This window comes from Eucalyptus grandis, chromosome 2 (genome assembly GCF_016545825.1).
Source record: "Eucalyptus grandis isolate ANBG69807.140 chromosome 2, ASM1654582v1, whole genome shotgun sequence".
Classification (NCBI taxonomy): Eukaryota; Viridiplantae; Streptophyta; class Magnoliopsida; order Myrtales; family Myrtaceae; genus Eucalyptus; species Eucalyptus grandis.
The window spans coordinates 41614930-41683965 of NC_052613.1; the positions used below are offsets into that span (position 1 = coordinate 41614930).

The following is a 69036-nucleotide window of genomic DNA, read 5'->3' on the forward strand; positions in this document are numbered from 1 at the left end:
TCCATTTGTTTATTTGGTGCAGTAGTTTGTTCACAAACTCCAATTGGTTCACATTCCAAGATGAAAGAATGGAAGATGCAAATGTTGGTGCTTCGTCTATGGAGGTGATGGATGAAATAAATCTGAATGGAGCTGCAAATGGCGGCAACAGCAGTAGTGACGACGAGGTGGTTGTAGGAGAGGATGAAGACTTAACTGGGGCTAAAGACTCCCCCAGTGTCACATCCACTTCAAATTCGAATTTACCAAATGGAAATGCTCCCTCGGCCCCAAATTTCTTCCGTTTTGAGATGCCTGATAGTGAGGATATATTTGGCAACAGAGCTTTACCTGAGTGGGAGGGATGGGGTGAGTCAGCTGATTTGCAGATAGGTGGTTCAAGTGTGAATCCATTTGTTGATCATGATGACTCAGAAGACAAATTTTCCAGCCAAGTTGAGGTGTCGCCAGATGTCAGTCCCTCCTCAAGTGGAGAACCTGTACTATCTAATGGCTCAATGGCAAGTACTGGCTCCAGTGACAGTTCAGGGGGAAGTGACGCAGGTCAGAAATCTGCTGCTGTACCCTCATTGTTCGAGGAGGATGTGGAATTTGTGGGCGTGGAATTAGAAGGAACCGAGAAGGCGATGGAGCAGGCTTTGAAGGAGGGGATAGTTGGGGAGGCAGGCCCACTGAAAAGGAACATGAGTCCCAAGACACCTGAAAAAGATAAGTCTGATGAGGGCGAGGAGGGGATCAAGGAGTTTAATGACGCAAACTATTGGCGGGTCGACCAGGAGGTTGCAGTCTTGGAGTAATGTGAGGTTCATCTTGATCCTCTGTGCGACGCTTGAGTTATGGAAGGTCACATCTGCCATCTTCAACCCACCCACATTTGCCTGGGAAAGGCTTAAGAAGAACACAAGCTATGTACAGTGTAATTTTGCTTTCCGAATAGGGGGTTGTCAATTTGTCTGTTGCTGGTTAATCTCTTATGTTATTGATGATTCCTGGGCTTTTTCCTCGTCGCTGATTTAGGGTTCCGCCTATTTTGTTCTCTTGATCTTGTTGTGGCTTAGAAGTTACCCCAACCCTCAAGTTGTGAAATTACATTTTAGACTGGAAGGACCAAAATGATTTCCTTACCAAGAACAATGTAGACTAAGTCGTCCGTGCCCATTGTTATCTGTGTGACTAGACAGACATAGGTGATGCCCGTGAACTGCAGTTCTTTCTCGGAGACAATTCGGGTTTTGGACATATTTCCCACCTTTGTGCCAAAGTACTAATTTACCATGTGGTTTGAAGTTACTCAACGATGGCGTATTGATGGTCGACTGGCGTGATGACTTCCTAGAAGATAAATCTGGATATTGATGGTGGCTTGGTGGCAAATATTTTGGCATCACCATGGCATGGTAGACATGGATGGTCGGTGCCAAACCACCGTCCATATGATTATTCAATGGTCCGTGTGGAGATGGTGACCATTTTGTGGTGGTTATTGGATGGCTCTCACTCAGTTGCGGGTGACGACTTGTGTGGGGGTGGCCTCCCATTAACAACCGCCACCAAGTGACCTTCGTATTCAGGTGGCCATTTTATGCGAATTTCTTAGTCAATTCTATAACGATACATTCAATAACAAAAAGCATGCATTTACCTTTTGGCTTAGGGAACTTTTTTTTGTAAGCTTTAAATATGCACTTTTATTTATTTATTTATTGTAAATAACTTTTTGTTGACTAATTATCTTTTAAAAAAAATAAAAAAAAAGTTCTAAAGTTTTTATAGTTGTGTATTTTGTCATAAACATTTTAATTTGGTGTTAGTTCAATCATGCCGGTTAATTTTGGTTGGATTTTCTTGACTAGGCATCGGTCGGTTGACATGACACAATCAGTGGTGATGTTGATAACTTTTAATAATATTTTAATGCTTTTTGATCTGATTTGATTTGATTTGATTTTTTCATTTTTCCTTCTCTTTCTCGACCTCACTAGCCACTAGCAAGGCTCGAGTCCTCACTAGAGGTTGCAAGGCTTGCCTAGGCTCGACCCTTGACCAACCTAGCTTGAGAACGCAGTCTTGCCAGAGGTTGGGTGAGGCTTGACCCTTGCTTGAGAACGCAGTCTCGCCAGAGGCTGGGTGAGGCTTGACCCTTGCTAGATTTGACGAGGGAGAGCCATGCCACCCGATGCGAGCAAGCCTTGTGGCTTTTGGTGAGGGCCTGAGCCTTGCTAATGGTCGGTGAGGTTGACCTCATTGGTCATTGCCTCTGGCCGGTCATCGAACCTCGGCGACTGGTTGGAGGATGGTTGGAGGAAGGAGGAGGAAAAATAAAAATAAAAAGAAAAAGAAAAAGAAAAGATTTAAAAAAAAAATTAAAATATTATTAAAAGTTGTCTACGTCAGTATCAATCATGACATATAAGTTGATCGGAGTCTAGTAAGCAAAATTAAGCCAAAATTAGTTGGAAAAAACTGAATTAGTACCAAGTGAAAAAGTTTGCACAAAGTAAAAAAGTTTAAAACTAAATTGCTATCAATAAAATGTTTAAGATTAAATTGGCACAAATATAAAATGTTTAGGATTTTTTTTTACACTTTCTCCAATTATCTTCAACAAACCAAACGTGTGAAATTCCAAAAAAACTTACTTGTAGAAATTTTTTACGCTCAAATAAACACACCCTAAATGATATTATTAAACAAATAAGGATCATCACAGCAAGTAGCCTCCAGTTTTTGGGGTTTTCGTTTTCCCTTTTGGTTGAAATGTTCAAAGTATTGATAAACAAACATATCATTTCGAAGATTGCTTGGATAAACAAAGGCGTCCATTTGGAAGAAGTTGACAAATGACTAAATGCAACCCTAGAAAAGTTGAGAACTGAACGAATATCTTTTCCAAAGGTTGTCTTTAAAAGACACAAACAAAAATTCGGAATAATTTTAAAAATATATTATTATAATTATTTTTTAATAAATAAATTTCGATTTTTTTAAATTTCCAAAAATTCTCAATAAACAAAACAACCTTTGAATTGATTAAAGTTAATAAGATAATTGTACAAAAGAAAAAATAAAATAACAAAAGGGTTAGTGCTAATTAAACCGTGGGCGCACAAAGTGCTAAGTGCGCCTAATAATCATGAATCCGCATGTGAGTATGGTGGGTTTAGTCCACACCCAATCACTTCTTTAGGTACGTTAAAGAAGCCCCATATTTATTAATTGGCCCACTTTCTCCCACTTTTTCTACGTGAGACAAGAAAACATACACTTAGTTTGTTTTATAAACAAACTTCCAACACATATATTTAAGTCCAGTCATTGCTAGCAAAGCCCTTTCTTTCTGGCCCTTTGCTTTCCTTTTTCACATGGAGCAAATCGTTCTTCTTAGAACACAGGATTAATTGAATGAACTATTGCATGGTAAAAGAGCATAACATTGGCACGTGATATTCGATGATTACAACTTCATCAACATTTTTTTGAGATTTTCAACATTCCTAGATAGAGGGTCAACTAGACATCATTATCATTTCACTGAGATTTAATTGAGATATTCAAAATTATTGGATAGAGTATGTCCATAATTCATAATCATAGAGACTATTAAGTCCCATCGGTCGTGGTCGCGTTGCTCCATGCTGTCCATGAGCCAAACAGTTGTGTTATCTCCTCCAATGATTTTCCTTTTGTTTCTGGCATGAGAAGATACAGGAAGACCCAGGCCACCATCGCCATTCCCATGAATAGGAAGACGGCACCCCCCAGGGTAACCGTGCTATACAAAATCATAAACATCATGGACATTAGCCGCTTACCACTTGACCCACCGCAACGCCAATTGCGCATCCCTGGGCACACAACCTCATTAGGAAGATCTCAAAGCTATATACTAATGCTATCGGTCCCATCCCAATGGAAAATGAGGCCGTGTAGCATAGTAATGAAGGGATGCATATGGCACTCGCCCACTTGATCTTCTCGTAGCTATGCTAGTGGATGATAGTGAGGCATACACTGAGGGAGGCAAGTGACAAAATCATCCCGCCAATGCTGATGAGCATCAACTGTCGCCACCCGACTTGATCAAGGTTAAAGGCACAGACCAAGGTGAACATTGTCTTCACAAAATCAACTAATATGAGCGGGAGGAGCTGTTCGGTGTAGTTGACAATCCAAATTTGCTCGAAAATGTGAGCGCTATAGAGAAGAATGGTGTCAATTCCAGAAACTTTTTGGAAGAGGCAGATTCCAAACACACAAAGGCTCATGTGTAGGATCGATTGGGTTGGGTGGATGATAGCCTGCCACATGCCTTCCCCATTGGTTTGGCTAATGATCTCGTTGAACCGAAGTGCTGCCTCCTCCTTTGAGTCAGAGATTCGTGCAAGGATGCCCCTCGCATCCTCCACACGGCCTTGCTTAACAAGCCACCGAGGGGATTCTGGCATGGCGAGAACCCCAAAAGTCACCAAGCCTAAGGCGATTCCTCCCAAGCAAAGTAGGTAAGACTGTGCCAATTCGGTGCTCATCCTAGAGAAGAAATAGTAGGAGATGTAGGCCAAGAGGGTGCCCCTGTTCATGAAAACCTGAACCATTGAAACATGTGTAAAAAACAATCACCTTCATTAACTTAAATTTTCTAACCTTAACTTTTACCTAGACAAAAATGGATGATAAATTTCAAAAAATAAATATATGCTGCAAAATTAGGCCAAAAAAAAAAAAAGAGAAAAGAAATGAGTACCTCTGGAAAAGACGTTAGCAAGCCACAATAAAAAGTAGGAGATATCTCGACGATGTAGACAGGTGCTATAGTGAGGACATAGCCCACCCCAATATTGATGATGAGGTGGCCAAGTACTAGGTAGAAGAAGTCGGGCCCAATGATCATGAAGAGCGCACCGATAACGAGGATGTCCGCACCCAACACAATCTTGATACGGCTGCTAATTCTATTTGAGGTCGACCCAGCTAGTACCGACCCAATAAGGGAGAATAGTTTAAAAATTGCCAGCCAAAAATCATCATTCTTTTTGCTCAATTGGAGGTCTGCCTTTATATATGTTGTTGCCTCGCTCATCATTCCTATTTCTGCCAAAAATTTAAAAAAAAAATCTTATTTTTTTATGCTAATGTTCCAAGTAAATCTAACCATATATAAGAAATAAAAAACATAAAAAATGAAAAAGAAAATATTTTGCAAACTATTTTCCTTATCCCAAATTGGCTAAAAAAGAAGAAAAAAAATGGATGATGTTATCCAAAATTAAGTATTTTTTTTCTTTTTTATGTGTTAAAGAGAATGGACCTTTGGCAATGGATTTATCATTTTTATCGATAATAAAGCTAGACAAAAAAAAAATGCACCGAAATATAACCAAATTATTGTTATCGTTTTTTTTTTTTGGCAGCATCATTAATTTACAAGGAATTGATTAGTTTTACGGAAAAACTTGATGGAATGCTTGGAAATATTGGACACCGTGCTAGAGAACTAGAGAGAGAAGAGGGACTAACTGCTGCGATAGCACAACGGGAGGCATACTTGTTCCGGTGCCGGTTCCCTCCCTCTACTTCTTCTTGGAATAGCTTGAGTGAAATCCCTCTATATGTCTCATCCTCCCCGAATGAAACATGATAATGGTCAGCCATGCCTTCTCTCTTCCTGGGTCTGCCATGTGAAATGGAATGGGAGAACAAAAGGCTTTTACTTGAGAAATGAAAAAGACATGAATTTTTTTTGAAAATATGTGCTAATACTTTCAATGCAAGGAGTCTAAGGTACTACTTACATTTCCATTACTTTCAGAAACCCACGTCCATGATTATAATCGCAACCAAGCCCACACTAAGCCCAGCCCAATCCAGATAACACTCAACAAGTTATTACAGGTTAAGTCCACTAAGGTTCGTAACCAAATTATAGGAGGATTATCTCAATTCCTAGACAACCAAATTATATAACAATCTATGTGTTGAAAGACCGACCAGTCAAGGAATTGAAAGCATCTATCTAAGCACGGGAAAGGAAAACCCAATAAGCCCACCAAGGACTTAATCCCATGAGCAAAATTCAAGTCAAATTCCATCTTTCTCCTAAAAGACTAAACTATCAAGACTAAGTTTATATCAAAGTGACTAGTGAAACCCCTCGAGCTAGGCAGAACGTGGGTGATGGGGTATCATGGCTCAAGACAATGGATACAATGAGGCTTTGATAATGAAGTCCATTTTCAAGGGGGAAAAAAAACTCAAGCAAAGCGCAGACGAACAAAATGGAAGCAGAGAATAAGCAATTCTTGGGTCACACAGCAAAAAATGATCTAGTCAACTGGGAAATATTCTCATATGAACAGCAGTAACAATGCACTGCGAGCCCAACTCAACAAGATTAGAACTCACGTAGAGCCAAGAACAGAGCGAATCAATACAGATCAACCACCAAAAGGAGCAAAGAGGACACGGCACATAAAAATGCTACAGAGCCAACATGTCCTCAAGAACACAACACATGATCGCCTCGGGAAGGGCAACAGCAACGCAGACCACCAACACAAGCAGAGAACCAGACCATGACCAGCAGAAAGAAGATAAAAAAGAAGATAAGACGCGAGCGCAAGCACAAGGAGAAGTCCAGAGAGATCGGGACGAACCTGGAAACCCTAATGTCCAACAGCACCTGCGCAGAAATGCTCTCTTTCTTTTCTCTCCTCTATATAGGGAGAAGGATGAAAGCGAGAAGGGAGGAAAGGGCTATTTATAATATTCTGAAGATAAGAGGTGGACTGTTGAATCAAGAAACTGAGGGGGATATCACCCTCATGTCTTCGCCGCTAGCTTTTGCTTCGTACACACCAGAGAACAGAAAAGGGAGGGAGGATGTGCATGTGTATGTGGGGGGTCGTCAATTTATGAACTCAGCCATCGTGAGCATATATCGAGGCTCCAGGGTGGCAAACAAGAAGTGTCAGGAAGGCAACACGTCCTCGTGGGACCACAATCTGGAGAGGAAAAGAGGTAATCATTTTGAAAAAATTTCAGTCATGTAGTGCAAAGATTTCTTTCTCCACGCCTCTCTCTCTCTCTCTACCCTCGCTCTCTCTCCGACGAACTCTCTCTCTCTCTCCACCCTCCCTCTTTCCGACCGGTGAATCACCGTGAATAACCGACGAACCAAGAGGATACCGGCGAGATGATTGTGAGCAACCGATCGGCGTGCGACCTCCCTCTCTCTCTCTGCCCTCCCTCTTTTCGATCAACTGGCATGCGATCTCTTGGCTACTTTATCATCATTTGATGGATTAGTTTGTTTGACTGAAATTATTTATAGGTATTGCATGGAAGAGGATGCTACTCAACCTAGTTGTCTACTTTTACTTTCAGGGAGTACCACACCTTGATAATTTTAGGAGAGGATTTTTTTTTTTTTTTTAGTGACCCAGGGAACCCGCGCACCGTACCAATACAGACAGCCCGAAAGACTCGAGGTAACGGGGGGTAAACCCTGGGGGCAACACGTGCTAACCATCACACACGTGCCACCGAGTAAGTCACGCCCGAGAATTGAACTCCTCCCCTTGCGTTAGGGGGAGAAGTTCGCCGCCAGCAACGCTACCCAGGTGGGTGGTAATTTTTTCTTTTACTTTTAAAGCCAAAGCTGAACATTAGCGATACACATGATAATTACAAAACGTTATACTTGATTAAGTACATGGCAGTGACCTCTAACCCTCCCACGCCCAAGCCATTGTTCAGTTTTAATTGATACTTTTTGACGCATTCTCCTATTATATAATCAGGATCGTGGCAATCCATATATCTTACAACAACTTGGTTACCGGAGAAAAACCTGTATGACAAGCTTTCTCTTGTTGATGGTAGGGAATTTGTTTTTGTAAGCTTTAAATATGCATGTTTTTTTTTTATTGTAAATAATTTTTCGTCGATTAATTATCTTTGTTAAAAAAATAAAAAAAGTTCTAAACTTTTTATACTTGTGTCAATTTTGTCATAAATCTTTTAATTTAATGTTAATTCAGTCATTTTGATTAATTTTGGCTAGATTTTTCTAATTAGGCACCAGTAGATTACATGACATAGTCAGTGATGATGTTGACAACTTTTACTAATATTTTAATATTTTTTTATTTGATTTGATTTTTTCTTTTTCTTTTTTCCTTCTCCTCCTCGACCTCAGCGGCCATTGGCGATGCTCGAGCCCTCACTGGAGTTGCAAGGCTTGCCTAGGTTCAACGAGGCTCGACCCTTGAGGGTGAGCCTCACCAACCTAGCGTGAGACCGTAACCTCGCCAAAGGCTGGATTTGACGGAGGGCGATTGCCACTCAGTGCAAGCAAGCCTTGTGGCTTTTGGCGAGGGCTTGAACCTTGCTAGTGGTCAGTGAGGTTCACCTTGCCGGCCGTCGCCTCTGCCCGGTCATCAAACCTCGGGGACCGATTGGACAAAGAAAAAGAAAAAGAAAAGAAAATAATTTTTTTTTAAAATTAAAATATTATTAAAATTCGGCCACAATTAATTAAAAAAACACTAAATTAGTACCAAGTGAAAATGTTTGCACAAAGTAAAAAGTTTAGAACTAAATTGGCATCAATAAAATGTTTAAAACTAAATTGACATAAATATAAAAGATTTAGGATTTTCTTTTATACTTTCTCCAATTATCTTCAACAAACCAAATGCATGAAAATCCAAAAAACTTAGTCTCAGAATTTTTTTACGCTCAAATAAACACACCCTAAATAATATTATTAAACAAATAAGGATCATCACAGCAAGTAGCCTCCAGCTTTTGAGGTTTTCGTTTTCCCTTTTGGCTGAAAGGTTCAAAGTATTGATCGTACATAAGCATGCCCAAAGATGCTAAATGACCTTCTTAGCTAATCTAAATTTGTACCGATGATTTTTGTCTTAGGTGACAACAATATAAGGTTACATTCCAGAAAATTAAAATTCGACTATAATTAAAAAAAAAAAACTAAATATCGTGCAGAAAAATAGAACTTCAGTAATTGTACAATAAGTTTACGAAATTAAATATCCTACAAAAGGAAATTATGGATAGCAAAGGTAAAAATCCCTTACAAAGCGTTTGAATCATGAGATGGTGACCTAGGGTAAAGATTGAAGAACTAACGAAACAATGAATGCAGAGATTGAACTCTAACTCTAATAAAACAACCATTTCCCATCTTTCATTTGAGGACGTGCGGACTCTTGGAGTGCCATAACTTTGCACAAAAGACGCTTAAGTGCCATAATTTATGAAAGGTATACTTAAATGTCAAAATCAGAGCAAAAATAGATCACTTGAGTGCTAATTCAGCCAAAGTCTGGCCAAAAGGCCGACGTGGCATTTTTCCGGCGACAAGCGAGCCTAAAACGACGTCGTTTTGTTTACCGACGTGGCAAAAATAATATAAAAATTAATTAAATTAAATTTAGTTAAAATATTAAAAAATAATAATTTAAAAAAGGGGGTGGTGGCTGAGGACCGCCGCCGCCTCCATGCCATTGCCCCGGAAGGACCGGCGACGGAGGGGGAGGGTTGGCCGGGTCGCCGGCCGACTGGGCGCGAGGGCTCGCAAGCCCTCGCCCAAATTCGGCGAGGGTCGGCGATCCTCGCTCGGCCGGGCCAAGGGTCGTTGCTCGTCAAGGCGACCCCCAGCGGGTGGCGGCCCTTGGCTTGGCCGGGCAAGGGCCGCCGACCCTTGCCGGATCTGGGCGAGGGCTGCGACCCCTCGCCACTCGCCGAACCGGGCAAGGGTTGCAACCCTCACCGCCTGTCTACCGGTCCTTCTCGGTGCGGCGAAATGCTCACCCTCGCCATCGCCCTTTTTTTTTTTTTTAAATATAATTTTTTAATTATTTAACTAAATGTAATTTAAAAATTATTATTTTTGAATATTTTAACTAAATTTAATTTTAAAATTATTATTTTTGAATGTTTTAACTAAATTTGATTTTAAAATTATTATTTTTTAATGTTTTAACTAAATTTGATTTTAAAATTATTATTTTTGAATGTTTTAACTAAATTTGATTTTAAAATTATTATTTTTGAATGTTTTAACTAAATTTGATTTTAAAATTATTATTTTTTAATGTTTTAACTAAATTTGATTTTAAAATTATTATTTTTTAATGTTTTAACTAAATTTGATTTTAAAATTATTATTTTTTAATGTTTTAACTAAATTTAATTTTAAAATTATTATTTTTTAATGTTTTAACTAAATTTGATTTTAAAATTATTGTTTTTAATGTTTTAACTAAATTTGATTTTAAAATTATTTTTTTAATGTTTTAATTTGATTTTAAAATTATTATTTTTTAATGTTTTAACTAAATTTGATTTTAAAATTATTATTTTTTAATGTTTTAACTAAATTTAATTTTAAAATTATTATTTTTTAATATTTTAACTAAATTTAATTTAATTAATTTTTATATTATTTTTTTACCACGTTAGCTCAAAACGACGCCGTTTTTGATTATTTGTCATGTCAGCGCACAAAAAATAATTTTGGGCTCACTTCACTAGAAAAATGCCACATTAGCCTTTTGACTGGACTTTGCCGGAGTGGCTATTAAGTGATATGTTTTTTTTCGAATGTGATACTTAAGCCGTACTTTTCGTAAGTTATGTCATTTAAGTGTCGTAAGTTATGATTTAAGTGTCATTTTTGCAAAAGTTATGACTTGAAACGTTTTTTTTTTACCTTCATTTGAGAGTAACTACATGAACAACAATAAAAGAAAATAAAAATTACCCACTCTCAATTTTTTTAAACGAATACTGTTTATAAAAAATAGAATTTTTAAATACTTATTTTGTTGCGCAAAAAGTTTATATTATAAATTTTAAATACTTCAGTTGCTGGAGTTTAAGCGTTAATCAACCGTTTCCTTTCCATAAGTTCAGCAGCCCCCTATCTCTCGTTGGAGAATCCAGGCAAATGAAATGAGAAAATGGCAGACCTTCTCGCCCCTGGAAGCCACCGCCCTCCTCCAGCTCTGCCGCGACGCCGGGTCGCTGGCCCAGTGCAAGCAGGTCCACCAGCGGATCGTCCAGCACGGCCTGCAGGCCGACCAGTTCGTGGCCACCAAGCTGACCCAGTCGTACGCGGACCTGGACGACGCCGCCTCCGCCGACCGGCTCTTCCGCCGCCTGCTCCGGCCCAACGTGTTCGCCTGGACCGCCGTCCTCGCCCACCGCTCGAGGAGCGGCGCGTTCGGCGCCTGCGTCGGCGCCTACCGCGACATGAAGCGCGCGGGCGTCGCCCCCGACGGCTACGTGTTCCCGAGCGTCCTGAGGGCGTGCGCTCAGTCCGGGCGCGCGGAGGTGGGCGCGGTCGTGCACAGGGACGTGATCGCGCGCGCGTGCGAAGCGAACGTGCAGGTCTGTAATGCCCTGATCGACATGTACGGGAAATGCGGGGACGTGGAGAGCGCGAGGCGGGTGTTCGACGAAATGGGTGACCGGGATTTGCTGTCGTGGAACTCCGTGATGTCGGGGTATATTTGGAACGGGTTGCATGGTTCGGCCGTGGAGTTGCTTCCGGCCATGAGGTCGGAGGGGCTCGACCCCGATATCGTGACTTGGAATATGGTGATGGATGCGTATTGCCAGATGGGGCTTTTCGATGAGGCTAGGAACGTGTTGGAACAAATCGAAGAGCCTAACACCATTTCGTGGACCACTTTGATATCGGGTTATTGCAGGATTGGTAAGCATAAGACCTCGCTGGAGGTTTTTTGGGATATGGTAAATGCAGGCAAGGTTTGGCCCGACATGAGGACTCTGTCGAGTGCTCTAACGTCGTGCCGTCATCTTGGGGCTCTTGTGATTGGTAAGGAAATTCACGCCCATGGGATCAAAACAGAATCGAGGAGTTCATTTTACAGTTCAGCCGGCGCTGCCCTGTTGACAATGTATGCCAAATGCGGGAAAATCCAGGAGGCAACGAGGGTATTTGAACAGATGGACAAGTCCGATTTTGTCACTTGGAATGCAATGATTCTCGGTTTTGTTGACCTGGGATATGGAAACTCAGCAATTGTGTGTTTCATCGAAATGTTAAACCTTGGAATCGCTTTCGATCAAATTACTATATCTACTCTTCTGCCGGTGTGTGACTTAACCTTGGGAAAGCAGATTCATGCCTACATCCAGAAAAACAGCTCTCTCTCTGGTGTAATCACGTGGAATGCACTTATACACATGTACTCCAAACAGGGATGCATCCAATCTGCTCTTTCCATCTTTTCTAACATGGAGACGAAAGACATAATTTCTTGGAACTCAATTATTGGAGGTTTTGGTATGCACGGGCATGGTGAAGCTGCTCTCCAGCTGTTGCAAGAGATGAAAGTTTCTGGATTTCAGCCCAATTCTGTGACTCTTACTTCTGCGCTGTCTGCTTGCAGTCACTCGGGCCTCGTACATGAGGGGCTTCGACTTTTCAACAGCATGCCAAGCTTCGGTCTTACTCCGGCAATGGAGCATTTTGCTTGTGTTGTTGATATGCTAGCACGTGCTGGGCAGCTTGAGGAAGCTGTGGAGCTTATTAGGAAAATGCCTTCTCCTCCTGACAAACGAATTTGGGGGGCTTTACTTGCGGCTTGTCAAGCTTATCACAATGTTGATGTTGCTTGCCTGGCTGCAGAAGCATTGATCCACTTGGAACCTGACCATGCTGGACATTATGTTACGTTGGCAAATATATATGCAAAAGCAGGCAGGTGGGATGATGCTGTAAGAGTGAGGAAGGTGATGGAAGGACAAAAATTGGTCAAGCCATTTGGATATAGTTGGGTTGAAGGTGAAGATCAATGTCATGATGGACGGAGTGACAGACGAAGTGACTTGTCTTATGCGTTATAATTTTCTTCCCCATTGAGGTGGTTGGTGTATGTCTTCTGGGATCTAAATCAGCATGTACTCTGCCACTCTTTTGGAGAAGGTTGGACAACATAGACGTGGTTTTGCAACCTTACTGTGAGTCGGATACGTGTGGGAGTGACAATGGTTGAAAAGATTTATTTTTGAAGAAGGGAAAGCCATAAATGGCTTGAAGGGATTTCATTGGATACAATGTTAAGGTAAGATGTGCAATAATTATTTTTTAAAAGTATATACCATTTGAGAATGGTGCTTGACATAGTTTGCACAGTAGATCTCAGAGTCTTAACTTAGCTTCGGACTATTTCATTTCACTCATCAAGAAACTAAAATTCTGAAAAGGAAAGCAGGTGAATGTCCCATAACCATCTGATAATCAGTAAAGGATATGAAATATGCACTGTATGATCAACTGTCGATGCAATCATTGCACATGTATGGATTTAGGCATGCCTAAAGACAATTGTACCTGGAGAGAAGGAAAAAAACTATCTAGCAAGATTCATGACTCTATATTTCCTAACTGCGATGGCCTCTGAGCATTTGCTGCAACTTCTGTGTCCTCACCATTTGTGGCCTCCCTAATTCTAATTACCTTCTTGTGAAAATGGGAATGCAGAGAAGGGACATATGTTGGGCTTGCACTGGGACGGTACTCTGGAAAGAGGCGACCTGTCTTGTAACGGATACCACAAGCATTGCAGAGAGTTTTGGGCCCCATGGGCCCCAGTCTCCACATTGGGGACTCGGTTGCTGCACAATGCACACATCTTCTCGGTTGATTCGGCTGCTGTGGAGACTGATCCTCCTCCTTTCTTCTCCTTTTGGCAGGGTCCTGCGGATTCTCATGGAGAGAAGATTCTGAGCATGATTTGAGAGGAGAGTGTTAAAAGCAGTAGAGGATTGAAGCTGGTGAAGGGATAGTGACTCTAAGATTACAAATATACCCTATTGCTTACTGCGAGGGCATTTCTCATGGTAAGAGAGGCTGGAGGTGTTGGGTGCCAAGATTTCGGAAGTGTTAAAGCTACTGTTGATCTCCAGGACTGAGACTGGACTTGGAGCCTCGATTAGCATGGCTTGTTGACCACCTGGAGTATTATCCTCAACTTGGCTTGGCAGAACTTGTCGTGTACTTCTTTGCTCGGCCTGAACACGAAATCAGAGTTCAAGAAAAGAAGAAGGGCTGGAGCCTCCACCGGGTTATGATGATTAATTGAATGAGCATAGCGATCTCATGATGAACACAGAATGATAAAGTGACAGTCACCCTTCCAGGCAGTCCTTGGGTCCAAGGAGTGCAGGACATCTTACCCTATGTGAAAAGCCACACAGCCAGTTCATCCATTTTCGAGTAATCCTCCTCCCCAACAACTACAATTTCTTTCCTAAAAGCAACTTCAGTCACAGACAGCTGAAGTGATCGTGAAAATCTTGCTTCCGTGGCAATTAAATCCTTGCAACGATGCACGCCATTGCCTATTGAAACAAATGCAGCTTGTTGAATGTATCGTTCTTTTCTTTTTCGATTTGACTGTTGAATATCATGTTCACTTTGGCATTGCAGTGCTACTTTTTACTCCTATCTTTACCCAATCCACAAATTCATTGATTTTTCTCTTTCGGGCTCCAAACTTAAGTTCACGAGTCTATTCCGCCCTGCCCTCCAGAACTTGACGTTTCCCTGATTCCACGGCCACAGTAATTTCCTCCACAGTAATATTTTCCATGCAATACGAAGTGAAGATACTCTAGGACCCAAAAGAAATGCTAAAAATTTCATCTTTTTCATAGGAAAAATGCTCACCTGAAAGGGACTCAGTGACAGTTTGGAAGCGTGATCGCCCGAATTAGCCCCAAATTCATTTGTTGGAGTCCGACTCACCGATGAGAAATCTGACGACTGTATCGGAACTAATGCAGCATCCCCTTGTCCCGCTTTCCTTATATGGTCTTTAGTATCATCTTCATCAAGGAAGAAACGCAACCAGTCGAAGAATTCATCAGAGACATCAGTGAAGTTCGTCAAGAACCAAGAGCGAGACATGCCCACGAAGTGACCCGTGGAAGAAAGCGTCATCCTTGACTAGAGGCACAACAAAATTACGTTTAGACCGCCTTTGCTTACACGCATATATATACACATACGAAAAAAAGGAAGTTCTTTTTCGAATTGTAGATTATAAAAAAAAAAAGATCCTACCTACTGATAGAAAAATTAATATTGAGATTGTGAATTATCGCCACGTTTACTTGCCTTATCCGATTAAAGATTAGAGTCAATGCCGCTAGGATTCCCAGCAATGACCGAATCTTTGTTCCGGATAAATACTAGGATTATTCCTGGAACGTTCCTTAATTACGAACAGATTGATGATTCTTTTAGGATTGGCAAAAAATCAATGTGCTGTTTAATTCATCGCATTCGTAATTATTTCTCCTAAGAAGGGTTGATGAAATTTGAAGCTTTTGGTAACTGTAGAATAATGTTAAGTATATAAATTGGATTAACAAATTAGATATCTGTTTGGGTTAAAAGTAAATTAAAAGTACTGAGTATGATCCAAATTAGATATCTGTCTGGATTAAAAGTAAATTAAAAGTACTGAGTATGAAGGTAGATTTCTATTAGGCATTGAATACTTATCCACTTGCTTGAATTTAAGGCACACTTATAATTCGACATTTGAATGGTTTATTGATCTTATAAACAGGATGTTTTGTATTACACGGATCTTTATTTTCTTTTTTCTTTGACCGAATTTTGAGTTCCTGAAAAATCCGTAATTAATTGAATTTTTCCTCTACAATTCCATGTGTGAATAAACTAATTTAAGATTTTTCATTCTTTTTTCAATCTTAAATTTCCATGCTTAAGTACAGATTGGATCTATCCGGGATATGTATGTTGAGCAAACACAACCAAACATCATACATGGCAATTTGACTAAGAGTACATGAGCGAGAAGTACACTATCAGTGCCATAAGTTGTGTACGGCGTACACTTTGGCGTCAAAATTTTCTGTCGGATCACTTAAAAATCGAAAAAAAAAATGATCACTTTGGTGCCACTGGTGAGAGATTCCGGCCAAAATGATTACGTGGCTTCGAGGAGCCTTTTAAATGACGTTGTTTTCTGTCTTTCTTAAGAAAACGATGTCGTTTATAGAAAACGACGTCATTTTGCCATCAGATGTGGATGGCCTCACAAAAATGATGTTGCACAGCTCATTTGGAATTGAAATTAAGGTTTTTTTTTTTTGTTCAATCCTCACCGACTTAGCTTGCTCGGCCACCGTGCTCCGCCACCGTCGCTCCGCCACCGTGCTCGACCACCGTCGCTCGGCCTCGGTCGTAGTTGCTCGACTAGGTGAGCAAGGAGAGGCTGAGGTTGTTTCTCGAGCAAGAAGAGATGGGAAAATAGGAGGCGAGGGCGGAGGAGGAGGAGGAAGAAAGGGGTTCGAAGGTGCAAAGAGAGAGAGAAGATGAAGAGTGCGAGGGAAACAAGGAGGGCGCAGATGGAGATGGTGGATCAGGTTCTGCTCAGAGAGTGGCTGGTGCTGGTGCTATTTTTCCGGAAAGAAGACGACGCCGCCATGCCTTCTCTCTCTTGATTTGAGATTTAGGGTTTCGACTGGGGGAAAACACCAAACGACGTGTTTTGTGGTTTACATGCTGACTGTACTCTCCGGCGAGCCACATCAGCATAAAAAATTAATAAAAAACTGCCACGTCGGATTTCCCCTAGTACATGAATAGTGGGAGAAGCAAGTAAGGATCCACTTTGATGAAATGTGTATAAACACTTGAACATTATAAGAATAAGGAAGATGGGGAATATATGCTTGGCCTCCATTGACATCAAAACTTAGCCCGTATGGAGAAAAACCACCAGCTTTTGGTCCCATGATAAAGGCATTTCGACAGTATACCAAATTTAAGCAACGATTTCGATCTGAAAGTTGGTACGTGATTATCAGCGTCAATGAGAGCATGATACAGGATTTGAGGCTACAATTTCTCGTTCCAGCATTCTTCCTGAACACTTGACCATGGACGATGTTATGATCTCATCAACGAAGCATATGGAGCACAATGGCGACACAGAGGTAAAACTAAAAAGAATTGGAATGATTATAAGCCTCTTGACTTGAGATTCAGTAGCTATCGATTCAACCCGAAATGGGGTTATAATCACATTGAGGAACAGAGTGGAGGCTACATTGAGAAGCAAAGGTAAATAAATGACTACCTTCTCCTAGAATAGTAGAAAGAAGTATCATCTAAGGATTGATTTTTTTTCACAGACCTGAACCAGGACTAACCTATCCCACGTAGGGGCTTGAATCCAATCTCTTCCTACCACCTACAGAGACTTTAAGACATTGCAGTCCATGAGATTTTTACGAAATGCACGTACATTCATATCTTCCCTTTTGATGTTCTTCTCCTTGCATTTACAGAAAGAATACAGGATATGAGGAACAGTATAATGGGCAAGAATAGTAAAAGCGATTTTGCCGTGAAGTGCCATCTGCACTGCTTATCATGCTCGCGAATGTCTCCTGCAGATAAAGTAACAAGGTGTTACTCATACAATCGTGCTTACTTTCACACTAGGAGGACTGGTTAATGAATATAACAGATTCTTTTTCCCTTTTTATGGCAGTGTGGGTCTCAATACTTAGCTGTGAAAGGGGACTTCTCAGTTGTACTTCCATGTTGCTGTGATAAAATTTCCTAAGCATACTGATACAGCTCCAGTTCAAGGTTATTTAGTGATTCTATCTCCTGAAGAAGCGCTTCAGTGACCTGACGACATGACTGCAGATTCGAAGGGCCCTAAAATTTGGCAGAGAATATGCTGAAATGCATCCAACGCAACGTCAGAGGAACCTGGTTGGACTGAAGGAGCTCTTTGGCGCCAACTAACCAAGCATAGCAACAATGTCATATGCAGGGACAAGGCCAGCATTTAGCATTGTGCGAAAGTGAGCTAGAAGAGCTAGACCACTTACGGATATGTGTCCAGCAGTTGAAATATTTTTCAGGTGCAGTTAGTTAAATTACAACAAATATCATGTATTCAGCACTGATAATAACAACCAGATCTAACACGAAAAGCTACAGCAAAAATGCTGAGTCAAAATAATCAAAAAGTCAATTCCAGACGACTATCAACTTAGTATGAGGTTGAGAGAAGCATGCAGATAAAATGTGAAGTTCCTGTCTCTCATTTCCTAGTGAATAGTAAAACCTCTTATATTATCTTGCTTTTGACAGAAGCAATACGGCAAACTTAAGATGTCTTGTATTGGGGGTAAAAGTACGTAAGCGCAAATGAAAGAACAATTAGTATCGCTTATTTGCTGGCCCAAAAAAAATTAGCATTGCAATATAATTCTTATCGAAACTGGTTAGGAAAGGCAGGGGAACAGCTACTCGATTTCAAGTCAGCAAATGGATTTCCTTACTCAACGTCACGAATTCTGCAAAGCATTCCTTATCATACTCACTTAAGAACAACTTCTAGCATCACAAGGAGAGAGAAACTGAAGAGGGTGAAAAATGAAGACGGGATTCAGAGAATGTGCTTACGCGTACCCAATCCAAGAGGAATCAGCAAAATAGCAAAGCTTGTGCTCTGAGTCGGATCCATCAGCCTCAGCCTTTTCCAACCCTTGCTTCTACAAAATTTTGACAGGACGTCAACAAACAAGTTTTTACGAGTCCAACAAAAACAGTAGAAAAAATTGGACTTTGTTCCTATGTTTCTGATCCCCGTGAGTATTAGATCAGTGCCAAAGTCCATTTCGAATTTAGAACCGTCTTTAATGACACCTATCAGGTAATCCACGCAAATTTTTCAAAACAAATGTTTCCAACGCATTAGCCGATATGGGAAAAGCTCTGGACCCCAATTTCGTATATCTTGATGCTCCAACCAAAATGAAAGGCAAGAGCTTTCATATATGAATTGAACGGGCAAGAAAATCCCAAGCTTTCTCCCCTAGTTTAGTTCTTGTCAGTTGTCACCATATCTGTCTTGTAGGACAGCAGTCACAATGAAACGACAAACCAAATTTACTGAGACCTAACTTATTTCCATTTTCAATTTCGTTCGGATTATTCTTCGTGCTTAGTAATGTTTCAAAAGAAAAGGAATTATGATGGTGTGAACCCAAGGAGGAGCCTTGATTAGATGGAGCAATTGCGTTTGTGTAGTGTTGCAGTCAAAAACTAGTTTAAAAAGTATAATTTACGCAAGTAAAATGATACAATATCATCAGACCAAAATAAAAGTTAAGGACATGGTAAACAACATTTATAATCCTATAATAAAGGACAAGAAAGATTCCTATATGGTATTTATAAACCAAGTAAATTCTGACAAACGCCCCATGCCTTGAAATCAACTGGGGGTTCATTTCGTTCGTGCAGAAAAATGTCAGAAGGCTTGAATTTTTCTGATATACGATCTAGCCTTCTAGCGTTGTGCTCATCTATGACTAATGAACTAATTTCAGCTCCTTTCTTGGAAAACCCAGAACCTTAACACTGTAATTCAAAGAGAGGGATGGACAATGAACCAAGGGAAACAGCTCAAATCTGGGAGCAACAAGAAGGGTGAGAAAGATTTGAAGATATGGCGAGAGGGGAAACGTAGCTATGATTTACATTTATGACGTTTATTAATTTTACTAATTAAAGTTTCAGTACAAATTCGATACCAATTGAGGAATCAATTCTCTCCTTAAATATAATCTTTATACTAGGTGATATAGAACAATGGGAAAATTCCAAATAAAAACTTGAATTATCATCATTTTTTCAAATAAAGGTCTGAAGTGGATATTGTTTTAAATAAAGAGTTGAAGTATCATTATTTTCTTAAATAAAGGTTTGGAATTGATTTTGTTTTAAATAAGAGCTTGAAGTGCATATATCAATTTCAAAGAGGGGTCCAAACTCATCAAATGTAAATGGCAATTTTGTCTTTTTAATTTTTAATTTTTCTTTTCAAAAAAAAAAAAAAAAAAAGATAGGCGGGAGGCCTATGGCCACCACCCCATCGCCGGTGGGGCAGCGGCGAAGGTCAACAAGGTCACCGACAACCCTAGTTGACCAAAGGCGAGGGCTACCGGGCCCTCGCTAGAGGCGAGAGAGGGCGACAACCCTCTCCCGAATTTGAGGGTGGGTCACCTATTATGCTGGTGGTGGCCCTCATGACAACTAGTGACCCTCGCTCGAATTGGGCAAGGCCCACCCTCGCCCAAATCTGAGAGAGGGTTGCCGTCCTCTCCTGCCGGCCCTCACCTTTGGTCGGCTAGGGTTGCTAGCTCTTTTCATGCGTCGACGACCTCATCAGCCTTTGCTATCGTTAGCAATGGGGCAGTGGCCACAAGTGGGAGGAGCTCCTCTAGCTTGTGTTTACCTTTTTTTTTTTTTTTTTTTTATAATTTTTTTAATTGATAATCTAATTTAATTTAGCATGTGTTTGGACAAAAATGCCCCTTATTTGAAATGGTCATAATCACTTTAGGCTCTTATTTGAAAAACTAATGACACTTTAGACTCTTATTTGAAAAACTAATGACACTTGAGGCTTTATTTGAAATTTTTCCTAGAAAAATGGTAGGAAATTACCCTTTGTCGTATTCCCCTGTTGAGAGCAGATGTTAAACTCATCTTTCTATTAATTCCATAAAACTGCAAATTATTAAGGGAGGAACCTTGAAAAATTACAAAACCAACGCCCCAATAAAGATGCAAACTGACTTGGAAGTCGGGACAACAACTGGAGTTTGACCAAATTGACTAATGCACATGAATTAGAATTCTACTGAGATTGAATTACAAGGCCTTCAAACAGATCAATAAAAATACGATATAGCAGCCCTAGGAGCCTCTTGAATTTGCTTTCAAATGGCTCAGGGAATGCTAATACATGCATTAGCTAGCTTCATATCATACTATAGTTCATGGGGCGTATTGGCAAGACAAAGGTAAAACTAAAATTTCAACCAAAGAAAAACACTGAATGGAGTTAAGCCTCTAACTTAAGATTCAGTGGCTATAAACTAAACCTTGCAGCGGGGTCAACAAATAAATTGAGAAACAGAGTGAAGGCTACATTTAGAAGCAAAGAGGAATAAAAGGACTCTTCTCTCAGAACAATAAAGCAAGTATCATCTGAAGAACCCTTTTTTTTTCCAAGACTGGGGACATGTGAACATGTAGTGCATCGTGGCCGTATCAAAATTAATCTCTTTCTACCAACTAGAGAGACTTTAGACCTTGCGATCTGTAATGATTTTCAAGAAGCAATTACATTCATATCTTCACTTTTGATGTTCTTCTCCTTGCATTTACAAAAAGAATAAAGAATACAAGGAGCAAAATGATGGGCAAGAATAAGAAAAAGTGGTTCCACCATGAACTGCCATATGAACTGGTTATCGTGTTCGTGAATTTCTCCTGCAAAATGAAATGACGGAACATTACTCACTCAGTTTGCTTATCAGTGATAGGATTGGTTAACGAAATCTAATAATATTTTCCCCTTCTTATGGCTGCATGAAGCTGACCTTAACTGTGACAGCGGACTTCTGGGTGGTTCGTCTGTGTTGCTGAGCAAAAATATCCTTAGCATACTCATAGAGCTCCAAATCAAGATTATTCAGTGATTTTATCTCCTGAAGAACCGCTTCACCAACCTGATGACGTGACTGCAGATTTAAACTGTCCTAAATTAGCAGGAAATTTACGGAAGTGTTTCCAAAGGAATAACCGAGCGCAACTGGCTTGGACTGGAGGAACTCTTTCGAATGAAGTAACCAAGCATAGTTAAAATGTCATGCAGGACAAAGCGAGCATTTAGCTTTATTCAGAAAAAGTGAGCTAGAAGAATTAGACTAATATATGCATGACACTTCAAATATCTTTTATGTACAGCGGTTCAAATTATGACAGATACACTGCATTTGACATTTATAATAACAACCAGATCTAACAGAAGAAGCTACGCAGCAACAATCCTGAGTGAAAATTTTATCTACGTAATAGACAAGTCAATTTGAGACAACTTGGTATGTGAGTGATGGAAGCATGCAGATAAAATGTGAACTTCCTGTCTCTCGTTTCCATGTGAATTTATATCTCTTATATAATCTTTCTTTTGACAGATGAATTTCATTTTCAGCAAACCCAAAATATATTGTATCTGGGGTAAAAAGTACGTAAATTTAAGTCGAAATATTAGCATTGCTACTTTCAAGAAGCAAAAGCAAAAAGTTGCCCGAACCTCTTTCGTAAAATTCGCAGGGGAGATTCTCTTCAAGGAAGAGATGCGGCGTAGAGACTGGGTCTTCCTCAAAGTAGATATGCAGCTTTCGTAAGATTCCATAAGTTTTCCCACTGTCATCTGAAATATACAAGATCTACCATGAACTTACCTATCCGAGATGTAATTTTCTTACACAGTAGAAGATACAACATGAAAAAAATCCCTTACATTTTCTTTACTTGCTTCACTGATTTCCTTCATAGAAACCTCAAATTCCAAAGTGGCATTCTGCAAAAAGGCAGTAGAAAACAATGAGGATACAAGGAAACTCAGTTATTAGTATTGGTTGAGGAAAGTTTACATTTAGCAAAATGCACACACTCTGCTGCTATCTACCTGACTGTGTTCGTCATCAGGCTCGCTGTCTGACAAGGAGCTCTGTTCTGCAACAGATGTACACAACTTCAGGCAAGGAAATGATGATAAACCCTTGTATCTTGTCCTTATGGAACTCAGAGATTAGAAGACCATTGACGCATGGCAAAGCAAACTGAAGGACAAGGAGTCCTCCTTTACCATAAACTTGTGGTTCAACAGAAAAACACAAGAATTCTGATAGAAAAGCTAGTTCTATGGTACCTGTTCAAGTTAAAACTAAAATATCGCATAAAATACAGCAATGATGCATCTTAAGCATCTGTTGGGGTATGGTGGAATATTAGAGATCCCACTGGTGTGAATTAGCTAAGGAAGGAAGAAAGGTAGAAGAGAAGAACATAAATTGACCAGCAAATTTGATCCAAAAGCTCAACCTATTTATTCAACCATAATCAGCAAAACCTGTTCAAAAGAAAGAAGGGTAGAAGAGAAGAACATAAATTGACCAGCAAATTTGATCCAAAAGCTCAACTTATTTATTCAACCATAATCAGCAAAACCTGTTCAAAAGAACCAACAAACCGTATGCAGAGGCTAGAAAAAGTAATAATAGCACCACATGTACCTGATTCATTTGTTGCCGCAGTCTGCACACCAGAGCTAGATCCTCTCAGTTGAGAAATTACTTGTGCACCAACCACATCTGCAAACATTGTTGCAGATTCCCTATGGTCCTCGGTGAGACCAACGTACAGCATATTGTCCAATCTCCTCTGCAAGATTTACAATCATCTACCATGATCACAACCGCAAAAGGGCGACACGATATTAGGAAAACAACTAAGAGCATTATTCAATAAAACCTCATAACCAATTTTACCGACCTTTGCAACTTCAAGGACAATTTCACCAAGTTCTTTGTGCTGCATAATACAGTGACGTACTTCATGCGACTCCGGAATATAGGAATTGTTAGTTAACCCTGCAATCTGTCAGCAAGAAAATTTAGCCTGAAATGGGTCTACATACTAGATTTAAGATAATATAGACTCTTGTTAGACAAGGCAGATTCACGACAGCAGAAACTTAACACAAGTTTAGTTTTAAAACTTTTGTGGGGTAGTCAGAAAAATGAGAATGACTTACCAGTTGTCATAAGCAGAATGCAGAACACTTTCTCTTTACTCAGTAATCATCAAAAGCAAATTCTATATACATCACTTACCAGGTGATCTGGTGGAGCTAATGATTCATCAGTGGCATACCAAAAAATCTAAACCACATGTATCTATAAACTAGAGAACTCCAAAGAATTGTGCAATAAACTCTTCCCTCATGATAGGGCATGCTTAACAACCAAATAACAAGCATCTTATCAACGCAAATACAAGGCCTCAAACACATCACACCAACACAAGAAAACTGAAATTCATTGACAGGTACCCCTGCAAGACTAACTGTGTGAATTAGCATACGAATCCCACTTTCTCATCAAGCAAAGGAAATCCTCTGTTCGTAATGTCTTTCAAGAATCCGTTCCCCTTTCTTTGGAAAATTGATGCAAATTACTACACTGTATGTTAAGTGCATGTAAGGCATCAAACAAATTTTACTCAAGACTAGATTTTATCCTCAAGGATTTAACATAAGAACCATCATCAAACCAATGGTTGCTTCTCCATCCCATCTAAACTTCCTTCCAGAGAATCTTAGGTACATGAATAAAAAGTACATATCGCATCTCGGATTAAGGCCTTTAACCCATGTTATACCTTACGATTTAACCAGAATATTTGATTTTAAAGAAAGCTCACAATATCAAGGAAGAAGGGTGAAACTCATGCTTCAACAGCCTTCTGAGAATGAAAGACATGAAATCAACAAGTAACACAGATTTAGAAGATTGCAACTTACCTGAAACGTGGCACCATTGTGTATTATTTCTTGAGCAACAGGGTCATTGATATACTTATGCAATGGCATTACAATGTCCTCCATATTGTATGGGTCGCTGCTGTAGATATTCCTGGATCCACTAAGCCTTCTCGAATCTCTCTGTAGAGAGAGAGGTTGATCGTAAACACATATGGAACAGAAGCATATAACACAAAACAGATAATTTAATTACTGAACACAAAAACAGCATACAACACAGGGTCGTGGAGCATTCATTCCTAGAACAAACCGCCCCCCCCCCCCCAAAAAAAAAAACACCCCTTTTCTTCCGCCTCTATCTCACCCAGAAATTCCCAGCAGCTCTTTCCCAGGAGATCGATCTGTTTAAATTACTTCATCCAATAGACAAACAAGTGAATTGTCAACTATGTACTTTTCCTTTTCTCTATACATCAGATTGATTCTTTGCAGCATGCCTTAAAGTTAATAAAGGTCTCCAACAAAAATAGTAGGCTAGAAAAATTCGATGATCATCGCTAGAGACAAAAAAAAGAAAAAAATGGTGAATATATCTAGCATCGTGCAATATAACAACCGTACCCTTGCAAATAGGTCTTCTCTCATCCAAGGAACTAGATACTTCCATGGCCATATATCCAGTGTACTAACTCCAAATCCTTTAGTCTTGGAGCGCAAGCGCCCAGCCATTTTTGTGGCAGAAGTTAAATTAGGGTGCACCAAAAATCTAGCTGCAACCTCCACAGAGAATTCATATGTACTGAAAACACGATCAACTGGGTCTCTTAATATGGTCACCACTGAAGTTCTATCCTTAGGAAGTTTTGACATCATGCTATAGTCATCATGAGTGACCAACAACCTGCACTTTTGCTTGCTACACAGTAGCAAAGAATCGGGTTAAACATAAAAAATTAAGTACAACACAAATGTCAAAAAGGGGGAAAAAGGTCATACCTGGGATCAAACCTCAATTTATCATAAGAACGAGGGCATTCCAGATCATTAGGATACAACTTCTTCAGGAGACTGCAAGTAAAGATTTAGCAAGAAGGAATCACACTGGTGGCTCATCTGATGAATGCAACAATAACTACAAATATGTGCTCTGCACCAAGAGCGATTTGAATTACCAATGGAAGTATGTACGTCCTCCTGTTCTTGGAACATGGAGAAAGAAGAGCAAATCTCGCAGGGTGTGCTTGTCTTCTTTAACTTCAAGACTAAGTGCAGAAGAAGCCCACTTCTTCACTACATTCTCACAATGCCCAAAATCCCTCTTGTGAGGAGAAGCATTAGCTGATAGAAACCAGGGAATGTTAAAAGCCTCAATCAGCTAAAAGTCAAGCTTAGATGTTAAATGTTCATGACCAACCCTAATTTTTTCCCAAACAAACTGGTCACTCTCAACTGAGCAGAAAAGGAGGGAGGTTACAACTCCGTTTCTAGTCAGCAAATGGAATTCCATACTTAATTTTCATTACTCCAAGTATTGCACAAAGCATCCCTCCTTATCACTCTCTCTAAGACAACAATAATACAACATTTACCATAACAAGGTGGGAAAGAAGCTAAGGATGGTGAAAAAAACTGAAGATGGGATTCAGAATCTGCCTCCCACTTACCCAATCCAAGAAGAATCAGCAAAATAGCAAGCCTCAGGCTTAGAGTAGGATCCATCAGCCTCACCCTACTCCAAACACCGGCTGGAGAAAAATCTGACAAAACATGGACAAACAAGTTCTCATAAGTCTCTCCAACTAAACCATAACAGTTCAAAAAAATCGAACTGAAACGCCAGACATTATTCCTTTTCTCTTACTTCAAATCTATCAGATCAATGCCACAGTTAATTACAAATTCGGGCACTGCCTAGCTAGTACCTAGTATCAACTCAAATAACACCTTTCTTTCCCCATCCCAAAAGAAAAGAGAAACCCATCGGACAATCCATGCAACCTTATCAAACACCAAAAGAAGAAGCTCTACCCAAAACGAAAGGCGCGAGCTTTCTCGAACGAATTAAACGGACCAAAAAAAAAAAAAAAAAAAACGAAAGAAAAGACCGCTCACTTCCTGTCGATTGAAGACCCGGAATCGACATACCGATAATGAGGGCCTTCTTTTCTAATTTGAAAGGAAACCCTGATCACAGAATTTCGAGACGAGCTTAAAAACCGAAGCTTGGCGATGACGTCGAAATGCGGAGCGGCACGGTAAAAAAAAAAAAAAAAAAAAAAAGAAGAAGAAGAAGAAAACTTTAATAAGACTACACTCCAGAGAAGGAACAGAGGAACAAAGCGAAAGTGGACCACCTGCCCTACCCTGCACGTCTTAGACGACGACTCTACCGAAGTCTCGTGCTCATAAATTCTCCTCGATCTCCGTCGCTGGCTCCGCCAGACAAGTCTCACGATAACCGGTGCCCCCACCCCACCCCCACCGCCACCACCACCACCACCACCTTTCGCGATTACCAGCGAATTTCTCGGCCCTCCGAACGAGGGATCGGCGCCGGAAAACCCACAGGGAGGTACCGGAGCCGCCCCCTCGCGACGGCGAGCGACCCCGGAAGACCTCCGAGCGGAGGAGAAGAAGGGAAGAACGAGAGAGAGAGAGAGAGAGAGAGAGGAGAGAAAGTCAGCGATTTCGGTGGAAGAGTGAAATGCTTTTGACGACGATCGCAACAGTGCGCGGTGCGTGGTGCGTGTCGCTGTCCCATTTTTTTAATAAATAAAATAGTTCCAATGTCGGAAGGAGGTGAGGGACGGATTAGGAATTATAAATTTGCAGATTTTGATTAGGATTTTGTGATCCAGAAAATACTGAGTATATTTGCCAAGTGATTTAAGACACTCGTAGACCGTTTTAGATGCTTAACTTTTGTCGTCTCGCAGTAATTGATATTTGAAAAGGTGAAATATTCTTTATTAGTTATATGATATGCAATTTGCTAGTAAATATTTTTGTGACTATCTTTTTTTTCTTTACGTGCGTTTGAATAAAATTTTCGATCTGAAATTAGATCGGAATTTGTATTGTTGAAATATTGTTAATTTCAATGAATGGCCTACAATTTTTAATTACAATTGGAAAAAGAAAGATGATTCTTTCTTCTCACTAACGCATGATGATGACGAATGCAATAAGGGCCTTGATTGCTAATCCCCAAAAAATTCAGTTTCCATGTGTCGAAAAAGAATTAAAAAAATCTCAGAGATTTGGAAGATAATTTTGGAATATGAAACCTTTTTGTTTTCATAATTTTTTCTTTTGAATCCTTAGAATTAGGAAGTAGGAAATCTGATCTTATTTTTTTGCTATATTCTAGCTCTCCTAGGCTTTTTTATATGTTATGTTCTTGGTAAGTATGATGTGTAATAAAAGAAGCAGAAAAAAAAATCATTTTTCTTCTTTGAAATCTGCACCGTGAAATAGCAATACCGTTGTATGTCTTTGTTTGTGAGGATACTGAATGAGGGCTTTCTACAGAGAAGAGGAGAGAAGCCATGATCCTCATGCTCGAACCTAATTGCTTATGCAAGATATTCTACATATTACTTTACATGTGAACAAAATATTCAATGTATTTCAAATTACAATGTTATTGACTAATTTTCAAACAATAAAGTAGTAAAGAAGAATTCATAAACTTATCTCTCATAATCTGATTTTTTTTTTTTTGTAACGATATCTCAAATTTAAATCAAGTGGGTTTTGGAAAGAATTATTTTTATTTTCATTTTTTGCTAAAGCAAATTTGTTTCAAATGATGTGAGCTACATTTAAAATAAGGAATTAAAAATAAATGAAATGTAACGTGCTTGTTTCAAATCGGATTGCAATTTTTATTCTTTTATTGTTATAGATATAGTAGATATTAATTGAAATTTATTCAAGCAATAAAATAAGCCATGCCTTGAATAAAGTTGATTCAATTTTAAAATGAACGATAGGTAAAGCATTTATAAATGTAATTGACGAGAGCTATATGTCAAATTATTACTATTATCCTTGTTAATAAGATATATTTCTCCTCTTGACTTAATTTCAAACCAAGTGGATGCATTATAGATTTAAAGATACTTTATCTTCATTTTCTCTTTTCGAATTTACTATTCAGCAAAATAAGTCAGAAAGAAATGAATATTTGGGAAGGACAAAAGAAACTAATTTCGAGATATTTTATCTTTACCTTTGACTATTTGACAACTCAATACATTTGAACATGCTTTCTCTTTATAAATTTTTCAAATTATACATTTGCACATGCTTTTCTTTATCCGTTCTCAAATTCGAAATATAATAAGTGATGGAAGTTTGAGAATAACAAGTCACTAAGTTAATGCTAATGGGTAAAGTTGATGGTATGTGGCACATGCCATGTGGTAATCACAGAAACTAAGTTGAGTGCTATGCGGTAAGCTTAAAAGTAAATATCCTCTCAATTTGGACTTCGACTATACATAATAAATAAGGAAACATTGTCAAAAACGTTATAAACCTATTGTATTTTTACATATTTAGTCCCAAACATTTCAATCTTGCCAATCAAGTCCTAAATCTTTAATATTTTGCCAATTGAATTCATTAACATGGACACTAGCCTTTCTACATAGTATATCTATTGCTTTTTTATATTATTTTAATATTTTTCCTTTCTTCTTCCTTTTGACCGGTGGTTAGCCATAGCCGAGCGGGTTGGCCGACCCTTGTGTAGGTCAAGGTGGCCTCGCTAGATTTGGTTTGGGCGAGGCTCACCCTCGTTGGGTCTTGCTTAGGGGAGGGTGAGCCTTGGTGAGGGTTGATGGTTGTTGGGCCACGCCTTGCCTGGCTTGTGGCGAGCGAGGGTGACCCTCGCCAAGTGAGGCCAACTGCCCTACCACCGGCAAAAGGAAGAAAAAAAGAAAAGCAAAAAAAAGGCAGAAAAAATAATAAAATATAGAAATATCTGTCATTATTGATGTCCATATTAGTGATTTTTAGCTAAAATTAGTTAGATTTTTTGAACAATTTTTCCTAAGTGATAAAATATCCAAGGCAACCGTTGACAAATACTCTTTATATTGCCAATGAAAATTGGAGGTGCCCACTCATTTTAGTGGTATAATCTGTTCATATACGAATCCGGGGCACCACCACTCACACAGCCAGCTCCACTCAGCTCTCTGTGGGTTTGAAATCTGGAATAGAAGGAAAACCAATATCGAGGGCATCGGGAACGGAAGAAGCTCATAGGGGGCGACCCAAGCGTCCGTGAACAAGACAGAAATCGAGGGGCAATGTCCTTTTCGATGCTTTGCCCACTACGGAATGTTGGGCTTTTTTGACCTTTGCTATTTATTCTGGGGTTCTGTCAACATGGGATGGACCCCCCAAGCAGCTACATTCATCTGTCCATCTGTCCACATGAACCATGTTAGCCATAATCTATGTTTAGTGGCTTTGTGTGGTGGTTGTGGCCATTATCTTCGTATTTTGTATGATTAGAAAATGGGAAAAAAAAAAGGGAAGAAACCCCATTCCCCTTTTCTTTTCTTTTCTTTTCTTTTCTTTTCTTTTCCCACTCATTTAAGATGATAAGGACATGTGGCATCATCACCGTGAAAAGCGCTTCTTCGTTGGGAAAAAAGAATAAAAAAAACACTATGAAGTGAAGAATCCCAACATGCTTGTCGATTTTCTTTGTTGTTTTTCTGGTAGAATGCCAATTTGCCACGTTCAATGTGATTGAATCAACGAATGTCCATCTGTACTGAAAATCACAAACTCCAACACTCCCTTTTTTCTTCTGCAGCTCTAAGAAGCAAAGGCTTGTTATGCTGGTTGATTATATACAGATAACAGGAGATACCATGTCACTGTTTGAGTAGAACTGATCTTGCCGCATCCAGATGGTTAAGCCGGCAAGTGCCCAGAAGATACTCAGGCAGCTCGTCTTCTGTGTTAGCCTGATGAGAACAGAATCCGTGCATTAGTGTGGTTCAGAAATAAAATAAGAGGGACTGAAACGAATATGAAGTAGTAGTTGGCGGAACAATTGCATAGTGAACATTAAGATGGCCAAATGAAACTTCTGTAACAACTTAAACGACATGAACACTTTTACCTGCACCAAGAATGCCATTTCGATAACCAGGTTGTTAAGGTAACCGAGTACCAGACTAACCACTCCCCTGGCAACTGTTGATGATCCGATGTCGATCCCAAGCTGTAATGCGTATTTAGGGGTTAGCATGCTTTAGCGTGGAAATTTTCAACATGATATCTCAATTTGTGATTCATAATTTCAGTCTTTCAATGCAGTGAATGGGTTAACAACTGTCAGGCCCAAGGACAAGCATTGTGATAATGTTACATGATCAATAAGGCAAATTGCACAAATGGGATGAATACAAGAAGAAATGACAAATGGCTAAGCATACTGCTCTGTGTTCAGTGGCAAAACGGTCAAAAGAACATCTGAATGCCAAGATGAAAATTCTTTTAAGACTATCAATACCAATGCACCATTGTATTCCAATATATATCCCATACTGCCATGCCAAATTCAAGTAATAGAATCCCATGAAGCTGGAATGCATTGGAGTTACCTCCAAGTAGTTACTCCCATAAAAATAATTGATTTGCAGTGCCTGCCCAATAAGACAGGCTTTCTTTCCCACACTCTGCTTGACTATCCAGGAACCCTGAAAAATAAGGAAAATAATTAACAAGGTTTATGGAACATACAAAAGAAGGTGGTCAGGCCACTAAACAAAATGTATACATCTAATTGAGCTAATCTGCATAGAATAGCAACTAATTGGAGGCAGATACTTTTCTGTCTAGTCATGTTCTAGGATAGTCATCTAACTGAGGTGAGATTGACCCTCAAGAAAACAAATCACGAGGTAAACTTGAGTAGAATAAGTGAATTGTTTATGGTTACCTGTGCAGTACATGGGGTAGATAAACCATCTTGTCAGGTGATTCAGTGAAAATCAGAAAAGTACGCTGCTACATTATTAAATGTTAAAACAATCATGAAGGATACTGACCTTTGAAATATAAGGTATTAGCTTGAACCTTGAATTTCTATATGCATCGTCCCCCTTGACAAAGTTCTCGAGTAAGGGTGCATCTTTCAGGGGAGTGCTCATCATGTAGTATAGTGCTAGGCTGTAGGTTGTTGATCCAGGTACCTGCTTCACAGGACATGAATCTTTATAACTGATAATGGCACTGACATCAAGGTCGATTAACATAGATAAGAGAAAATATTTGCCTGTATGTTCACAATAAAGAAGAACTCTGCTCCACCCTGGGCTGCATATTTCTGCATAACAAAGTCAGCACCTTCAGAAAACTTATAAATGTCACCATATTGAGGCAAACGCATGTGAATGTAGAAAAGAGGTCATTCAAATTATTGGATTTAAGTTTGAACCTGAACAATACTCCCCGGCCTTCCTCCTAGGTCATCTTCCCTTTTGTCAGATCTTAGCCAATCTGCAGCAACCATTTGCATCAAGGTTCCTTTCGCTTTAACCTGGAGGACAGTTCAGAAGCAATAACATCAGAGAGAAATATGATGTATTTCTATCAAGAAATAACTCTACAAGAACATTTTGTCAGATCAAAAAAACTTCACCACTAGGTACTTTCACCGAAGAGTTAACTGTCAATTCATTCACCTTGTTTTATGTGGATCCATTGCATAAACAGAGTCCACAGAAGCCAACTAATCAATGGTTCTCTGAGATAACAATTAAAGTGGTCTTGTTGGCAAAAAAAATAAATATATAATAATAATAATAACAAAAGGAAAAGAAAAGTGCCTTGGCCAACTATATGTACTACTATAGTTTCAAAATGAACAGTTTACAATGATTTCACTCTTTGAGAATATTTTATCATGCAAAGACTACTCCTTTTGCATTTCTATAGCACATAAGTTTTTTTTTTTTTTTTTTTTTTTGATACCCAGGAACCGTCATACAGCCGGCAGCCGGCGACGTAAACCTGGAGCAACGCTAGCGCAGGACCCACCACCACGACGTCGCACTTAAGACCACTAATAAACTGCGCAGTATGCAACCTTGGGGGTTTGAACTCTCGCCCTTCCGCAAAGAGGGTCTGAGCGCATACCAACACAGCCACCGAATGGGGTGGTTCTATAGCACATAAGTTACTCCTCAATATAGGCAATTTGTTAACAAAATCCCAAAAAAAAATCATCTCTGCCAACAGGTAAAGGTGGAACCTTATTCAGTGGCTAGCGGAACTTCCCACAAAGGATCATCAGTTCAGAATGATAGAGAAGAAAATACAACAAAGCACAATCATTAATCAGGCATAGTTTTCAACTCAAATCCATAATGTAAAATTAGAGTCATCTGCCAGTAGACACCATTTTGTTTCTGTTAACACTTCAACGGGTCATGTTCATATATATGAATATACCAGGCAGTGTATGAGCAAGTGCCATCCGGAGCTGGCGCTCTGGCTAATCTGTGCACTGTACACACCTTTTGATGGTCCTTTAAATAATTCTTTCCACGGATTAAAAAAGTAGAAGGGTCTGCCTCAGTCCAGCTGGAAGTCAACATGCAAGTTGGATCTTTAGGAAGAGTAGTTCCATAGCAACATGAGACAATGTCTTCTATCACCATCTCTTGTAAGTCAACATAGCCCCTCTTCTGAACTACAACATACAAAAGTCTCAATTGTCAGCACATCCAATAATATAGGTCCTGCTCCTCATGAGATGGCCTTTTAAGACAGAAAAGCGTGCAGCAAATGGGTAGGACAATTAGATAAGCTTATAGGTGCTCCAATATAATTCTGTTCACCTGCAAGGTCGTGTAATTTTCTCACAAAACCAGCAGCAGTTGATAATCTTGGATGACGTCCCTGCGATGTGAAGGCGGAATAGGAATCACATGAGAAACTCCAAACATGGAGAGCACGAGGCCATGTGCCTTGATGTAAAACTAATGAGAACTCCATCAACTATCGATTTAGGATTAAATCACCCGGTCATAACCATTCTATGTAAGCTGGTACCTGAGGGGAAATTTCTGGCACAAAATCATGAGACCAACTGCTTTCTGATTGGTCATCTGATGGCTCGGGTACATCAAAGAACTCATCAGCAGCATCGTTTAGGCTGACAAGGCTAGCATGCTCTGACGGCGCCTTAGCTGATCCATCACTCATCTCTTCCGCTGCCCTACCATCCCTTAATGATTGCACAAGTCTATCGTCATGCAACATAACATTTCTTGACAGCTCTCCTGATGAAAAGTTTGAGCAAAAATTCCCTATTTTTGCTAAAAACAACTCTCTTAATGCTGCAAAAACACAAAAGCTAGTTGCTTTCAGATAACACTGGAAGAGTCCATAGGGGAGCAATCTTATTAGATATAACTAATTATGCACATATCAGGTTCACCAGCAACTCTGCCAAGCATTTTGATTGTAATACTCCGGCCTGAAGAAGTTCGGATGTAAGATTTCCAATATTTCCAATCGATAGCAAGCATGTGTTTTACTACTGATTGTTCCCCTTGGTTCACTGGAGTAATGACATATCCTCCACCTGCAGATAGAAAAATTCCACTGCCTCAGAAATTGTGTGCTTCGCAGGACCCAAAGTATGATCATGCAGGTTCACCACCCAAACAAATAATTAAGTTCATGTTCGTGAGCAGAGATTCAGATGAACACGTTAATTTTCGCCATTCTTTCCCTGAGACTTTTTGTCTAGGGGATGAAATATCGGGGCTGATATAGCAATGGAACTGAATAAGTTGCATACATTAAATGCGATTCGAGCATACATTACTTTTTAGGCATGCTCGGACAAAGCCTTTCTGTGGGAGGCACTTCTTGTGGAAGACTGAATGATAGAGAATGACTGCAAAATAGTAGGCCAAAGATGTCACCTCATAGTTTACTGGATTCAGAAAAAGATGTAACCTGTAACTAATATTCAATAGAGTGCATACCGTATGTTCCATCATCTTCTCTTCTCCAATATCGACGCAACAACAGATCTCTACATTTCATTCCCCTGAATGCATCACATATAAATGAGAGAGCCACAAATGAAGCAAATTTTAAGATGCCTTCTAGAAAAATTGTGATTGCTAAAATTTTCAACTGACCAAGGTAGCCAATCGCTATACAGCTGCTTGTGAATGATATCAGTGTGACCATCGAGATGCTCAACCACCGTTCCCTTATAGAAACAGAAGTCCCATCTGTTGGATTGGAAATTTCATAGACAGGCAAAATTTAGAGCAATGTGTAAAATTGGAGGAAGACACGGCATTCTTCTGAATCTCCCTATAAGTTCTTTTCAAAGATCATATTAAAAATAACATCGAAGCCTATAGGTCACTTGCAGATGGAATATATCTGACAAAGAGGACCTACTCTGATCTTGAGGGACCAAGAGACATGAGAGTTTGAAAAATGGCTTCTGATGTGCCATCAACCACACCAACAGCCATTACTGCAGGATGGTCATCCCACTGTGGAGGAGAAAAGGTTGCAAGTTGCTTGCTCAGCAATCAATTAGTTCATTGAAACCAGCAAATGAGAGAAAGGAACAGCTAACTAACCTTCCCACGAGAATCCTGGTCTTTTGCTTCTTTAAAAAGCCTCAAACCTGCATAGATCTATGTCTTAGGAAATAGAGAAAGATAAATCAAGAGTACGCTAGGAAGTACATATTACCATTCTGGCAACCGAAGATTGTCCATGGTGAAGGGGCAACGACATCTGATGCCACTAGATCTGTATGGTTGGATGTACCACGCGTCCAGTCTACTGGAATAGCATGACTTACTCTGTTGGAACCACTTAATCTACAGACCCAAACAGATTATTAGCAGCCAAAATAAGAATAGGGGCTAATCTCAACATAAAACATCAGCTATAATTTGTCTTATCAACAGCATTTAGACAACAGACATGACAATAATAAACCTAGTGCTTCAGTGTACATATCGTATAACTCTTCATACCCTAATGACTGCCAGCTCGTTGTTGAGCAGTCCAGAGCACTAGCACCAAGATCTGGACCACCCTAGAGAGAAAACAAAGCAATTAGCCTGTAGTCCAAATAAGGCATGTCTTGCCCACTAATGCTAAAAATTTGAACCTTAATAGCTGCTTCCTGGAAGGAATGAATCCATCTCGCTGCTTCTTCAGGACGATATGCTCCCAGCTATTTGGTATAGTACCTCAAGTTAAAAGATGAGAAATTCGACAAAATCTTTAAATGGTAGTCACATTTACTCTTGTACCTTGAGTTGGTCATTGTGATTTGACGTATTATAAAGTGTAAATATGTAGAACACCTGTTAGCATAAAAAGCTTTTTTCAAGTACATCAAACTGCAGTTAATGGATAAAAACATTAGTTGATTGACTCCTGGTGGAAAGAATAAATAAATGACCATACTTTTCTATGAATGCTTTCTCTTCCATTGTCCACGACTCGGATACAGCAATCAATAATCGCACTTCTCACAGGATCCTGAGATAAAAATGAAGCACATGATTAAGTGTTCTCAGAACAAGTGAAATTTGCAGATACTTATCGTTACCATGTTCTAGGACCCAAGTACAGAGGGATGAAATGCTTATTTTAAGACAGAATGTGAAGTTATAGTAAGAGCAGGTCCCACTAGAAAAAGAAAGTGTACAAGATTTTCTTTGACACATCCTAGTACTGGGATTGAATCAAGTGGCCCAGAAAGGATCCTCATATTAACCAGGTTCCTTCCTCAATTAGAGGCATTGACAATTATTGATTCCATGCCTAAATCAAATCAATCTCCTGAAATGTCCCTATACCGGATAGCTTTGCATACAATGTGACTAAACCTTCATGCCCCTTTCACATTAACATACATTGCAATTGAAAAAACACTACCAAGACTTTAAGAACTCGCGCTGTCTGACAGCAGCAATATTTAACCTTGTGAATCTGATTTCGAGCAAACCAAAGGCATCGCATCTTTATCAAACCAAACAGTCTCCAGGATAATGCGTTTATCCACTGCCAGCATCCAAAACTTAGATGTTCTTTTTAAAAATAAAAAAATAAAATAAAATTGGTAAACGGGATTTGAATATTCATCCAACATCAGAAGTAAGGTAACAACTATAGACCAACTTCACATATTTCTCGGAGGATCTCCTGTGCAACACAGTAAAACTAGTAGGGCAATTTATCCAAACGATAGGCAAACAACTGAATTACCAAGATTGTTATCAATCTACCTAAAATATCACATCAACTCTTATTTATGGAGTGGAAATAGTACAATACCAGCACATCACAATCAATTAAAGTAGTGAGAGCCAAGAATGTGGCCCAAAAGTCAGGCACAAGCAGTGTGCGCTGTATTACCGAATCGACCATAAATGAATAAAGTACAAGCAGAGAGCGAGAACGACCAAATACAGCATCAAATCTCGAGAGACCAGTATAAATCGATGCAACTAAAGTCACTATTTGACCGACACTAGCAATTTGAAAACCCATCCGATAAAAAAAATAATAAAAAATAATAAAAATCCCACTCTAGCACCCCGATTTTGTGGTGGAATAAGATCTAGACAGAGCCATCAGACAACATTCTGCAACGTTAAACAGATCAAAACCATCTCCATTCGTCAACATCAGCACGCGGGGAGGTTGATCTCAGATAGTAAAACTACCGCCAAATGATCCCATCAAAAAGTGCACGACAAGCTCGCTCAAATTGTTGTCAACTCGTGACTTCAAAAAAGAATCAATAGAAACAGAGCAGTCCATTCAGCCCGCTTGGCACGCAAGTTCCTCGACCGTAAAGCAGCACCTCCGTCTCAGCCAAACAAACCTTCGAAGAACTGAAGCGCATGCAAACTAGACGGTGCGAAGAAGAAGAAGAAGAAGAGGACGGGACCTCATCGGGAGAAGGAGGAGCAGATTTGAAGCACTTGAGACAGTGATCGTCGAGGACGAAGTAGCGCTTCCTGGAGAACTGAAGGCCGAGCCGATTGGAGCGGATCAGATACAACCAGCCCTCCATCCGATCCGACCGACGGAAAACCCGCTCGCACTCCTCCGACAAATCCGCCACCCAGAACCGGTCTCGAAACTCCCCTCCCACACTGCAACAGGTACGTGCGGAAACTCGGGAGGTCGGCGAACCGGAAACCGCGTGCTCTCCTCCGCCGGAGCCGGCGGCTGGCGACGGCGACGGCGACGGCGAACGGCGCCTCCAAGAATCGGAAGCGAAGAAGATGACAAAATCTGAAGCAAAGTTCCTCGCTTTCTTTCTGTTAAAGTTAACTGATTTTGCGTACGATACGTCAGACCAAGATTGGAGGCAGATTGAAATGATCATTTTTATATTATTTTAATTAAAGCGTTGCCTCGTCGTACGTACCACATCATAAATCAAGCCTAACAGATAACTGTTAACGGCCCCCACCGCCGGGCCCACACGAGGAACGGTGGAGATGGGCTTAGCGTACATGCATCAGCCATCGGCCCACATTTTATTTATTTATTTAAATAATAGGTTGAATCGGTACCTTCCAATGACTTACCGATATAATTGAGATCTAGATAAAAATCATAGACTAATAATATTAAAAAATAAAAGTATTGAAAGTCCTAAAATTTATTATAAAAATACAATGAAATTTTAAAACTTTCAAAAAGTACAATCAAGTTCTAAAATTTGTTAAATTGATCAAATCAAGTCTTTTTATTGATAATGTTTTTTGAAAGTTTTATGACTTAATTCCACTGTCGACAAGTTTAAGAGTTTATTGCATATTTTGAAAGTTTTAGAATGCGATTGCATTTTTATAATAAATTTTTAGGACTTAATTGCACATTTTGAAAGTTTTAGGATTCAATTATACTTATATGATAAATTTTAGGACTACTAGTTCACCTATCCCAAAATTAAATTAGAATTAAAATTTTCCTGATGACATGAAATTTATCTATACATTGAAAAATATTAATTTACCAAAGCATGCCCCTATTTATAAACTATGGGTATTTATCTAACTCCTTCGAGTCTCAGAAATACAACTTTCTAAGATTGAGAATTTATTATCTAAGTTAATATGCAAGATGGCAATCATTCAGTATTAAGATATCATTGCATGAACCCTGAAATGTGGGGAAAGAATATTATTGCACTTGATAAAATTCATTTACACTCGAAATTGAGTCTTAAGGAAATGGAGAGAGAGAGAGAGAGAAAGGGAACCCCGTCAAAAGCGAAAGTGAAAAAGAAAATGCCAGCTTTCTTGCTGAATCTCAGACAAAGGAGTCTCTGCTAGATTTCTTGGCATCTTGATTTTCTTTATCTTGATAGCCCAGGCTCTTCCCATCGAGAAGCGGTTCAGTATCCTTCTCTTTAACCTGACAATATACAAGAAAGGGACGTGTGAACAAGCCTACTCGCTGCATATTCTCAAGATTCGTACATAAACATGTGGGGAGAGAGAGAGAGAGGGAGGGAGGGAGGGACCTGAGAATTGGAGAGATCTGTTGACTGCTTCTTCTTGCTCTCTTGGGTGCAGACGTAGGAGTACAAGCCCATCCCTAGCATGGCGACGAGGATGCCGATGATGTTCCTCTCGGTGAAGGGGTCGTGCAGCAATGTGTAGCCGAAGCCCAGGACGAGGCACGTCTTGAGGTGGCCCAGCACTTGGTAGGTCACCGGAGATGTCTTCCCGATCACCAAGAACGTGCTGAAGTTCACCGACACTGCTATCAGGCAGGAAAGGATGATGAAAGCCTGCGACGTGTCCATTCACGATGCGGTTACATGATGATATAATTGATGATATCGATTCGAGTGGGTCTAAGGCTCAGGATCGCGTGATCATATAGTTTGAGTGAACCGTGAAAAACCAAGAAGAATCGATGACGAGTGGAATAGATTTGTTGCTTACCAAGACTATGGGAGAGTACTTATAAGCAAAGACATTTTGCTTGGTGAGGGATTGATCCACTAGAGGGCCTGAGACAAAGAGAATGGCTGCTTGGAAAGGTGCTGACTGGTACAACAGCTGTGTGGAGGAGACATTGAGCTTCTTCTGTATGGTGTTTGTCAACTGAAGAGGGGAAAATTGTTAAGGGAAACACTTCATATCCATCTCCATAAGAGAAAAGGCCGTCCACAAAAATCAGAAGGTAATGTGTAAGGATGTGGAAGCTCAAAGTTTGCACTTATGTATGCTCCTTTGGAGTTTTCTCAAGAAGTGCATCCAACAAATGAATCCACATCGATTTAGTATGAGACATCAGTGACTATACTTCCATGAATTCAGGTGCACCTTGTCAGAAAGATAAAAATTAGTAAAAGGAAGGATACAATTTGGCCGACGCAGGTTGTGACGATGGCCAGAGCAGAGAGCACTGTTCCCACAAAATTAAGTTGTAGATCGGTAATGGACGCGATGCCCACCCCCAAAATCAAGACAAATAGAGAGAATTTTATCTTCTGGCTGCAAGAACAGAAGAAGTTGTCTCAGAAAATGTATAGAAGAAAAAAGGAAGCCGTCTTCAAGCAACTGGATCAATGGATCTGTTACCTGAACTGCTTTTTGAGGAAAAGAGTTTCCAGTAGAACGGTGAATGGTATAATAGCCAGTTTTGTCATCTGCCAAAATAAGAAATTAGAGGAACTGAATGAGGAAGCAATTTGAATACTAAACTAAGATTGTGCAAACGTTCTAAGTTGTAAATGCTTCTATTGGTAAACAGCCTGGTATAGGAACCTGGTAGAATCCGACGGAGTTGAAACCAAGGCTCAAGTTTAGAAAGCCAATTGAAATTCCATTCAAAATGCCAAACAGCATCACAGTCTTCAAGTCAATCGCCTTTGATTCGAAGAAGTTCAAACGTTGAGCCGCGTGTAGTGTGCAAAATGTAACCATCAGGTGCCAACTGGTGAGAGTTGTGGCTGCATTCAACCAAAGAAAAAGAGAGAATTTTACCTCATGTTCACACTTGAAAACTAAGAAAAAAATCGACAATCAGAATCTACTTAAATGAGTTTCGTTTACCGAAAGGGAAGCCCAGATTGCTCATTAGAGCCTTGTTGCAGATGACAATGGACACGGATGATGCCACTGATAGAAAGAGAGCTCCAATCACACCCAACTGGAAGCCTGTCATCTCCCCCATGCTGCAATATTTTCTGACAGACAAACCAAGGTTAACACGAAAATTTCTTTTAAAATGAAACTTGTCTCAGAGGACAAATCACATAATGCATAGCTGGTGAGTCTTTTTTTATGTCTCCTGGGAGTTGGAATTAAGAAAAGACAATTTTGTGGTTTCTTGAAAGTAGGAAGTTTTCTATTGGCTGAAGACAAATAAAGATGAGAAGGTCAACTAGTCAAAATATCATTAAATAATGTTGCACTCGGGGTTCATTCATTGGGCTAAAACTCTGCTAACAACCATTGAGTAGCATAGCAGGATAATTTTATTGTTTTCTAGGTGGCCATTCGATCTCACAGATTTTTACTAGGCTAAGGTTTGAACTACTCTCACGATTTTCTTGAATAGGTGGTTGGCTGTAATGTCGAAAATGTCATGTCATTCCAACTAATCTTACCAGCCGCAATGCATTGGTTCCTATGGATTTACCAATCGACAATGAGCTCATAGCTGAAAAAAAATCAAATTCCCAATAAACTGAAGAGCAATTTGATATTATTCCAGTAGCCGACACAAAAAGGACACGAAAGTCATATATTGCTCGTTTTATCAGAAAATTCATTGGACATGAAACAGCAAAAAGAAATGAACAGTACAGAAAAATACATTGGAGAAACTAAAGTATTTCTGGAGGACGTTGTGCGAAACCTGAGAGAATCAGACTTAAGATATCGATAAGTAGGAAGGTGGATGACTAATCTGTACTAGAACAACCAAACTCAGATATCAAAGTAATCGCTTGCTTAGTTCTTACCAAGGAAACCAAAACCGAGAAGGCAAAAGGCTAGGATGTTGAGGAGATAGCAGTAGCTCCAAGAACTTCGTCTTCGATCACCACTCAAGCACCAGATCAGGCCCTTCTTTGAAGCCAACCCTCAGAGAGAGAGAGAGAGAGAGAGAGAGATAGAGAGAGATTGGCTTGTAAGAGGAGCATTGAAAGGCATGTATTTAAGTGGGGTGTACAAAGAGAGGTTGGTGATGATAGGAGAATGGTGTTAACGGTTAGGCAATGGCTCATCACTTTCACAAGTAAGAGTTGACGGCCACTTGAAGCAAGGACTACCCGTCATCCATGGTCGATGACTCTCTCTAGTAGGCTCTTTTGCGAATGAGGTTAAGAGTTCTTCTTCATACGACATTGCCACTCTTCTCCATCATCGTGGCTCGGTTGGATTTTAATCCATGGAGTCAAGTTCACTCTCTCTCGGTCCGGACTGGTCAAAGTGGCAGATTCCACTAAGGAATAGCAGCTTTCATTGTAGAAAAATGATGACAAGTTGAAAGTTAAATTGATGATGCCGAATGAGACTCATTGCACTTACATTCCGTTTAATGATACGGGCTAAATCTCATGACAAATGTGTTGTCGACAATCTAAAGTCTCTTTTTCTTTGAGCTCCCACACATGTACATACACACAAGTGTTCATTATGCTTTAATTTTAATTATGAGCTTGAGGGTAAAGGATCTTGGATCAATATGGACATGAATTAAGTCCTTGGCATTTCTAAAATTAAAAGAGAAAACGGAGACAAGCCCTGTTCTTTTCTTTTTTTTTTGGCGCAACGTTTACGCTCAAGTATCATGTCAGACAAAGCGGACGTATTTCTTGCAACCAACAAGTCTTTGGAAAGTGAAGGTGCACTCTTTTCGAAGAAATCAAACTGACCATGTTTCCTTCATGCAACAAAATATTGCAATCGGGGCTGTCCGGATCAGAATTAGGTGCGTTTGCGGTATGTGTGTCGTTTTCCTGTGAAATGGTATTCAAGATTAAGCTCGATTCAAATGGTTTTGGTTGACAAATGTCTTTTTTACAGGTGAGATGTCTTGAACTGGCCGTTGCTAAATATTGAACAAATCTTAGCAGACAAGATAGGAAGGTGAAATGCAGATGTCTCAATAAGTATCTGCAAAAGCAAGCAAAGGGGTCCCTCTCGTTCTCTCTCTCTCTCTCTCTCTCTCCAACCAGACAGAATTGGTGTTGGGTGAAGAACCTTCTATTTCACTTCAACAGAATCATAAATCTTTCATTTATTTTTTCATTAATTAGACCTCCAGAAGCCACAATTACCAAACACAACAGGGACACAAAAATTTCCAATGATCCCTTCATCTATTACGAATTGACAGAAGAAATGTCAATGTCCGGATCAACGTTCGATAGCTTGACGCTAGGAATCTTCGCGTTCAAAATTAAAGTACTTCTTTCTCCATCCTACTGCTGCACAGGACCCATAGCGGAGGAATGAATTTAAAATTATAGACAGTGGGATCATGTGTAGACGCGCTCCATATGCTTTGACCTCTCCTGATAAAGACATCCTACGTATCATTTGTTGAGATGTGCATTCTTACACCTATTAACTCCTAACAGCCGACTCGCCAAAAAGAAAATACAAGAAAAGCAGAAACGAGGAGTGTATTTTTTTATCAAGTTAAGAAATGGATACTTAATTTGAATTTCGAGAGTGAAGGGAACTGTTCACCGGAAATGGGCAAGTGCACCAAAGTCTGCAAGTAAAACGAGCTGTTGGCAAAGTTCTGGCCATTTGGACTAGCCAAGACTCCACAAAAGTAACCTAGTGAATACTCAATACAGATAAAAATGATGCGAAAAATAGAAATATGAAATTTCTGTATATATTAGTATATAACATTAAAGAGTGGATGAGCCTATTTATAGGCTTTTCTGAATGATTATATAAAGTAATAGAATAATATGACATCAATTACAATCAATTGGGGCCAACTAAGGAAGATAATGCACATTCTCTGAGAGATATACAAAATTAAGGGAACATCTCTAACATTGCTTTCAAACTCAAGGTGATATAGGAAAAAGTCAACTGGAGTTTGGTAGCATCCAAGTTTCGTTTGCCACGAAATGTTAGAATCCGATTTGTCTGAAGGTGCCAAGTCTAGTGGTAGTGTCCATTTTCTAAAGTAAGCGGAAAAATCTCGAACAATAACCAAAGCTAAGGACTTGGCGGCAAATATGAGCAACCTGATTAGTGTGGCTGGCATTGTACCGTGAAATGGAGTTTCTTCAAATAATAATGACTCTGATTTCAAGATAAGAACAATGCGAAAAATAGAAATGTGTAATTTTTGTTCGATATATCATTCTAGAGTACATGAGCATTTTATAAGCTTTACTAGGTAATAATTTAAACTAGCATAATATTATATTATTAATTACAATCATCAATCAAGGAAGACAATATACAATAACGAGAGATATGCAAATTCAAGAGAAGATCTCTAACAAATACAAAATTTGGAGACCGTCTCTATTGAGATGAGATTGGTGCCAAGGGACTGGGATGGTTACTAATGAGGTTACTAGTTCAATACAAATCAACTCTCGAATGGGGGCCATGTTATAGTTAGATGATCCCGAGACAAAAGTAACTTGGTCAAAGGGCTTGCTATTGCCTTCGCCAATATTATGTTCCATTGTTTAAAGAATTTCAGCAATCTATAGTGATACTCTCCGAATGAGGATGATTCCGTTATTCACAAGACACCACCTACTAGCCACTACAGGAAATCTGCTTTTGAACTGCTGTCAACTGTTGTCTATCTATGGTATCATTATCATTTGTGATTAATGATGGATCTTTCTATTTCTCGAGAAATTGTTACATCCCTTCTTCATTTCCATTCGGGAGAGTGAAGTACTTTAGATACAAAATATTGAAATGCGTCTACCAAATCCCCGCCCGGATCTACCCCTTTCCTTTCTGCAGGAGATTGGAACTCAGATCAGAGAAAATTGCGGTTCATGGGTTCCTACCCATTTTGCCCTAGGCGACACGTGCTTCAATTATCGGGACAAAGGGTCAGTGCTCTAGTTGGCTCGGGGAGATAGCTCAGTTGGCAAAGCATTAATTGAGAACACTAGCTAGCCAGCCATAGATTAACCAGGCATACAACACGAGATATACAGATAAAAAAATAAGGCTCCTCTCATTGATAAATAAGAGATATGACAACCCAAAAAAAGGCCGGTGCCTCGCTAATTCAGTATTGCTCTTCCTCCCCCCTTGTCGGCAACAAGAGAGGCGAAGTTCTGCTCTACTTAAAAACTGTCTGTACAAAATCATAATGCAGCTCTCAAATGTGCGACCACCTTAGCTCCACGAAAAGCCACATGGCTTTATGAACCTCTTCAACAGATCTGATGTGTGGTCGTAAGGCATGTACACAATTCCCGTCCGGAAGGACAGATATAGAGGAAAGCCAAAATTAGTTCTTCGCAGTCGGAGCTAAATATGCCTTGTCTGCCTCTGTGAGGCGATTCTGGAACATGGCCCACTCACTTCTGCATCTTGCTCTGACCTGAAAGAAATGAAGAAACGGCAACAAATGAGCAACCAGACATCGAAATTTGTTTATTTTAGCGCTTCTTCAGGAGTGGTCGATAAGCAATTAAGATATTTAAACTGCAGGACATGAGTAGATAAAACAGCAATATTAAAAAATACATACTCCTTCCCATGGAGCTTTCCCTTTCTCCGACTCTCCCTGCAATTTGACAAAGCGATGCATCAGCCTATCAGGGTTTGTGTTAAAGAAAAATGCGTGGACAAATTTAGAATAGATATTTTATAATATAGGGAATAGGAATAATGGATCAACGAGAGATGACAAGAAAAACAGTTAAAAGAAGAGCAAGCCCCAAGCCTCCCCACCATATAGCTTCACACAAAGTTCTTAGTAAAAGCAGCTACGAAGCAGATTGGTAGTCGTTTAGAGGGCCATTACATGACCAACCTGGCAATAAAATTTACCCGACACATCCTGTTGATTTCTGGGGTACCATTGCCCAAAAGGCCATAAGAAAGACTTAAAAGAATCAACAGTTCACCAAATCTGGAAGCCAAAATTGGAAATATACCACCTTTCGCATTATGTCCATCATGTATGGAAGGAGAACAATTTCCACATTACTAATATGTAAGAACAGCATTGGGAAGTTGATAACAAAGTAGCATTAAGCCACAAATCATGTTAGTCTAATATTGATCATCGTGGTTCTAGATGTCATTTCTTACATCAAGAATCTGTATTTCAAGCAAGAACTTGCATGGAGGTATTACTAGAGCCTCTTTCAAAAGATTGGCTGAAAACAGACATTATGTAATGGTCGACTGGACTTAAATCTTTTTTTTCAGGTATCATGCAGAGAGTGAAATACATGAAACCACAGCCACACTACATTGATGGACTACTTACCTGACTGCCCAAGGAAGGGATTACTTGGTGAACAATCCATTGAGAATCAACAACACCAATCTTCTCATGAGCAGGCTGCAGAAACAAAAAGGAAGTTTTTAAGACTCACTATAAGCACGGGAGAGGACAAAAAAGATAAGTATGAATGGGAAAAAGCAGGTTAGCTTTCCATGGACCACATTACTCTCAATGGCCACATAGGGATCTAGAGCACATTGGAAGAGGTTTGTCAAAATCCGCTGTATTCTCTCACAATTAAGAACCCTAAAACTACTTCATAACTTGTTTTGAGCCCTTGTTTCATTACTTTCTAATGACAAAACTCTTCCCAAGGCACAGTACAATAATTGAAATTGTTTCAGATAGCTTCTCCTAACACCCCCCTTCTCTCTTCCTTTCACCAACAAAAGCCATCAGCATTCAATAACAAGAGGCAAAATCTATGAAAGCCAATGATTACAGACCTCAACGCATCGTCTGAGAGCAAAGTCCAATCCCCATCCATGCACCAGGTCATTCTAAAAGCATGTGTTAAGAATATTTGATCAGTATAAGCTTAACCATATATGATAAATGCATATCCAATTATCCATGACAGTAGCCCATCATCTTAGACAGAGCAGCAACCTGAATCATATGCCATACACAGCGCCAAGCTTCTCTCGAAAAGACTGGAGCCATAATTTCCACAAACCTATATCAGAAGTAATAAACATGAGGACTGAAAGTTTGAAAACTCGAACTGCTTCTATTCCCTTGTCACTATGAAGAACTCATGAAATGAACGACGCATACAATCCTAAGAAAATGATAGGGAATTACGCTGCACATGGAGGCAAATGTGGGTCACTACACCAGCCTGGTTTCTCTTCTGTATCCCTATTCATCAAGACAAACGAAAATTAGAAAAAATGTGAATGCACTTGGACTATTGAACAACCATGCAGATAGATACACAGACAAACATTGCCACACAGGGCGTAAGAGGGAGAGAGAGTACTTGTGCACTTCTCTGTCACCTCTCCTCTTTGTCATCTGCCATGTCAGTCCATTATTGGGCTCGAGACCTGGCTGAGATATCTCCAAACCATGTTTTTTGACCAACTGAATATACCTGGTAGATTGAATGTAACATGCATATAAAAACCTATCACTTTATTCCCCATGATAATTCGAAATAGCTTGTAATAACTTTAAATTGCTTACTTTTCCCCATTAAAATGTTCAACTCCAAGATCTTCGTCCCAGATGAAAATATATTCATAAGCTGCGACAACATCTGGATGCAAAAACCTTTTTGCGTACCACCTGAAGATATAGCTTAGGAATGTGAAGAAAAAAAAAGTGATCGCAAGAATGCTAACGTATAGTTAGCTAGATTTAGCAAAAAGGAAAAAAAAAACATATAGTTAACTAGAACTTGCAGATAACTTATTTGTTAAAGTAGGAGACCATCTACTTTCTAGAACTAACTTAAGAGGTGATGCTGCGGAGAAATGAGAGCTATAAAAGGTGTTCTCAACATACCATTTGGTCTGCTTCTTCACACTGATATGAATTGCATCCTTTGACCACTCGAACTGGTCCCATTCACTTACCCGACCATCATAATGAAAGAGTAAAATTTGGAACTCCTCTGAAAACTACCAAACAGATGGAAAATATGCTATCTCAGAACTCTTTAAGAATTAGATGACTGTGCATGGAAGATCTATTGTTTAAAGTGCAGTCTTAGAACCTTTCTAATTGATGCTTCAATGTTACGCCTCTGATCAAAACCCACTGTAAATGTAACCAAGTATTTTGGTTTCTTCTTCAGGTCCTGCACATTTCACTACAAGGTTATTGCTCCACAACAGTAAAAACCTTCTATAAATTCCTCATATAAAAATAAAAAATAAATAAAAAAAGAACATTTTAAGGGCATACCACACACAATGCAGATCCAAAATACGTCCTCAATAATTAGGAATGTATATTACAAGTTTATTAGGTTGACGAGCTACCATAAACAAAGACCCCATATTTTCCAAAGACTTATTACCCATTTGTAAATATACGCAGAAATAACGAGCAAAACTTGGATGACAAAATAAAAGTCATACCTCATTAGGTTCACCCCATAATCTGCGCAAATAGAAATCAGTTTCTGATACAATAATATTTGGGGGCAAAGACTCTGCGCCACGAGGATTTGTCGGAACATATATCTGAAAACAGAAAAGAATGATCAAAGTCCATGTCCATCACCATACATTCCAGCAAAAGATAAGCCGTTCATCATATGATCCTGATCAGGCATCCAGCTTTGCACTACATAGCGTGAAGCATGGATGCAATATAACAGTTAAATACAATGCAACTGATCACTGACAACTTTAAGCTCTAATGCATATTTCAAACTCTTATTCACAAATAGTTGTTCATGGGCATCAATTAAGTTAAGTTAGGTTTCTCACAAATTATTTTCGCCTCACATACAAGACTAGAATCAGTGGAAAACGAAGACCTAACTGAATTTACGAGTGTCATTAGCTAAATCCAGTATCTGTTCCCAAAATGTGTGTGCAAAGGCAGGGCTCACTTTGAAGCTATTAAGAGTCATTGGTTCTATAGTAGTCATGAATATACATTTGCAAAAGGAGTGAAAAAAGAAGCTACCTCAATCCAACTGAATATAAGCACGTTGAACGTGAAACATGAGGGTGAGAAAAACAAAACTAGCCCATTACAACTACTTCAGAGAATATGCACCGAAAAAGACTAGAATTTTCTGGTTATGAACTGACAACTACACCGTCTTAGCATTAACAGATGAGCAAAGACCAAACAAACTAATGAACCTCTTAAAAAAATAAGATATATTTGCACATAGGTGAAACGTCACTAATGACTCCTCTTCCAAGTATGAGATACACAACAATCAGTGACAACTGGAGAAAGACAAAATCAGAAGCAAAAAGGCATCATACCTTGGGGATGCTGCCTAGATTATCAGAGGATTTGCTGATGGATCTACTTTCATCACTGATCAGATCAAGAGATGAGATAATACTTGAATGGAAGTTAATCTGCAAGTTCAAATAACCAATGGTAAGCAGTGAGCAATGTGAACCTACTTATTTTAAACAGCATTAAATGAGCATATACCTTTGTCAGAGAAACAGATGGAAAAGAAATGCCTATGAAGAACCCAAATAGAACTCCCAAGATAGTTGCGATGATAATTCTGGCCCTGTCGTTTGATTTCTTTAGAACTCCACTGCAGACCGAACAAGGGCATCTTAGGCAATTTCAAAGCTCGAGCATCATATCTAAATTGGAAAGGCTTTAAAATATTCAAGGTTGATATGTTAGGAACATCAGCTAAGACATAGCATGTGGAACAAACCTACGGTGCATTGTCCCCATCCTGATGTATGCTCGACTCTCACATTACCAGGTCAAGAATAACATGGAGACCTTAACTAGATCGATGAATTCTGAAAAGACTATCCACACAAAAATACAACAGTTCTTCCAAGGTGTCCGCCTCTTGTAGAAAAGGTGCTTCCAGCTTCAAAAACCGATAACGAAATATGCAGTCCCTTCATCGTGAAGAAATGATCATTAACAATGGAAAAATGGTGAAACTAGATTAAAGAAAATCCCCATCATAGCACAATATACCAATACACAACAAAACCAGGAATACTTCCGAGTTTAGATTATACATCATGGGAGCAGCGGAAAAAAGTATGCTTCAATTTCATTCCTCGATTGCAAGGAACTCTGGCAAACGGCCAAAACCAATTCATTTGACAGCTATACTCCCTTCTCCCTAGTCGATTTTTTTTTCTAATATGATCGAATCCACTAAACGAGCGGTAATCTTAACTAAGAAACAAGGCAATTTATCCACAAAAGTATAAATCGTAGTCCACGTATGTTTTCAACGTGCGGAAATGAGCTGCTACTAAATCTTACTGCTCTGGAACGGTCATAGAATGAAATGCCCAGGTACTAAATAGAGATCTTCCCAAATTCAAGCAGAAGGTTAGATTGAACTACTCCAAATTCAAGCTAATTCGTCCTCTCAATGTTCAAACAAAACAAGAAGAAGAAGACCATATCTATATCCTTTTACATTAAACGGGCCAAATGACCGCCCAGATCGCTCCATGTTCTCCGACTCAAACGTCCAACCAGAAAAGCTCGAGCTGAAGAGACACTACCCTACGCGCCATTCATTCCACTTCAGCGAGCTAACGCGATCGCAAACCTCCGATCCAGAACGCAAAAATCAAGCGACCTCCAGAACGTTGGGAGAACACGAGAAACGCCGCGATCGGGAAGGGGATCGTCATCAATAAAAACGGACTTAAATCGCGAAAAAGGCGCCTTTCCGTTCCAAAAGATCCTCCGCCATTCTCGAAAAAGAGAAAAAGGCAAAGGCACCGCGAGGCGGCAACCGCGTGGAGCCAACAACGCGCAGCGCCGCGTTTCCGGCGAGGCGAGGCGATTCGCCGGCGACATCGATCAATCTCGAATCGCAGAAGCAGAGACGAACTCGGAAGAATCGACGCATACCTGGCACCTGCTGCTCCGAGATCTTCCGGAAGAGAGAGAGAGAGAGAGAGAGAGGATGGATGTTGTTGTTCGCTGCCGTCTAATTCCGAAAACAGCAACCGAAAAAAAGGGGGAGGAAAATGGCCTCGTAACCTCGCGTGACCATTTTGCCCCGCTCGGCGTTTTTGAATTCCCAATCGGGGTCCCCGTCGCGTGTTCCGCTAGAATTCGCCACCGTTGCGCGCGGGCCAACGGGAAGGCGCCACGCGTACGGGATGATTGTCGCGTCCCTTTTCGCGTGCCGGCGTCGCCTTGTGACAACAAATTCAACCTGGAAAGCTGGTGTTACGCATGGGGTCACGTTGGCGTTGCGCCCTTGGGTCAATGACCAATCGTGAGAAGCCACGGCGGTCTAGAGTTGGGTGACCACCTTACGGGTACTTTTGGTTCGACTTTTGAACCAAACATATTACTGTATTTATGCGAAGGAATCTCATAAAAAGGCATGTCGTGTTTGGTAAAGACTTGTTTATGGTTTCCCTTTTGTAAAGCATAGTTGTGTTGGGAAAATTTTAAATAAGGACACATGATAAAGCTATTTTGTTAAATACTGTGAATTATTCACTTCCGGTCATGTTGATCTAGTCTTACTCTAATCTTGTTGGTTACTACTTTTATCGTTGCCCCCAACTCCCTTGTCGTTCCTTACCCATCGCCACGACTAGCTACCATTTCAATCCTTCCCGGTGTCCATCGAGAGTGGTGAACATTTGATTGGAAAAAATGTCACTTGCTCAGTGATTGAAGAATATTTAGCTAATTCGCGAGCTAAGATCTTTATTTGAGATTGATTTTGCCACTTCGGATTCTTATTTAAAATTATGTCAACTTTAGACTTTATTTGCCAAAATGACTCCGCTTTATGTTCTTATTTGAAATTTCCTCAATTTTTTTTTTTAATAATGAAAAGGAGAATGAATGAGCTCAACTATGAATCTAGATTATCATGCGACCTTAAGAGAGCTAAATTTGGAGACCATGTGACCTCATGAAACTTCAGGTGATTGCAGGTAACTAGTTGCTGACGTCACACCACCTTAGGCAAGCTAGACACTAAGGCATGCAACCTTAGGTGGGCTAGATGCGGTAACTAAGCAAATCTCAACCAAGGTTGTGTGACCATAAGTAACGAGTTATCTATGTCGTGCGACCCCAATGTTGAGTGAATGATATGATGCTACCCTCACTAGAGTTAATAGTGTAAAACCAAATACTTACATCTAACAAGAAAAAGGTGCGTTTAGTGATAATTGAACATAACCCATCCCCAAATCGCCATTATCTTGAGCAACCTTCTTGAAGTGACGAGCCAACTTTTTCTTGGATTATGGTGCTAACTAGTTTGACGTATGAATCTTAATTCGAATGATTTACTACTTCTTCTTTTTATTTTTTTGTAAATAACTAGCATTTATCTTCTTATCTGTAAATGGATTTATGTTAAGTCTACCATCTGTATAAAAAAAGTACTTAAAGACTCATCATGAGATAATTGACAAATGGAAGAATTTGGCTACAAATTAATTGCAAATCCACATGTCTCCCATTCAACGGTGAATGTGCAATTTTTTTTTTTACACTAGTAATGGTTGAAATAATAATCCTTTGTAAATTACCAACTTCTATAATAACTTACTAATTTTTATTTGTATAACTAATCAAGATTCAAAATCTACTAACTCCTATATAAAATTATCAACCTTAACTTGAAAGATTATTAACTGTTATATGAGTTATTTACATTTGTTTTACTTTTTTTTCAAAGGGATAATCTCACAAAAAAATTGTAAACTTATTCCCATGCCAAACCAATATTCCAAACTTCTTTTCATCTGGTTGATATCCCTAAGCCCCGAAAACGCCTTATGTCATAGTTTCGTCCATATTGGATTTAGAAAATGCGATGTCATGCGGTATCCATTTTTCAAATTATCAACTTTTCTAATAATGCACTTATTTGATTGCCTAAATGGCAATTTTCAATCTTAATTTTAATAAGGTATCATCTTTCATTCGATTAAATTATTAATTAGTTTAACCACTGGGATTCGCCCCAGTGGCCACCCTTCCAACATGGAAGGGGGAGATGAGGGGTTCAAATCACCACCTTCTCAGGAGGGATAGGGTGGGAACGCGTAAGTTTTAGAAATGGGTTTCGACTCCCACGCCCTGCAAGAGGCAGGACAAAAGTCTGAGAGTGAGTGTAGAGAAGGAATAGAGTAAGATTGACAAAAAAAAATTATTAATTAGTTTAACATAAATGACCTTAATTTAATTTATTTATCATTGTATGTTTAGTTGTTTGTAAATGAACTTCTTATTAGGTCAATTGTTGCCTAGGAACATAAATCGGTCAGTGCTTCACTTACTAAAGAATCCGAATTCCCTTGGCTGAAAATACATTGAAGGCAAAAACCGAGTTTTTCCAAAGCAATCAGATTCTCGAGGAGCGCCATTTCAAGAATAGAACCGTGAGCTTTGATAGACTCGTGAAAACTTCATTAGTTTGACATTACTAACCTTAATTTAATTTATTTATCATTGTACATTTAGTTGTTTGTAAATGAACTTCTTATTAGGTCAATTGTTGCCTAGAAACATAAATCGGTCAGTACTTCACTTACAAAAGATTTTGAATTGCTCATTTCATCAAAGGCAAATGAGTACAAGATCACCGAATAAATCACGCTCGATGGCCAATAAGTCCAAATCTATTAATAACAAGCCTTTTGGCCGAAAACACATTGAAGGCAAAAACCGAATTTTTCCAAAGCAATCAGATTCTCGAGGAGCACCATTTCAAGAATAGAACCGTGAGCTTTGATAGACTCGTGAAAGCTTCATTATTTTGCTCATTGAAAACGGGAGGAACACTAGTCCCCATCATCGAATGAAAGCTGTGCAAGATTGTCAAATGTGCATTCGAGAAGCGCGGTTAATGGTTTTGCCTATCCAGATTTAGATAGGTGACCAAATCGCGGTGGGGATGTTCTAACTGGCATTGCGTGATACGATTTCTGCCGGTTTCAGCTAATCAACGCGGAGCCGAAACTAGTCGATTCGCAATTTGGTATGGTTCAGATTGACGCAGACAGATGACTGACATGCAGGAATCTCAGAGGGCCCTTCTCGGAGGCCCGAGGCTTGGCCCGTTTTGCATCTGGAAGTCAACCCAACTGAGGGTCCAAAACAGCCCAAATTCATCGACCAAAACATAAAAAATAACGTGGGGAGAGAGAGAGAGAGAGAGAAAGCTTGCATTGAATCAGCAGGTTGCATTTATCGATTTTTCACTGAAATCAACAGGAATGCTTAATCCCCCAAGCGTTAGAAGGGGAGTCAGTTCACTGACCAAGCATTGTATTAGTCCCCCGCACGGATCCAGTATCCCACAAGAACCAACTGACGAGCAAAAACTTTCTAAAGTCCAGCCACCAGCCCGGATGAGATGAAGGAAGTGTTTTTTTTTTGGCTTCAAGATTTTACAGGAAATAAATCCGTTGAAAGAATAACAAATTTGATTGGTCCGCCCCATCAGAACTTGGCGCACCGGGCCGGCAGGCCCGTCCCATGATCGACGGCCACGATCTCGGTCCTGTTGTCGCAGCGGAGCACGTCCTGCCCCAGCTTGGCGCCCGCCGCCTTCAGCCCTTTGAGCGAGAGCGGCTGGTTGAACAAGTTCAGCGAGGGGATCCTCGACGCCGGCGGCAGCTTCCCGCCGGGCAAGAAGTTCCTGAAGTCCTCTTTCAGCAACGGCACCTCGAAGTCGCCCTTGTCGTGCCTCACGACGTTGTCCTTGGCGCTGATGTGGGCGCCGGGCTCCATGTGGTTGGTGGAGAAGCTGGCCTGGTTCGGGAAGTTGGGGTACAGGCTCACGTAGCCCCGGAGGTACATCATGTCGATCAGGAACTTCTTCCAGGAGGCCTGCCAGCCGTTGGTCCGGGACTTGGGGATCTGGACTGGGTTTTCCTTGGCGTTCTCGGTGAACCTCATGTTCATGTACACGTAGAACTCCCTCCAATGCTTGGGGAAGAAGACCGCGCCCCAGCTGCACGGTAGCTGGTGGAGGTACGGCGTGTTCGGGTGGATGTGCTTGAAGAACTCCGTCGCGTTCCATTTCGGCCTCTCCTTCACGACCTCGACCAGCTTCGGGGTGTAGAGAGAGATCGACGAGAGCTCGGGGAGCGCGACCTGCGGGTCATAGTGATAGGCCAGGAGAGCGTACTTGATCCACAAGTAGTAGTAAGGGGAGACCTCGATGTCGTCCTCGAGGAGGAGGCCGAAGTCGTCGTCGGACGCCGGGTACCAGCTCTCGCTGACGGCTCGGATCAGGCCTCCCTGGATGATCCTCCGGCGGAGGGTCTTGGGGCCGTGCGGCCAGTCGAAGGAGTTCACCAGCTTTATGGTAGCCTCGTCGACCTTGCTGTCCATGTTGAAGCTGATCGGGACCTCGTCGCTGAGGTAGAAGGCGTTGCTGAGCGACGTGAGGAGCCTCCTCAGGGACGTCGCTCGGTTCTGCGTGATGATGTTGATCGAGATTCGCATACGGTTCCAATCTGCTCATCGCCAGAAGTTTGCGGGATTTCAGTCGAATGGTTAAAAACTAGAAACTAGCAGGTGAATAAGAGGTAGAAAGAAACCAAGCTGAGATCGATTCCGGAAGATAGCGTGTGAGAGGTCTTACTCGGCAGCGCCGTCGACCGGAGATCAGCCATCCAGAGCACCTTGGGCACGGAGGCCCGGGGCAAGAGCACCACCGCCGTCGTCCCATTCCCGTTGCTCTCCGCGGCCATCCTCAGCGCCTTCTTAACGTTCGCATCCAGGTCGGCCACCGCAACCACCACGCTCGGGTTGTGGATCCGGATCAGCCCCTTCACGCTCGAGTAGACCACCTGGAGCACCGGGACCTCCGAGTTCGACACCCCCGAGGTCGCCCCGACGGCCAGGTCGAACACCTTGAACCTCCTCTCCCTGCACACCGCCGGCGGCCACCGGAGCGCGGCGGCGGCTGCCTCGCAGGGGCAGAAGTCGCCGCCGGAGACGGCGAGGTAGGCCTTCTTGCCGACGGTGGAGCGGAACTTCTCGAGGAGCGGGGCGAGGGCCTTGACCTCGGCGACGGAGTGGGCGTAGAAGAGGGCGTCGATCCGCTGCGGGTACATCTGGGCCCACTGGGTGACGTAGCCGGAGGCGAGGGCCCTCCACCACTGATCGTCGCGGACCTGGACGATGTCCTTGAAGATCACCGTCGTTTCCGACACGTAGGCCAGCCGGTGCTCGCTGTCGCCCCACGTGTCCTTGTCGCTGGGGTCCACCGGCAGCACGTACGAGTAGGCGTTTCTGTACTTTTGGAGCTGGTAGCTGCCAAATACAACATCAAGAACATACTCAAAATTCATGTTCAAGGAATACGAAACTAACATCAGTAAATAAAGGAATCGGATATTAACTTGCAAAACTAGTGAAAATATATCATAATACTTTAATGTTAAATTATATGTGAGTCACTTTCGTGATAACAATCAAATCGCCAAAACAAGTGAATGTAAGAATACATCTAAAAGTATCTCTAATAAATTAAATTCAAGTCCTGTTAAAAAAAAAAAATTCAATTCAAGTATCTTTTTTTTTTTTTTTTTAAATGTATGAAGATAAATGTTCCACAATTATTACCGAATGTAACAATTTAGTGACACATTCATCGTCATATGTGACCATGTGGGATGTTATGCAAACCTTGCTTTTCACCAATGATGAACTTAAGTAAGTTTCCAAAGTATGAGCGTGAGCAATAATCCGATTAATTAATTGGCGAGCCGTCCAATTTTCTAAAGTCAACAAGAACGAAAAATGAGGATTGCCTAGGGGGTGCTGCTACAAATAGAAGGAGCGGTAGCTAGACATTAATGAATAATTAGGAAATTTAATGAATTTTATAATTAGGAAACCCTAATCGTTGACCTCGCCATTAATGAATGCCTCTGCTAGGAAGATTCTCAGATAAAATAAAACCTCCATGCACGCTATTTTAACAACCCCTTTGCGTAGAAAATGCTTACTTTCAGTTCAATCTCTCGAGTTAGAAATTTCCACTCGATCGGAATTATTTGCTCATGCTAACTTTTCTATTTTATTTTAGTCTTAGCTTCTAACTAATCTAGCTCGAATAATCAAACGACTACGCAAATTATTGTGACACGCCGCAATTGATTGAGCACAATTGGATATGGATGGAGACCGTCACACCAGAAATTAGTATAATTCAGTGTACATACTACGATGAACAGGTCACCTGCTCATTAAAATTCCTTTTTTTTCTAGTATAGTTTAGCAGTTTTTGATGATCTCAAGCCCTATTTTAATGAGAAGTTCCGTTCGCCACCATAATATACGCAGCCTAGAAAACTCTTTGTTTTGGGTTACTCAAAGTCAGCATTTCTTTGACTTTATCTAATGCATCAAATCTCACTAACCACTAGACGTTTCTCTGTTTATTATAAATTTCTAAAACCAATGAAAGAGATGATAAATCTCGTGATCCGATAGCAAGAGAGAGGATTCGTAATATTTTAGTACGTACCTAAGGTGGAGATCTTCACCGGTCATGAATGTGAAGGGCGTCTCGATGAAGAGCGTCTTCACGAGCTCGGCCGACAAGAACCAAGAGCTGGACAAGAAATCCACCTGAACGATCCGGTCCACCGTGATGTCGTAGGCCGGGTCGGGCAGATAGAGCCCCGCCTCCTTCGCCCGGAACTTCCGGTAGCTAGGGAACGTGAAGTCCTTCTGCCGGAACGGCAGGATCCGCCCGATGCTCCCGAGGACCGAGTTCTTGTACTTGTCGGTTCCGGCCACGTGCGACAGGATCTGCAGCATCTTCTTCCCGGGGATCATGTCATCGTCAAGGACGTACACGAGGTCGGCCTCCGTCTGCAGGGCCATCTGGAACCTCCCGTAGTACTTGAAGTCGTAGCTCGAGCTGATGAAGCTGATTCTCGAGTCGTTGTAGCTCTCGACGATCCTCCTCAGCGAGAGCTCGTTGGGGCTGCCGAAGGAGAGGACCCAAACATGGTGAAACGGGAGGGTTTGGTGGAGCAACGAGTCTAGCTGTGCACAGAGCGTTTTTCTCTTGAAGTGGTTCAAGATCACGGTCACTTTAGGCCGGTTCGGGCCCTTCAAGTCCCACTTGGACTTCATTGCCATGAGCTGAGCCAGGGTCTCGGTCCCGAAGTTCTTGCTCTGGAATGACAAGACCTGGTCGTAGAGCTCTCTCTTCAGCTTGATCATCACCGCATCGTTGGACTTCTTCTGCTCGAACTCGATCTTCTCGTGCTCGCACACCTCCGTGGGGCTGACCAGCGGAGTTATTTCGGACCCCAGGACGAAGTTGGCTGACTCTTGGTAGCGGCTCAGTACATGGGGCGGGATTATGAACTGCTTCCATTGTTGCGCGATGCGCGTGGCCCACGTGAAGTCCGGCTTGGACCGCAGATCGATCGCGGGGCTCATGTAGTACAGCAGGAAGGTCGCGTAGACCGCAAAGGCGAACTGCAGGAAGGTAAGGCACGTGACGAGGCGGCCTGAGCAGCTCCGCTGGGGCTTCATCTTGTTGGCCTTGTTGCCGTTAACGTAGTCGGTCAAGACGCCTTCCAAGTAATCCCCGCTTCTCATGGTTGCGTTTCGGACTAAACCCATTTCTTGGATTTAGCCCTGGTGCATACGCAAGACCCTGCGAGGAACTTAAAAAGAAAAAGAAAACAGAATCAACAAACCATCGATACAGTCCATACTACTTCAATGAGCGGAGGCATGAAATGTGCATAAAGATCAAATTTTGAGACCGACCCACAACTTCTATGATCCAAAGTAAGCGAATGACGGTTCGATATGTGCGGCTTTTGTGTGATTCCGGTGAAATGACCGATAGATATCTCAGTTCTGATTCAGAGAAGAGAAGGCGAAGGGTCAAGAGGTTTCTGAGGGATTTTGGAGAGTGGTAGACCACTGCATTTGAGGGTGCCATGGATCTTGTGCCTTTATAATAATTAAAAAGAGGGAGCGAAAAAAATGTAGAAATGAAGCAGCCCGCCCCATGAGAAATGGCACCAAAGGTCACATGGGCTAAACTTGTTTGTGTTCGTTAAAGAACTTTTAAAATTAATCATTGATTAAATGAAAGAAAGAAGAAGGTGGGGACGCGTTATCTTCACTTCTTCTCATACATTCCCACCCTCAAGACACCATTTTAAAGCCGGATTTGATGCCGGAGAATAGGGCTTCCCTTGCGTTTTTGGCACTTCGTTTCTTCTCTCTACTGCATAGAAATTTAACTCTCTCTCTCTCTCTCTCTCTCTAAATTGGTTTTGAGTTTGACATCTGGAGACGTTGAATTAAATTCCGCAGAATTCTAGGCCAATAGAAAAACAACGTAAGAATTCTGGACCTGAAAAGGCACTACTGGAGACAATGCAAGGTGTATGCATTTGAATCTAAGTAGAAAAATGCATAATAAATTGCTTGTAGATTCTAGGTGTCATTTGCATTGATGGCAGTTGTCTGTATTACTAACACGGTTAGCAGTATTACGTAACACTGCTTTCATGTTCTAGTAATATATTATCTAATTTGCAGGTTCAATAGATTTTCTTCTTCAATAAACTAACTTAATGAGATCGGTGGAACCCAAATCCCAATTAAATTCCCCAATTCTCGTCAAACCCGCTTTCCAAGAACAAGATTCGATAGGTATCTCAAGTTTCTAGCAGGAGAAGTTCAGTACACGAAATGCAAGCGACAAACGGCCAAAATGTGCACTGAGGACAAGAGAAACTGGAACAGATATGAAGCAAATTAAAGGGAAACAACAAACGATATTAAGAGGTCAAAACCGAGTACCTTGATGAGGAAGAAAAATTGAACCGATTAGCTGGGACACGCGAAAAATGGGCTTGCTTGAGCTTAATTTCTTCTTCAGCAAATCAAGCTAAAGCTGAGCTAGGGACCTCCACCTCCCGCCACCGTCTAAGCAAGATGCATGAGAAGAGAGAAATGAAAAAGAAAACTATTGGGCAAGGTCGATTGAGTAATGGGGGAGATACATAAAGTACAGATATATATGCGATCTTCGTATGGCGAAAGGTTGACTTTGCATGAAGATTTGTAGATGAAATTAGCAGAAATGTGGACTTTGTTAATGCCATCTCGCCAAACTTTATGGGCAAGTTGAATGCAAGAAAACAGATGACTGGATCGTTTGTATTTAGCTTGCGGGAGAGAAGAGTACAAATGGGTTTGGCATGGATGGTTCAAGGAATTTGAACGAGAGTTCTGGAAAATTAGATATAAAAAAAAAAAAAAAAAAAAAAAAAAGAGACCACATATATTTTTTCCTTGTTGGTCAAGTCTTTTTGTTTATTTCTCTTTGGTCGGTAAGTTGGCAATAAAGTTGCAGAATATGAGGGAGAGAGAGGAACGGCAGAAAAATAGGATAAGTATAACGGACTAATCATAATCAACTAACCAGGGTGAAGAAACCGCTTAGATGACAAAAAGCCCTAGAAAATCATTAGGCAAAGATGAATACGATATTCTTCATTTGTTTCACTAAGTGTGTGACTCCCGCATAGATGATAAAGTTGAGTAATTAGTAAGACTTCATATGTTTCGTGGCAAATGAATAATTTGGAAAATATTTCCCTAAAAAATCACTTATATCACTTGAATTAATTGATGCAAAATGTTTCCATTAACATTTTCAAGAAAGGAAAAGTGCCAAAAAAGTCATAAACCTTTTGTTTTTGTGCCGATTTAGTCTTAAACATTTTTTTGGTGCTGATTTAGTCCTAAACATTTTTACGTTGTGCCAATTCAGTCTTTTCTGGCCAATTTTGGTTGGATTTTGCTGACTGGAGCCAGCCAACTTTTAATAATTTTTTAATTTTTTTTAATTTTTTTTAATTTTTTTTTCTTCCTTCTTCTTTCTCCAACCAGTCGCCGGACCTCAACAACCGGCCAAAGGCGACAGCCAGCAAGGTCGAGGCCTGGGCGACAAGACTCGCCCTCGCTGAATCTGGCGAGGGTCAAGCCTTGCTCGACGGATCGTCCTCGCCAGATCTGACGAGGGTTGAAACTCACTCGATGGATCGCTGCCGCGGGGGAAACCAAGCGAAAATCTGGGGCCGAGCCGCGTGACCGAGGACACCCCCAAGCTCTGTAAAACCCTAGAGATGACAATGACGAGCGAAGGGAGGAAATTTCTAGGGCGAGATTAGAATTGGGGAATGGAGCGGGGAGAGCTGGCCTCATGTCGAGCTGGCGGGGCTTGCCCTCGCCGGCCCTCGAGGCCTACGCGGTGAGGCTACCCTCACGGCCACTGTCGAGGTGGTCGGCGAGGTCGACCTCGACCTCATTGGCCGTCACCTCTGGTTGGTCGCCAAGGTTTGGTGACTGGCTGGAGGAAGAAGAGGGAAGAAAAAAATAAAAATCAAAAAGAGAAAAAAAATCAAAAAATTAAAAAAATTAAAATATTATTAAAAGTTGTCCACATCAACACCGATCGGGTTATGTCACCATTAGCCTCTAGTTAACAAAATCTAGCCAAAATTGACCGAAAATGACTGAATTGGCACAACATAAAAATGTTTAGGACTAAATCGGCACTAAAAAAAGGTTTATGCCCAAATCAACATAAAGACAAAAGGTCTAGGACCTTTTTTGCATTTTTCCTTTTCAAGAATGATAAAAATATATATATTTTTATCATTTTTATAAATGATATAAATTATTTTTAAGAAAATATTTTCCAAACCATTCATTTTACACAAAAGAAATGTACCCTACACAACCTTTGTTAGGTGTGAAATTGTGGAATATCATAAATATTTTCCCCAACACATAATTGATTAGAAGAATTCTTAAATGATGGGTGAACCTAAAAACGGGCGGTACGTTCTAGAACCATGTGAACTCATGTGGAGATTCATATGAACTTGCACTCATCAGCACCTTCTTATTTCATTAAAACCGTATGAGCCAGACAATTTATTTACCAACTCGTGTCTTTAATTGTTTTTCTCCAAATACTACATGCTTCAATTCGACTGTCGATGTGTATGACTCTTAAATTGATTTCTTGCTTAATCACACCTCTTCAAAATTCAGCTTATTGACTTTATGGTCAATAGCCATGTGAGCATATCTATAATTCTTTCTTGATGAGTTGGAGTCGATATAGAAGTAAAATGTCAATGTGCATGTATATCTCCACAGAAATGGCTATGGCCTAGCCTACGGTCTTTCTTTCAACGCCTTAAAGATACCCCTGTAATTCTATGTGCCGCACATGTGAAGAGAGATCTACCTATAATGGCATGCACAATTGTCACGTTTTAGCGGGCATTAAATCTAAGCGACCCAACTTCTAAAGATATCATAGGTTTCATTCCTTGGATACTTTTTGTGCCTTATATAGTAACATCATCAAATAAAGTGACTCCTTGAGTTAATTTTCTGGGTCCATTTCGAATCAATGAGAAGAAGCAATCAACTAATTTTCTTTAATTAATATCTCCATGTTGAGCTCGCTTTATACTTTTGTGCTCTCTCTCTCTCTCTCTCTCTCTCTCTCTCTCTCTCTCTCTCTCTCAAATCAACTTAATTAGTAGTTGGAATGTGTTCGAGAAAGAAAAGACAATAAGCCCTCGCCTTTCGTTGACTTCGACCAAATGTTGGAAGTTTTACTAAGAAGCACTGTCGTTGAGAGAGGATAGTGCTTTGGCGTTGACTTATTTCATACGTTGCTTAATTAAAGGGTTTTGAACTTTTGTTGCCCATTTGTTAGCATGTCGACTAAGACTTCTCTCATTCTCCTAATGATCATTGGTTAATCACCGTTGTAATATGGAGAGATTTGCGAAGTTTACAACGTATCAGGACAAATTAGAATCCAAGATAAGTGTCAATTAATTCTTGAAAATTAAGAAAGTAAACAGGGCCCTTTACTTCGTTGGTGGGAAAAGGAGAAAAGGGGAAAGTTACAACAAAATAAAAAAGTTTCAAATCTATTGCATGTTATCGATTCGGCTCTAAACAATCTGACAGTTTATCAATTTAGTTTATCTAGATAATTTTAGCTTGAAATCACTGACGTGGGCTGGTCATTCTACGCAACACAATCAGCACTAATGTAAACAATTTTTATCATTTTAATTTTTCTTGAATTTTTTATATTCTTTTCTTTTTCCTTCGTCAGTCGCTAAGCCTCCATGATAGTCGGCGACCAACCATAGATGAGTGTTAGTGAGGGCCAACCTCGCCCATCAAGTGAAGCTTGCCCTCATAGGGGCGAGGTTGGCTGAGGCTAGTAGGGTCACCTCGCCAAGATCTGGCAAGGGGTGACCTTGCTTGAAATTGGTGTAGGCGACCATCATCAATTTTTGGTGAGGTCACCCGAGGCAAGTGAGGGGCAACCACTTTCAAGCCTTGCTTGAAGCTAGCAAGGTCAACGTGGGCAAGCCTCTCTTGTGGTATCGCTAGCCATTGTAGAGGCCCAATGACTAGTAGAGGAAAAAGAAAAAAACTACAAAAATAAATAAAAATCCCAAAAATTGTCCACGTTAACATTGGTCTAGCGTCTACTATGTTATATAGGACAATTAGCATTCACGTCAACGATTTTTCAGCAAAAATTAGCTGGATGAGCTAAATTAGCAAATTGTCAAAATATTTATGTTTAAATTTGTCAAATTGAAAGGTTAATGATTGAATTGATATAAATATAATAGATTTATAATATTTTTTGTAATTATCTTGGAAAAGACAATGAGGATAATAAACTATGCCCTACGTGTATAATATGGTGATGGGATGCATATGGCTTTGATAATGTTGCAATTGTCGAGTTCCTCACATCGATCAAATCAATTTTCCGCACTTAGAGAATTTAAAACGAGTAAGCATAAAAGAGGTCGACGTACACTTAGAATCCGATCAGTCATTAGGTATTCACAATAGTTGGGTGCGGATCAGAAAGGCAAAGAGCTTTCCAAATGGTTTCGAGCCTCAAGGCCTTTAACATTCACCCGGCAATAAGAATTGCCCTTCAGGAATTAAGAAGGGGTGTGAAATTTCTTTCACATCAATCACTGGATAGGACGGTGAGTTATCTACTATTCTCCTAAAAAATATTTGTTTAATTCCATTATAAAATATCAATCCAAATCTCATCAATTTTTAACTTCGACATTCTAAAATATCGATCGCGAATCTCATCAATTTTTAACTTGTCGAGGTGCCATAACACTCAGCATTAAAGGCCTCGAGGAGACGTCACGTGCCATGCATTCCCCGCGCACGTGCCCCTGCCCGTCTCGTCTCAAGTGGGTCCCCCAGGCAGAATCGCCGAGATCTCCTCAATGTCGCCAGCGGCGGTTCCGGAGGAGCGCCTCTCTCCCGTGGGCTTTTCACTTTTTTCAATTTATTTTTTTTCGCGACTTCATTTTCCATTTTTTTTTTTTTTTGTAACGAAATAGAATCATCCGTAGGTCAAAACTCTATGCCCCAGAAGCAAAAGTCAACCCGTTTTCGTCCCCAAAGAAGAACCAAATTTTCAATTTCTAAATTGCCCGAAGCGCACCGCGTCGGCCCTCATTGACTTGAGGCTAGATGGCAGAATTTGACTCGCTGCAGATCTCGTGGAACCCAGCAAGCCAGACCTAACAAGCAAAGAAAAAGATGAAGAAGTAGAAGAAGAGGAATTGAATACAATGGATCGGTGTAGCACCACGGGCTTGATTAGCGCATTTCAAGAGCTGTGGTACAGTTCTTGATCAAAGAATACATCGCTTGGTGCAAAAATGAAGAACATTTAGTCATGCGATGACCTAATTTGGAAATATGAAAAATGTATCGTGTGATCTACGTAGCTCTTAACTTAAAATTTACGGATTCAGATAGGCTTTTGAAAGAGTTCTCTATATTATCTTATGCTCTTTTCGGATACTACACATCACGTGATTGAATTATAGTCTCTCCCTACTCAGAGTAACATCGAGGGCTACATCTTCCATCCCGTGGCTCAAATCTTACTTGAGTACACTTGTACAAGATGGCTTGAATGTCGGCACTCCTAAAAAGCATCTAACTCAAAAAGTTTCTAATACCCCATTTTATAGAAAAAAAAAAAGAAAAAGAAAGCAGGCCATCCTCTAGCTAGAACAAATTAACGGTGACGTGATTTCTAGTTCAAAAGTCTCGAGCCCGATTCCTTGAAGTTCTCCTTCTACATTTCTTTTTTTGTAACAGTCTTCTTTCGCCATTTTAAATATTTTTAAGGTAGAAGTACTGTTTTCTTAGTTTATTTCAACGAGCGCGCCAAACGCTGGATTCCACTTTCATTTGTCCATCCATGTTCATGTCCAAAACTTACACCTGGTCGTAAAAGACTCGCTAGGTTTAGTCTTGGATTATCATTGAACGTGGAGTTTTAAGTAGAAAAAGCCGAACCACCGTGACTAAGTATCGCGAGCAATCCAAAAACTGTCCGTTTCTTTGTGGACTCCTCTTTGACTTTTGAACGATGATACAACGAACACGAGCCCACGAAGAGAAAGGATGATTGCATGGGAATTTCCTCATCGGTGATGGCAGCAGGAGGTCTCTTATCCGTGATGCAAAACGGGAGATTCGGTCCAAAAGCTTCTCTTGCGATATAGATGGTCGCGGCCGCGAATGTGATGGCCCGGGAGCCTGGATCCGTCTAGGTAAGAACCCCTGTCTCGCCAAACTTCTGTCGGAGACGGGATTGAATGCGAATTTGAGCTACAGCACACAGATTAAGGGAAACCATGGAATTTCTGTAGGTGATCAAAGGGACCCTCTTGCCATCTCCGATTGTCCCTCCTGTAGGAACGAACTCATTTGGTAATTTCTGATTCGTTAGGCGCCGGACATCCTCTTTTTCCCTTTGCACCCAAAAGAACATCCAAAAGAATTTTCTAACATTAGGACTAGACAATGTCAACTCAGATAAAAGAAGTCTAGAGGGAGAAGATCAGCATGTGGCCCCATTTACTCCGCACAGGACAACCTCCTTATTTTGAAATGCATTTGTATCCGAATTCTGGAGTCTCTCTGGAAATGGGTTGGATTCTCATGTCTAGAAAACCCACAAGTGGAGTGATGCCTAATTATGCGCTGTCGAGGCATTTTCACATGGTTTTTCTATGACTTCGATTCTTATGTGCGTCGGAGTCTCTCGAGTTGATAACCTAGGATGTGCCGTACCGTGAACCACTTGTTTCGAGACAATTATTAAAATAAAGGGTCAAATATAATCAAAGCGTTTTTTTTGTCCTTGGTTCTTAGGGTTTGCCAAGCCTATGAAATTAACGGATCCGTCTTAATTGAGAAAATAAATCAAAGTACGAAATTATTGTTTTTATATAGACGGGGACGGTGCATCTAAAGTTCAAACGAATCCTTCTAATTCCAGGTCAACCCGTTCGATAGTAACATGAATTTTTTTACGTGAGATCGGGAATGTCCGATGTCGGTTGGTAACAAGTAATTCTCTAAAGATGAGACACAATTGTTTTTACGTTTTGTTCCGATTTATCTTGGGATGACAACTTTTTTTTCCAGCATCAGATTTTTGGGCCACGTGTGTGCCATTTGTCATGCAAATTCGGTGGGCCAGTTCGAGCTATAAATTGAAAATACCGCAGCTACAATATCAAAGAAATCGTACACCAACTTGATGTTATGGAGATTCTAAGTTAACAATTAACACTTTACTTAAAGATGATGGCTTAAATTTGACTTGCGAAGGTTTACACGGGGAAGGTGCCGAGCCTATGAAAAATTGTGAATAATTTTGCTATAAATACCAGCACGGACATTATGTTTTTCTACCATTTCCTAATGCAGATTGTTAAGACATGTTGACAATTAAATTTTGCTGACCCCATATATTACATAGAAAATTAGGAATTGGCCTCAACCCCTACCCCCGAACAAGAATAATATTAATAATTGCATTTAAATTAGACTGGCGTTAAATGAGTTTGAGTAGGGGAGGCCATGTGCTTAATTAAACTAAGCCCACAGGATCATTAATTTGATCAAGCCAATTGAGTACCCCATATGACCAAAAATTGCACGTGCTTAGCACACGGGTATGCCGAAGTAGGAGAGATTGCATTATCTAATTCAACTTGGAGGAAATGAAGATATCATCTTTGGCGATTTTAATTATATGGGGATAATTAGAAGGTGACATCTTAATTTCCTAAGGTGAGGGAGTCAATATATTTCTTTTGTCTAAAGTAGGAAAATGATGCGTTGATTTGTTCCTTGAGAAAACCCTAATCCTAAGTCTAGAAAAGCCTGAGGTTGGACATTAGAGGAGGTTGGCATACAATAGAGAAAGGTCCACGACATTAGAGACAGCATGTAAGAAAGAAAAGTTCAAAGTCGATGGCGCCTGATACTGACAACGTTGTTGTATCTACATCGTGCCAGGCCTTCGCCGTGGCCAACCCTAGCCGATCGCAGTTGTGATCCTCCATGCTGCCAATCGTAATTGGAGTCAAAGTTCCTATCAAAGTAGTTTCCAGAACTATAATCGATTGAATATTAATTTCCTAGTTTGAAATGATTTGATTCTAACTCGATTTGACATGATTTACTTAGATGTTATCGAATAAACAATTTCCTTGTTTGAATCATTATGTATAGGGTTAAACTACAAAAATTTATAAACTGGTATATTCATAATAAATTTACCCTAAAGTAATTTTTTGATGACAAAAATTCCCGAATTTGTACACCTATAACAAATTTACATTTCGTTAATTTCTGTTAAATTTTACTATCAAATTGATCAGTTTGATAACACGTGATGGTTAATGAGTGTATCAGTTTTCGTTTGTCATAGGTATATCAATTTGTGGTTTCTTATGATATTAATTCAATTTAACGAAAATTAATAGAGGGTAAATTTTTACAAATATACCAACTTGGGGTTAATTACTTTAGGGTAAATTCTTCATAGGTGTAATCAGTCTGAATACTTAATTTTGTAGTTAGAATTATTTGATTCTAACTCAATTTGACTTGATTTACTTAGGTTTTATCAAATAAGCAGTTTCCTTATTTGAGTCATTATATATAGTGTTAATATTATGAAAAACTCCAAACTAATACACTTGTGACAAAATTATCATCCGTTAGTTTCCGTTAAATTTGATTAATATCATGAAAAACTACAAATTAATGGTCACGTGTACTAGTCCATGATTCCTTGTGATATTAATCCAATTTAATGGAAAATAATAGAGAGTAAATTTATTGCAAATGTACCAATTTGGGGTTTCTGATGGTAAAAAAATTAGTTTAGGATAAATTTGTCACATGTGTACTAGTCTGGAGTTATTCGTGATATTAATATATATAATTGGGGATATGGTCCTTTGGACTAAAGATTGAACCCTCAATTAAGTTTGTTTCTTTATTTAAAAATAAAAATATTTAATATAATCTATTATGTGGGGTGTAGATTTCATACATCATTAGATTGGGCATGTGCATATTATAAAATTAATATAAAAAAGATGCATCGCATTTAGTTTAGATTACATTCTTGCCTGTTTCCTAACTTAGAAATTCATATCTTAAGTGCATTAGGAATCTTTTATTAATTTAGGAAAAGCGTAAGCTTCATTTAGTTCATAATTAGGATTTAATATACATTATTTCCTTGTTGGTCAAAGTCAATTTAGGGTGTTTCCCATTTCAAATCATAAAAAGAAAATACCAAATATAATTGGATTGCATTGTTAGGTCATGTTAGTGTCCTAGAGTTTAGTCTCTTGTTTCTATTTTTTTTTTAAAAGAAAAAAAAGAAAGGAAAATACGAAAATCTCCCATAGAGTTTAAATAATAGGGCTAATTTATGATTAATCCTAATTTATTATTATATTTAAGTTATTAATGGAGCTTGCATTTCATTTAAAATTATATACAGTCCATTAATGAATGGTAGATTAAACTCACATAGTCATAGTATTTAGAGAACATTTCAAACAATAGTATAAAATGTTCTCATTTTCTCAAATAAATGCCTGAAGTAGAAATTTTTTTAAATAAGGGTTTGAAGTTTTCTCATATTTTCAAATAATGATCTCAAGTACACCTTATTTCAAATAAGGGTTTGAAGTGATTATCTTCATCTCAAAGAAAGGTCTAAACTCACTGGCTAGTGAAGAGTAATTACTTCTTTCATTTTTTTTTCATTTTTTTCATAAAAATAAACTTAAAAAAATAAAACATAAAAGAAGAAGAAACCCACAAAGAAGGGCTCCCTCCCGCTTGTGGTTGCCAGCATTCGAGCGGGGGTCGACAACCCTTGCCAACCATCGCTGCAGCCCCATTGCCGAGAGGGCTCTCGTGTTTTTTT

General features: G+C 40.1%; 9 protein-coding genes across 13 annotated transcripts in view; 2 read left to right on the forward strand and 7 right to left on the reverse strand.

Moving 5' to 3' along the window:
• Positions 1-1239, forward strand: part of LOC104432881 (serine/threonine-protein phosphatase 6 regulatory subunit 3) — a 9167-nt gene extending 7928 nt beyond the window's left edge. Inside the window, exon 19 of one of the 2 annotated variants that reach the window (XM_039306249.1) lies at positions 26-1239. In XM_039306249.1, coding sequence (XP_039162183.1) covers positions 26-797 — 772 coding nt within the window. In that variant the 3' untranslated portion in view covers positions 798-1239. Of the gene's footprint in view, positions 1-22 lie in introns of both variants that reach the window. The other variant, XM_039306248.1, reaches the window with a different exon arrangement.
• A 2747-nt stretch (positions 1240-3986) lies between these two features.
• On the reverse strand, positions 3987-5077 carry LOC104435376 (polyol transporter 5-like). Its single transcript, XM_010048134.2, has 2 exons — positions 4742-5077; positions 3987-4583 (listed from the first exon to the last, which is right to left on the reverse strand). The coding sequence occupies exons 1-2, from the start codon at positions 5075-5077 to the stop codon at positions 3987-3989; spliced, it is 933 nt and encodes a 310-aa protein (XP_010046436.2).
• Positions 5078-10933: 5856 nt separating this feature from the next.
• Positions 10934-14536, forward strand: LOC104432882 (pentatricopeptide repeat-containing protein DOT4, chloroplastic). The gene is made up of 2 exons (XM_010045454.3): positions 10934-13118; positions 13538-14536. The coding sequence occupies exon 1, from the start codon at positions 10978-10980 to the stop codon at positions 12898-12900; it is 1923 nt and encodes a 640-aa protein (XP_010043756.2). The 5' UTR covers positions 10934-10977; the 3' UTR covers positions 12901-13118; positions 13538-14536.
• Positions 13421-14998, reverse strand: LOC104435377 (GATA transcription factor 8-like). Its single transcript, XM_018864247.2, has 3 exons — positions 14726-14998; positions 13878-14067; positions 13421-13779 (listed from the first exon to the last, which is right to left on the reverse strand). The coding sequence occupies exons 1-3, from the start codon at positions 14996-14998 to the stop codon at positions 13421-13423; spliced, it is 822 nt and encodes a 273-aa protein (XP_018719792.2).
• Positions 14999-20979: 5981 nt separating this feature from the next.
• Positions 20980-27146, reverse strand: LOC104432883 (protein-tyrosine sulfotransferase). 4 transcript variants are annotated; one of them, XM_039307624.1, is made up of 13 exons: positions 26822-27146; positions 26123-26215; positions 25631-25796; positions 25455-25526; positions 25080-25374; positions 24498-24638; positions 23468-23572; positions 23209-23356; positions 22602-22648; positions 22434-22493; positions 22224-22343; positions 21508-21648; positions 20980-21397 (listed from the first exon to the last, which is right to left on the reverse strand). In XM_039307624.1, the coding sequence occupies exons 2-13, from the start codon at positions 26175-26177 to the stop codon at positions 21254-21256; spliced, it is 1494 nt and encodes a 497-aa protein (XP_039163558.1). In that variant the 5' UTR covers positions 26178-26215; positions 26822-27146; the 3' UTR covers positions 20980-21253. The 4 variants fall into 4 exon arrangements, with proteins under 4 accessions (XP_039163558.1, XP_039163557.1, XP_010043758.2 ...); XM_039307623.1 differs by having other exon boundaries at positions 26813-27146; XM_010045456.3 differs by lacking the exon at positions 26822-27146 and adding an exon at positions 26571-26631.
• Positions 27147-30101: 2955 nt separating this feature from the next.
• Positions 30102-37902, reverse strand: LOC104432884 (protein ENHANCED DISEASE RESISTANCE 2). Its single transcript, XM_010045457.3, has 21 exons — positions 37444-37902; positions 35952-36026; positions 35795-35848; positions 35650-35715; positions 35513-35574; positions 35223-35353; positions 35108-35154; positions 34920-35017; positions 34649-34744; positions 34490-34554; positions 34327-34398; positions 33934-34080; positions 33546-33832; positions 33332-33392; positions 33008-33183; positions 31927-32028; positions 31765-31815; positions 31538-31681; positions 31091-31186; positions 30607-30708; positions 30102-30448 (listed from the first exon to the last, which is right to left on the reverse strand). Exons 1-21 carry the CDS (start codon positions 37885-37887, stop codon positions 30356-30358), a joined length of 2469 nt encoding a protein of 822 aa, XP_010043759.2. The 5' UTR covers positions 37888-37902; the 3' UTR covers positions 30102-30355.
• A 756-nt stretch (positions 37903-38658) lies between these two features.
• Positions 38659-41744, reverse strand: LOC104432885 (UDP-xylose transporter 1). Its single transcript, XM_010045458.2, has 8 exons — positions 41491-41744; positions 40577-40710; positions 40289-40473; positions 40103-40170; positions 39883-40015; positions 39461-39622; positions 39034-39303; positions 38659-38924 (listed from the first exon to the last, which is right to left on the reverse strand). Exons 2-8 carry the CDS (start codon positions 40695-40697, stop codon positions 38820-38822), a joined length of 1044 nt encoding a protein of 347 aa, XP_010043760.2. The 5' UTR covers positions 40698-40710; positions 41491-41744; the 3' UTR covers positions 38659-38819.
• Positions 41745-44683: 2939 nt separating this feature from the next.
• Positions 44684-50700, reverse strand: LOC104432886. Its single transcript, XM_010045459.3, has 15 exons — positions 50547-50700; positions 49369-49564; positions 49128-49239; positions 48950-49048; positions 48083-48187; positions 47716-47799; positions 47505-47620; positions 47184-47285; positions 46978-47091; positions 46800-46856; positions 46605-46671; positions 46442-46495; positions 45978-46052; positions 45231-45266; positions 44684-45080 (listed from the first exon to the last, which is right to left on the reverse strand). Exons 2-15 carry the CDS (start codon positions 49386-49388, stop codon positions 44988-44990), a joined length of 1134 nt encoding a protein of 377 aa, XP_010043761.1. The 5' UTR covers positions 49389-49564; positions 50547-50700; the 3' UTR covers positions 44684-44987.
• Positions 50701-53822: 3122 nt separating this feature from the next.
• Positions 53823-58610, reverse strand: LOC104432887. Its single transcript, XM_010045460.3, has 4 exons — positions 58428-58610; positions 57163-58321; positions 55270-55943; positions 53823-55141 (listed from the first exon to the last, which is right to left on the reverse strand). Exons 2-4 carry the CDS (start codon positions 58275-58277, stop codon positions 54120-54122), a joined length of 2811 nt encoding a protein of 936 aa, XP_010043762.1. The 5' UTR covers positions 58278-58321; positions 58428-58610; the 3' UTR covers positions 53823-54119.
• Between the last annotated feature and the right edge of the window lie 10426 nt (positions 58611-69036).

Excerpts from the sequence above, each read along its gene's own strand:
- LOC104432883 (XM_010045456.3), bottom strand. The coding sequence starts at position 26,601 with ATGTCGATTCCGGGTCTTCAATCGACAGGAA. Across the intron at positions 25,375-25,454 it reads AAATTGAGGTTTGATCCCAG|CAAGCAAAAGTGCAGGTTGT; the intron begins GTATGACCTTTT and ends GCTACTGTGTAG. Across the intron at positions 22,494-22,601 it reads CTGATGACGAACACAGTCAG|AATGCCACTTTGGAATTTGA; the intron begins GTAGATAGCAGC and ends GCCTTTTTGCAG.
- LOC104432887 (XM_010045460.3), bottom strand. The coding sequence starts at position 58,277 with ATGGGTTTAGTCCGAAACGCAACCATGAGAAGCGGGGATTACTTGGAA. Across the intron at positions 55,944-57,162 it reads GGTGAAGATCTCCACCTTAG|CTACCAGCTCCAAAAGTACA; the intron begins GTACGTACTAAA and ends TGTATTTGGCAG. Across the intron at positions 55,142-55,269 it reads CCGGTCGACGGCGCTGCCGA|ATTGGAACCGTATGCGAATC; the intron begins GTAAGACCTCTC and ends GGCGATGAGCAG.
- LOC104432885 (XM_010045458.2), bottom strand. The coding sequence starts at position 40,697 with ATGGGGGAGATGACAGGCTTCCAGTTGGGTGTGATTGGAGCTCTCTTT. Across the intron at positions 40,171-40,288 it reads ACTCCGTCGGATTCTACCAG|ATGACAAAACTGGCTATTAT; the intron begins GTTCCTATACCA and ends TTATTTTGGCAG. Across the intron at positions 38,925-39,033 it reads CAGATCTCTCCAATTCTCAG|GTTAAAGAGAAGGATACTGA; the intron begins GTCCCTCCCTCC and ends GTATATTGTCAG.
- LOC104435376 (XM_010048134.2), bottom strand. The coding sequence starts at position 5,077 with ATGAGCGAGGCAACAACATATATAAAGGCAGACCTCCAATTGAGCAAA. Across the intron at positions 4,584-4,741 it reads TGCTAACGTCTTTTCCAGAG|GTTTTCATGAACAGGGGCAC; the intron begins GTACTCATTTCT and ends TCAATGGTTCAG.
- LOC104432886 (XM_010045459.3), bottom strand. The coding sequence starts at position 49,388 with ATGGGGACAATGCACCGTAG. Across the intron at positions 48,188-48,949 it reads ATCTAGGCAGCATCCCCAAG|ATATATGTTCCGACAAATCC; the intron begins GTATGATGCCTT and ends TTCTGTTTTCAG. Across the intron at positions 47,621-47,715 it reads TTGAAGCATCAATTAGAAAG|TTTTCAGAGGAGTTCCAAAT; the intron begins GTTCTAAGACTG and ends TCTGTTTGGTAG.
- LOC104432882 (XM_010045454.3), top strand. The coding sequence starts at position 10,978 with ATGAGAAAATGGCAGACCTTCTCGCCCCTGGAAGCCACCGCCCTCCTC.
- LOC104432884 (XM_010045457.3), bottom strand. The coding sequence starts at position 37,887 with ATGATCATTTCAATCTGCCTCCAATCTTGGTCTGACGTATCGTACGCA. Across the intron at positions 32,029-33,007 it reads ATTTAAAGGACCATCAAAAG|GTTAAAGCGAAAGGAACCTT; the intron begins GTGTGTACAGTG and ends ACTGTCCTCCAG. Across the intron at positions 30,709-31,090 it reads ATGGGAGTAACTACTTGGAG|CTTGGGATCGACATCGGATC; the intron begins GTAACTCCAATG and ends TACGCATTACAG.
- LOC104435377 (XM_018864247.2), bottom strand. The coding sequence starts at position 14,998 with ATGACGCTTTCTTCCACGGGTCACTTCGTGGGCATGTCTCGCTCTTGG. Across the intron at positions 14,068-14,725 it reads TGTCACTGAGTCCCTTTCAG|GCCGAGCAAAGAAGTACACG; the intron begins GTGAGCATTTTT and ends TTTCGTGTTCAG. Across the intron at positions 13,780-13,877 it reads CCATGAGAAATGCCCTCGCA|AATCTTCTCTCCATGAGAAT; the intron begins GTAAGCAATAGG and ends AATCATGCTCAG.